General features: G+C 38.6%; 2 protein-coding genes and 1 long non-coding RNA gene across 5 annotated transcripts; 1 reads left to right on the top strand and 2 right to left on the bottom strand.

Annotated features, from left to right (window-relative positions):
- Window positions 1-11,832: 11,832 nt before the first annotated feature.
- LOC109210923 lies at window positions 11,833-15,765 on the top strand. The gene is made up of 4 exons (XR_002065627.1): window positions 11,833-12,647; window positions 14,394-14,572; window positions 15,042-15,169; window positions 15,273-15,765. It is a non-coding gene; the product is annotated as an uncharacterized LOC109210923 (long non-coding RNA).
- A 17,541-nt stretch (window positions 15,766-33,306) lies between these two features.
- Window positions 33,307-34,345, bottom strand: LOC109210922. Its single transcript, XM_019374406.1, has 2 exons — window positions 34,067-34,345; window positions 33,307-33,648 (listed from the first exon to the last, which is right to left on the bottom strand). The coding sequence occupies exons 1-2, from the start codon at window positions 34,343-34,345 to the stop codon at window positions 33,307-33,309; spliced, it is 621 nt and encodes a 206-aa protein (XP_019229951.1).
- Window positions 34,346-40,556: 6,211 nt separating this feature from the next.
- On the bottom strand, window positions 40,557-46,995 carry LOC109210928. Of its 3 annotated transcripts, none has more exons than XM_019374412.1 (5): window positions 46,781-46,995; window positions 45,405-45,490; window positions 45,161-45,313; window positions 44,977-45,020; window positions 40,557-43,570 (listed from the first exon to the last, which is right to left on the bottom strand). In XM_019374412.1, the coding sequence occupies exon 5, from the start codon at window positions 41,413-41,415 to the stop codon at window positions 40,669-40,671; it is 747 nt and encodes a 248-aa protein (XP_019229957.1). In that variant the 5' UTR covers window positions 41,416-43,570; window positions 44,977-45,020; window positions 45,161-45,313; window positions 45,405-45,490; window positions 46,781-46,995; the 3' UTR covers window positions 40,557-40,668. The 3 variants fall into 3 exon arrangements, with proteins under 3 accessions (XP_019229957.1, XP_019229958.1, XP_019229959.1); XM_019374413.1 differs by having other exon boundaries at window positions 44,977-45,071; XM_019374414.1 differs by lacking the exons at window positions 44,977-45,020; window positions 45,161-45,313; window positions 45,405-45,490; window positions 46,781-46,995 and adding an exon at window positions 43,704-43,766.
- Window positions 46,996-72,089: the final 25,094 nt, after the last annotated feature.

Consider the following 72,089-nt stretch of genomic DNA (forward strand, 5'->3'; position numbering starts at 1 on the left):
TCTCCAGTGATGATGAGGTCATCTACATATACAAGAACCACCACAAGTTGTCCTGAAGATTTTTTTAGTGAATAAGGAATAGTCCAGGTGACTTTGTTGAAAACCTGATGCAAGTAGTGCTGCTGTGAGTTTAATATTCCATTGCCTAGATGCTTGCTTAAGTCCATAGAGTGACTTATGCAGTTTGCATACTAGTGAGCTGTTGTTACATCCCACAAAACCTAGTGGGATACACATGAATACCTCTTCAGTTAAATCTCCTTGAAGAAAGGCATTGTACACATCCATTTGATGGATGGTCCTATGCTTAGCTGCAGCTAAGGCAATCACACTCCTGACTGTCACCATTTTCACCACTGGTGAAAAAGTTTCTTGGTAATCCAACCCCTCCTTCTGATTGTATCCTTTGGCTACAAGTCGTGCCTTAAACCTCTCAACCTCTCCTGTTGCCTTGTACTTGATTTTGTAAACCCATTTTCATCCTATATCTCTCTTCCCAGGAGGCAGTGGTACTATCTCCCAAGTTTTGTTATCCTCAAGTGCCTTTATTTCTGCCTGCATTGCCTCAATCCACCTCTTGTCCTTTGCAGCTTCATAGTAGCTATTAGGCTCCTATTCTGAAGAGAAATGAGACAAATAACTTTGATACTTGTGTGATAGTTGTTCATAGCCAATGACAACAGCTATTGGATATCTGCAACTGTTACTTTGTGTACCCTTGTCAGCTGTTACAAAATCCTTGAGCCAAATGGGAGGTTTAGAGGTCCTGCTTGACTTTCTAACAGTCTCAACAGGTGGTGTAATTAGTTCAGGAATTGTAGTTGGCACAGAAGTTGGGGAATTGGAAGTAGTTATTGAATGGGTTGGAGAAGTTTCTGAATGTTCATGATCTGAGTCAGGTACTAGTGAACTCTCTAGATTAGGAGTAATGTGTGAGTCTGTGACTGGAGTTGATGCAGAATGAGGATGATACTCATGATCTGGGGTACTATGATTATAGAGTGTTCTCATGTTTAAGTCATCTAGGAAGGATTGATCAGTTCCCTCCTTTGGATTCTGGAAGGGAAAAGCATCTTCAAAGAACGTTACATCTCTGCTAATGAAATATACAATGTGCTCAAGATCAAGGAGCTTATATCCTTTCTGGAGTGCTGCGTACCCCAATAGCACACACTTCACAGCTCTAGGCCCAAACTTGTCATTTTTAGGCAACAATGAAGCAAAACACAAGCACCCTATGATTCTCAAATGAGCTAAAGAGGGTTGTCTGTGATACAACAGTTCAAAGGGTGACTTGTTCCCAAGCACTGTGGATGGCACTCTATTGATGATATAAACAGCTGTCTCAATACAATCCCCCCAAAATCTAGCTGGTAGGTGACCCTGAAATCTGATAGCTCTTGCAATCTCCAAAATGTGTCTGTGTCTTCTTTCTACTACACCATTCTGCTGAGGTGTATAAGGGCATGAACTTTGGTGTAATATCCCATGGAGCTGAAACAATTCCCTACATTGAGTATTGAAAAACTCACTCCCATTGTCTGACCTGAACATCTTAATAGGTTTGCCAAATTGAGTTTTAACCATAGCAAGAAAATTCTTAAGGATGAAAATTACATCAGATTTCAATCTTAACATAAAAGTCCAAGTCCATCTAGTGTAATCATCCACCAATGTAAGAAAGAATCTCATTCCATTATATGTAGTAACCTTGTAAGGACCCCAAACATCCATATGAATTAGTTGAAAAGTGTCACGACCCCAAAACCCGTTCGTGATGGCGCCCAACAATATTGCTAGGCAAGCCTGACCACAATCGTTCCCAAATCAGCCGTAAACCTCAAACCGACAATCTAAGTCTTAGAATAATAATCCAATAACTTATCGAATAATAATACTGAGAAATACGAAGTCTAATAAAACACTCCCAAAAGATCTGGGGTCACGAGTCTAGAGCCTCTAAAACAAACTGAATAATAATAACTGAACGAAAATACTCAAGTCTGGAAATGTATATATGAATAAAAACTGAAATAGGAAGAGTAGTCAGGTCCTGCGAACGTCAAGCAGCTACCTCAACAACTCTGATAAGCTCTGGAAAATAAGGACTGCTCAGCTAAGCCTCCGGTGCACCTGAATCTGCACACAAGGTGCAGGGAGTAGGGGTGAGTACTACCGACTCAGTGAGTAATAAGCATATAAAATGTCTAAAGATAAGAAATCCACGAAATGCCACAAAGCAAAGCTAAAACTAACAGTCCAACACCTAACTACGAACTAACAGCAAAACAACTTCAAATATATCAGTCAAGTATAATGTAAATATGCAATACAATGCACATGATCGCTACGGCGCGTAGCCCGATCCATTTAACGTCGACGGCGCTCACTGGGGGTGTGTACAGACTCCGGAGGGGCTCCTTCAGCCCAAGCACAATATAATCATACGATTCGCTGCGGCGTGCAGCCCGATCCATACTCAGTCCACAATATGCATATGAGTCACGTAACAGATTCAATTATTTTCCCAATTTCCAATTTATTAAGGAGAATATACTTTAGATATTTAACTTCAGGAAAAGTGACTTAGCGTTTCATAACAGTGATTAAACACAGGACTGAGATCAATGATTATACAAAGCATGCTATCACAATGACAATCATCCTCTAAGGATGCTACAGATCGGCACAAGGCCCCAAACACGGCAATAAGCCCAGATATATTCAATACAGGGTGCGTATCAGTCGCCAATATAGAAATATTCTTGTTCGGGATGGACTAAGTCTCAATCTCCAGTCATAACTAATCCCGCACCTGCCATGAGGTACGAGTCACGCCCTACAATAGCGTCACAATGTGATAAGCCGGGGTTTCAAACCCTCAGGCCATCATATACACCAACTACTCACCTCTAACCGGCCGTAGAATGGTCCGCAATGCCTTTTCCTTTCGTATCAACCTCCTCGTGCGTCGAATCTAATCAAAATCACAACGAATACATAAATATGGGTTAAAGAAACATAACCCAATCAAAAATACTCGAAAAGTACTAAAATTCACGAAGTTGGTAAAACCCGAGCCCAGGCCCACTTCTCGAAAAATTCCGAAAATCACACCAACGGATTCCTCGTCTCTCCATGAGTCCGTGCATATAAAGTTTACCAAAATCGGAGCTCGTTTCACCCTCCAAATTCCATTTTTACATCACAGCTTTCCAAGCCCTAGCTTGATCCGTTTTTGATGAATTTTCTACAGTTTACATGTAATTTCTACCATAAATTCGAATATTTAGGCCAAGGAACTTACCTCCAAGTGATTGTCAGTCAAAACCCTCGAATTTCCTTGTTCAAAGCTCTTAAGAACGTCAACAATGGAGGAAAAATATGAAAGGGTCGAGGATGAAATGTTATTTTAAAACCCTTCTGCTGCCCAGCAATTTTCGCTTCTGCGGTGCCGCTTTCGCTTATGCAGGACCGCTTCTGCGGCCACATTTCCGCTTAAGCGGTTTTCACTTAGATGCCCGGATTCGCTTATGCGACGCGAAGTCCGCTTCTGCGGTTCCTCCAAAGACCGCTTCTGCGGCACCTTGTCCGCTTATGCGGACCCGCTGGTGCGAGCTACCTTCCGCTTCTGCGGAATTTCCCTAGCCGGCCAATGGCCGCTTCTACGACCAAGTACCCGCTTCTGCGGTCCATTTCCGCAGAAGCGGAAACTCCAGATGACAGCAAAATCAGACCTGCAATTACGCCTCAAAACTCTCGTTTAACCACCCGAATTCACCCTGAGGCCCTCGGGACCTCAACCAAATGCACAGATATGTTCTATTACTTCATTCAAACTTGCTCGTAACATAAACACACTATCATAAACACCAAAATCATCGAATTCCCACGGATTCAAGCCTAAGTTAAACTAAAACTTCCGAAACTTGCATTTGATCTAAAACCCGACCTAAACACCTCCGAATGATCTGAAACTTTGCAAGCATATCCAAAATCACCTAACGGAGCTACTGCAACTCTCGGAATTCCATTCCGACCCTCGGATCAAAATCTCACCTACCATCCGGAATTTGCCAAAATCCAACCTTAGCCAGTTCAAGCCTAATTCTACACCGGACCTCCAAATTCAATTCCGATTGCGCTCCTAAGTCACAAATCATCCCCCGAAACTAGTCGAATCATCGGAAATCCATTCCGAGCCTTCTAACACATAAGTCAACATTCGGTTGACTTTTCCAAACTAACCTTCTCATAAAGAGACTTATTGTCTCATTTTCAACCGAACTCTATCCGAATTACTTTAAATTCTCCAAACACATATAATGAAATATATAGAAGCATAAAACGGGGAAAACGGGCCGGTAACTCCCGTAATGACGGGTCGGGTCGTTACAAAAAGCTTCAATACTTCTAGTAGCACTTATTGGAAAAGGCATTCTAGTTTGTCTTGCCAAAGGGCAAATCTCACATCTATGAACATTATTGAAATCTAATCTATTTCTGAAACATTGTAGTTTTCTAATAACTGGTAGGGGCACATGCCCCATTCTCTTGTGCCATATATCTGGATCTCCTAGCTTCAGTACTGTAAAGGCTCTGTGACAATGCATCCTTTTATGTGACTCCACTGATATCATAGTGTATAGCCCATCTTCTTCCCTACCAATCTCCTTCACCCTCCCAGACCAGAGGTCCTGAAACACACAGAATGTAGGAGAGAAGGAAGCAAAACAGTTCAGATCTTTTGTCACCTTGGAGACAGACAAAAGATTGAACTTGAAGGCAGGAACACATAGACATTCTCACCTCCTGACAATTGACAGTCTCCTATGTGTGTGATTTTGGCAGAGTCTCCTGTTGGTAGCTGAACCTGTCCTGTATTTTCTGTTTGTGTTCCATTGTGCAGCAGATTTTTATTTTGTATCATATGGTTTGTAGCTCATATATCTATAATACACTTAGGAATACTAATGTTATTGTAAGGAAAAGTACCTGCCATGGATGCTATGTTACCATTGGATTCACCAATTGAGCTTTTATTCAACAACTGCAAAATCTGAGAATACTGCTCATTTGTGAACATGTGTGTTGGAACTCCATTGTGTGCCTCTTGTGAGACATTGCTCTCTATTTGTGCTGCTGCATTAGCTCTTCTCTTAGGTTTAAAATCAGATGGATAGCCCACTACTTTATAACAATTCTCCTTCAAATGGCCAGATTTGTTACAGACCTCACACTTCATCAACCTGTAACAGCTTGCTTTTGTGTGTCCCTTCTGGTGGCAAAATTCACACTCTATGCCATAATTTCTCCTTGACCTATTCCCTGATTGTGAAGTAAACATAGCAGTAGGCTCTACTTGTCCTGTATGAGTGTTGAACTGGTTGCTTGAAATTGTTCTTCTACTTTCATCTTGGACTATCATTGCGTATGCTTGGTTAATAGAAGGAACATTAGGCATCATCAGAATCTGGCTTCTGGCTTGCTCAAAACTATCATTCAATCCCATTAAGAATTGCAGCAATCTCTGAAACTCCAGTTGTTCAACATAGTCCTTAATAGGAGGTGGTGGTAGTATAGCATCATACTCTGCCCACAGACTTGTTAACTTCGTAAAGTAGACTGAAACAGATGAAATCCCCTGTGTGGAAGTGAAAATTTCTTTGTGCAAGTAGTAAAGCCTCGAGGCATTTACTTCATCAAAATGTTCCTTAAGTCGTGCCCAAACTGTTTGAGCATTTTCTGAGAACAAAACACCAGTAAGTAGATGTGAATTAACGTTGCTCATCAGCCACGAAGTAACAATGGCGTTGCATCGGTCCCATTGATGAGCTAATCCATATCCAAAATCACCTTTTGAGGTGGTACCATCAACTAAGTACAATTTGTTCTTTGCTAAGATAGCTACTTTCATAGCTCGACTCCATAACGTGTAGTTTTCCATTCCAGTTAGCAACAAACCAATTGACAACGAACCTGGTCCATCGGATGGATACAGATAGAGTGGGTGATTGTGATCGAGATTAGGTCCGATCGGTGTTGCATTGGTGCTATCGCCTGAATTGTCATCACCGGCCATGTCTGTTGTAGAAAATTACTTACAATTACTCAACTAAATCAAAAAATTAGGGTTTCGATCATGAAAAGCTCGTTTCTGATTTTGACAGACATTGAACGAAATGAAGAAAATGCGAGTTGATTCTCTCGATTTACAGCGAAATCCCTAGAATCAATCATCAATCGGCTCTGATACCATGAAGAATTTATGATTCGAAGATGAACATTGAGCTAAGAAATGAGAGAGAAGACAGGGGAAGAAGAAAGCTAGTCTTCATTATCAGAAAAATAACCGCATGTACAGTGTTAACTACTCGTTTATATACTAATACAACTTGTACTAACTAATTGCTAACTATAGTTAGTTGAGCTAGCTAAACTCTAGTTAAGTTACTTCACCACTCATTACATTTATACTCTCAACAATATTTCCACCTCACTACAATATCGTTCACACTCTCTATTTTCCTCACAGACTATTTTTTTATACCCTGTCTGTGATCCCTCACTCTTTTTTTTTCTTTATTTTTTGGTGTATTTGAAGAAGTGAGAAAGCACCTCCTTTTATTGGAGAAAATAAGCTTGGGCTCCAAGTGTGCTACAAGAGAATTTAATTCTCCTCCACATCTTTGCATACTTTGGCTCCAAGTAAAATCTTTCGCCAAGCTTCTCTACCAAAGTAAATTCATAGGCAAAATAGGCACAAGGCTATTGCCAACTATTCCCAACCAATGGGATGGACCCCACACAAACCTGAGCAGAAGTAGACGAAATAGTTGAAAGTTCAGACTTAAACCTTTCTTATAAAACCTGCATAACAGCATCAAGAAAATTAGATAGAAGTTTCAATATACTAAAACGTAAGTAATTTGTTTCCTGGAAGTTATGGAATCTGAGAAAGTGAGAAAGGAAAATCTTCATAGTCGGGTTCAGATCCACTCCAGTAAACTTTTGTCCCTTCATAGTCAGCCTTATTTGTTAGTAAGATATGTTAAACCAATTTCTGGCCTGCTCGAGTATTGACAACTTTGCATTCTTTATGAAGCAGATAGATTAGTTCACATTCACCCTGTGGTGTATATTTTGTGTTAATGTATGACAAAAGCAAATGAATATTGGAATATCTTTTTTTCTGTAAGATTGAAGGTTACAAGTTTGAGCTTTTTACTAATTCTACAGGTCACGCCAAACGAGTTTCGAAAATTGCCATTTGGCAAAGCTCACAAATTTGTATCATTCTGCAGCAGGGTTCAAAATTTCACAAATTTGTAACATTCGGGGGCAAATTTATAGCTTAGACTATAGGCACGTGAATCCATGATCTATCTGGCAAAATAAAGTATTTTATATATGCATTTATTAGAATCGATCAAATATTAACTACTGACACCCACGCTTCAAAAAAGTTGAATGATGCACTTGATTGAATACTGAGTTATTTACCCAAAGGAACATAAATTGATTTTCACTTTATACTTTTTTTTTCTCCTTTCTTTAGTAGAGCAACCATATTTTAGAAATACTAGATCTGCCTCTGTTCTTTATATTCTCTTCGTGATCATAAAGTTTTACTTTCCAGTTTAAACCCAAAAAAATACGGGCCACGATTACATTTGACGGCAAAATCCATTACTATTTGTTCATACCAACAGCGTGTGTTTGTAAACTCCATTACTTTCTCTGCTTTTTCATTGTTATGGTATTATGAACTATTTGGTATAATGCTTGGATACAGCAGCAATACTTGACATTGAATTCTGCTTGATATAGAGATGTTTTCATGGATAGAATGCATAACAAACGAGGAGAGATATCAATAGAGAACGAAGCTCAAGCCCTAGCAACTTCTCTGGTGGACCTGTGACAGCTCTCCATATAAAAAAGCATAATGTATTTCATTAAATCCACAACAAACAAAAATAACTTCTAATTCATGTATTTTATTCAACAACACATAAAGAAAAAATAAATCATTTGTGTCTTAAGTATATCCTTTTAATTCTAACATGTATCTCTTCAACTAGTGATCATGACTAACCTCGTCGTCGTGACTAGAAGACACTTCTGGTCTTCGTTCACCTCTAATGTGACATGCATGTTCTCTCCTGATTATGTGAATTAACGTTGCTCATCAGCCACGAAGTAATAATGGCGTTGCAACGATCCCATTGATGAGCTAATCCAGATCCAAAATCACCTTTTGAGGTGGTACCATCAACTAAGCACAATTTGTTCTTTGCTAAGATAGCTACTTTCATAGCTCGACTCCATAACGTGTAGTTTTCTATTCCAGTTAGCAACAAACCAATTGACAACGAACCTGGTCCATCGGATGGATGTAGATAGAGTGGGTGATTGTGATCGAGATTAGGTCCGATCGGTGTTGCATTGGTGCTATCGCCTGAATTATCTTCCCCGACCATGTCTGTTGTAGAAAATTACTTACAATTAGTCAACTAAATCAAAAAATTAGGGTTTCGATCATGGAAAGCTCCTTTCTGATTTTGACAGAAATTGAACGAAATGAAGAAAATGCGAGTTGATTCTCTCGATTTACAGCGAAATCCCTAGAATCAATCATCAATCGGCTCTGATACCATGAAGAATTTATGATTCGAAGATGAACATTGAGCTAAGAAATGAGAGAGAAGACAGGGGAAGAAGAAAGCTAGTCTTCATTATCAGAAAAATAACTGCATGTACAGTGTTAACTACTCGTTTATATACTAATACAACTTGTACTAACTAATTGCTAACTATAGTTAGTTGAGCTAGCTAAACTCTAGTTAAGTTACTTCACCACTCATTACATTTATACTCTCAACAATATTTCCACCTCACTACAATATCGTTCACACTCTCTATTTTCCTCACAGGCTATTTTTTTATACCCTGTCTGTGATCCCTCACTCTTTTTTTTTTCTCTTTTTTGGTGTGTTTGAAGAAGTGAGAAAGCACCTCCTTTTATTGGAGAAAATAAGCTTGGGCTCCAAGTGTGATACAGGAGAATTTAATTCTCCTCCACATCTTTGCATACTTTGGCTCCAAGTAAAATCTTCCGCCAAGCTTCTCTACGAAAGTAAATTCATAGGCAAAATAGGCACAAAGCTATTGCCAACCAATGAGATGGACCCCACACAAACCTGAGCAGAAGTAGACAAAAGAGCTGAAAGTTCAGACTTAAACCTTTCTTATAAAACCTGCATAACAGCATCAAGAAAATTAGATAGAAGTTTCAATATACTAAAACGTAAGTAATTTGTTTCCCGGAAGTTATGGAATCTGAGAAAGTGAGAAAGGAAAATCTTCATAGTCGGGTTCAGATCCACTCCAGTAAACTTTTGTCCCTTCATAGTCAGCCTTATTTGTTAGTAAGATATGTTAGACCAATTCTGGCCTGCTCGAGTATTGACAACTTTGCATTCTTTATGAAGCAGATAGATTAGTTCACATTCACCCTATGGTGTATATTTTGTGTTAATGTATGACAAAAGCAAATGAATATTGGAATATTTTTTTTTTTGTAAGATTGAAGGTTACAAGTTTGAGCTTTTTACTAATTCGACAGGTCAGGCCAAACGAGTTTCGGAAATCGCCATTTGGCAAAGCTCACAAATTTGTATCATTCTGCAGCAGGTTTAAAATTTCACAAATTTGTAACATTCGGGGGCTGATTTATAGCTTAGACTATGGGCACGTGAATCCATGATCTATCTGGCAAAATAAAGTATTTTATATATGCATTTTTTAGAATCGATCAAATATTAACCACTGACACCCACGCTTCAAAAAAGTTGAATGATGCACTTGATTGAATACTGAGTTATTTACCCAAAGGAACATAAATTGATTTTCACTTTATACTTTTTTTTTCTCCTTTCTTTAGTAGAGCAACCATATTTTAGAAATACTAGATCCGCCTCTGTTCTTTATAGTTGTCTTTGTGATCATAAAGTTTTACTTTCCAGTTTAAACCCAAAAAAATACGGGCCACGATTACATTTGACGGCAAAATCCATTACTATTTGTTCATACCAACAGCGTGTGTTTATAAACTCCATTACTTTCTCTGCTTTTTTATTGTTATGGTATTATGAACTATTTGGTATAATGCTTGGATACAGCAGCAATACCTGACATTGAATTCTGCTTGACATAGAGATGTTTTCATGGATAGAATGCATAACAAACGAGGAGAGATATCAATAGAGAACGAAGCTCAAGCCCTAGCAACTTCTCTGGTGGACCTATGACAGCTCTCCATATAAAAAAGCATAACGTATTTCATTAAATCCACAACAAACAAAAACAACTTCTAATTCATGTATTTTATTCAACAACACATAAAGAAAAAATAAACCATTTGTGTCTTAAGTATATCCTTTTAATTCTAACATGTATCTCTTCAACTAGTGATCATGACTAACCTCGTCGCCGTGACTAGAAGACACTTCTGGTCTTCGTTCACCTCTAATGTGACATGCATGTTCTCTCCTGATTATATGATCAACGAAATCTCTGCTAGTTTCAAATTTTGCTTTGGCCGTTAAGAAGAATATTGCTTCCCTCCATAATGCAAGTCTGATACATGCTAAATTTCTAAACAATTATAGTCTATGACCTGAAAACAGTAAAATAAAATGAGTATTAACATTATGACTAGGTAGTAAGATATTCCTTTTACTTAGTTACAACATTCCATATGATTAGCATAAAGACCATCCATTGGTGTAGCTACCAACGCAAGAATACAGCACTATGCCTCTTACAAAGATCAACAGGACAATTAGATCAATATGCTAGTCACTCCTGTCCCCTCCGCCACCCAACCAGGGGCGGACATACGTTACTCCAAGCGGTGTCATCCGACACCGCTTCGCCGGAAAATCTTAAAAAGTACACATATAAGCAGTAGACTCAGAAAACGGATATATAATTAAAATGACACCATTGGAAAAACAAGCGTACTTAGTCTAATGGCCAGCGCGTCCATTTTCACCCAAAAGGGTGGGGGATCGAAATCCACTCCTTACATTTCTGCATAATTTTAAAGCATCTTTAGTTTAAAAATTAGATTCTACAGGAATCGAACTATAACCTTAATTTACAACTTCTGAGTGATCGAATTTGCTTGTGTTACTCTGCTCAACTTGTTATTTTTCATGTCGTTATAGTGTTTTATTTTTTTAATGATGACACCGCTTACAAAAAATCCTGCGTACACCCCTGCACCCAACGAGACAAAATTTGGGTGAGAAGTGGGATTAAAAATTTCATTTTTTTCCTTTCTTGTTCTCACCCAACATAGAAATGCAAGAGGTCTCACTGCAGCAATCAAGTGGGACAATGCTAATCAAGGGAATAAGACAATCACAAAGAAGTAGCCCATCAACCGACAAAAAGATTAAACCATCCCAAAAATTAGAAGTCCGAGTTAAAGAAACAAGCGATGAATTAATTAAACAAAAATAGCACTACAAGTTGTACTATTTTGTCCTCCGTGAATTCATTTTCCTCAGAATTCTGTGGATGGTTTCAAATGTGACACTGGCCATCTGATTAGCATCATCATGTTCGCATATATCTAGACTTAAAAAAACTTTAACGAAAATAATCAGTTACCTTCCATCAAGTAAAGTAACCAAATCTATCACTATAAGTGAGGATAAGCAGGCAGGTCATGGTCAACATGTCTGCCTGTCCATCCAAGGATAAAAAAAAGCCCAATTTAAAAAAAGTCCAATTTTTAGCCCAACACGTGAAGTTCTCTTGCCAAACCACCTCCTCCTCATACCTCTGCTCTCTCACTCCTCTGCTCTGTCCATTGTTATTCTTCTAACTCCTCTTCTCTGTCTATTGTTATTTTGCTGTGTATTCTTTTTCTCATCTTACGCTTCTTGTATTGATATAATTTATTTCAGTCGTTGAGAATATATTAGGTATTTCTAAATTTTGTTCTCTAGGTGTTTGACAAAATTATTCAATGAATCAGGTTGTATTAGATTTCTTATGCACACTCCTACCTTTTTCTCTGATTTCATTCTTTGATTGCATTTTCAGTAAGCGCTTTCGTGTAAGAAAGGAATAAATCAGTATATGACTAATTCAAACACTTCAAAATTGATTTAAACATGAAACTGAAAGGTTCATAAACTACGAAAAAAGAATTATCTTTCATTCTGGATTTTTCAAGGAAACTTTGTTGGAATCTACAAGTTATGTCCATAGAATAGGAGAAAGAATATAATGTTTTGGATATTAGGGAATAGAGCCAGTTTTAGTAAACTTTATTGCATTAAGTGGTTTACTTAGTTTTATAAAGTTTTCTTTCATGTTTTGGACATTGAACGTGGTGATCATTTTGCAGCTGATAAATTTTAATTCTTGCTTCTGTCTACTCCGAGTTGATTTTGTCATGAACTAATGTGGTGGTTTACAGAGCTGCTGCAGTTTCAAGAGAGAAGGGAGGGGCATGTCTTCAACTGAAACTGTCGTACAATGGATTAGTTCTTGTGCTGCTGCTTTTACTCCGTTGGATAGATAGTTCTTGCACATGCTTGCTCCCTGGTTATCTAAATCTCTTTCAGGTCCTCATTTACAACGTTTGGCCCCTATTTCTCTTGTTCATTCTGAATTCTATTTCTTTACCCTTGCTCTTTCCTTCTTTTTGCAACTAATCCTAATTCCATTCCATTTATATGTGGATTATATATTAGAAGAGTCAATATGTGTGTACCCTATGTGTAAGTCAAATGGAACATGCCAAAAAAGAATCATCAAACTCCAATTTGCTTCTGGATTTGAAGAGTATTCAATATTATTTTTTTTCCGCACTTTATTAGTGACAATAAAAAGTAGTACATAGTCATAAAGGGAAAAAAAGGAATTGACTGTGATGAAGAGATTAAATTATTGTGCTAATAGCTCGAATGATGAATCATATTTGCACAGATGTTACATCAACTACTTGGTAGTTTCGTGATACTCTGCTGAAAGAGGTCTCAAAATTTTGAATGACTTTCATGAAAGCTACCTTTTAATATTTCTGTTTTTGTTGTTTGCTATTTTAAATCTGGTTATTTTGTAGGAATAGTTTTTCAAATGAATAGGATGTTTACTGTCTGATAAGTTAACCAAATTTTTCTACAATTATATATACCAAAAGTACAAGTAGTTGATCATTTTAAGTCCTTTCTAGCAGTTAACAAACTATGTAATCGTGCCATATATTCTTGAAAATGCAGAACAGCCAATATAGATGTAGAAAGCAGTGAATAAAAAATTAAAAGGAGTATAACTTGGGTATGAGAATGGACGTTGTGCACATAACTATTTGAGTACAATAATGTATATTTGTAAACATTACGTGTTGCATAAAAATATCACACAAGTGTAGGAAACTGAACACTTTGAATGTGTATTTAGTTGCGCATAGCTTTTCGTCTCTCATTCCGTAAGGCAACAGTGAATATTTGCAACAAAATTTAACACTTATTAGCTAACTGACTAATTTAATTTAGTTTGTGGTGCGTTGTTAATTTGGAGTGCATAGATGGCGCACGTTGGTTAGAGCAACTGAATTAACTTTTATTTTTCCCCTCTTTGGTTTTTTAAGTCATGAAATATGAAAGAAAACACAGGAGATTCATGTGCAGCCAGTAAAGTTCTTCAAGCACTGTGAAGTAGAGGTTATTAACTCTCCCTTAATAGCGTCAATAGGACTTTTATTAGGACACGACGCGTCTGTCCAACGATAAGTATGAGTTTTCAGTTTACAACTTTCATTTTACTGTTTCTTTATAAGTCATTTTGAGCTCTTATCTGTTCAAATGCATATCTATATGACCAATTTCATCTTAACATTACTAAAAATATCTTTTCACTTCTCTCTGAAGTCTTTGTCCTAACTATTAGGTTTACCCTCACCTTCTATGAATGGTTAGTGCATAATTACCTCTGATTGATGGCAAGTTATTCATTCTTTTATATACACCTCCTGTTAAATCTAAGGAAGGATGTGCTATGTAAAATTTACGTGCTTCGGATTAAAAGGAAGATAAAATTTTGCACACATAGTTGGATTGAAACAGGGACATTGAGGGATGAATTCCCTACTCTTTGTAGTTCAACCCTGAACAAAAATGTTTATATTTGGTGATTGTTTTGTCAATCCTGAATGACATCTATAGTTTAAGAAAAACTTTAATGACAGAGAACATGCACCTTTCATACTTTTGCAGCCACTTTGAACTTAGTTCTTCATCTTTATTACCATTGTCTCTTTTTTTTTCTTTTTTTGTTTAACATTTTCTCTTCTCCATTCATATGTGCAGATGGTGAATTCAACCCATGCATTATGGTCTTGCCACCTTAATCAGGGCATTTACTATGAAAACAGTCATGGTGATCAAATATACATTGTAGGACAACCTCAATCTTCCTCTGTACAACAACCTCAAAGGTGATTGCGGACAAATAAATCTTTAATAGAATTATTCAACAAAGTGAAAAGGTAATGGAGTTTATAAACCCTTCTCTCTGAAGTCTTTGTCCTAACTATTAGGTTTACCCTCACCTTCTATGAATGGTTAGTGCATAATTACCTCTGATTAATGGCAAGTTATTCATTCTTTTATATACACCTCCTGTTAAATCTAAGGAAGGATGTGCTATGTAAAATTTACGTGCTTCGGATTAAAAGGAAGATAAAATTTTGCACACATAGTTGGATTGAAACAGGGACATTGAGGGATATTCCCTACTCTTTGTAGTTCAACCCTGAACAAAAATGCTTATATTTGGTGATTGTTTTGTCAATCCTGAATGACATTTATAGTTTAAGAAAAACTTTAATGACAGAGAACATGCACCTTTCATACTTTTGCAGCCACTTTGAACTTAGTTCTTCATCTTTATTACCATTGTCTCTCTTTTTTTTCTTTTTTTGTTTAACATTTTCTCTTCTCCATTCATATGTGCAGATGGTGAATTCAACCCATGCATTATGGTCTTGCCACCTTAATCAGGACATTTACTATGAAAACAGTCATGGTGATCAAATATACATTGTAGGACAACCTCAATCTTGCTCTGTACAACAACCTCAAAGGTGATTGCGGACAAATAAATCTTTAATAGAATTGTTCAACAAAGTGAAAAGGTAATAGAGTTTATAGACCAGTAACTCTGATTATGATATATTTACTGTATAGGGTGTCCAAAGTTGCTACAATCTTCTCCAAAAGCTAGATAGTAACTGGGACAACAAGTGGTCTTAGAAGATAACACGAAGGACAAAAACAACACACCAAAATGCCCTGCTTTGTGTGAAATGCTGTCGAGGCAGCATGTCTCAGCCAAGATAATTGGCAGAGAAGAGGACTTTCTATTTGCAGCAGATGTTACCTGTGTGAAAAATGACGAAGGAATCTATCAGCCATTTAAATTTTTTTGGTGTTGACTTCATGATGCCACAGTATATCAAATGATTACTTTCAGATTGGCAAGCACAAAGAATTGATAGAGCATTCTTCTATTGTAAAATAAAAATGTATATTTTCAATCCTTCATTAAATTACCACATGTATCAACTGGTACATGACATTACATGTGCATTTACAATGTCAGCTTGGTTGAAAGCATTTATTGTAGTCCGCAAATGTTGTCTATCTACTATAATAAAAGAGGTGATCTGCCTATTGTAAGGTTTCTCGGAGGTGGCCCAAACCCAGGTTGTGACGCTTCCTGTTGAATACATAATATTGACTTGAAGTTCATATACACAGTACGAAAAAAATATTATCTCACTCTCGAGATTGGTATAAGGTACCAAACCACACGAAGGAACATGGCATTTTCCTTAGACAATTTAGGCTCCTAGAGAATTAATGAAGTAGGAGAACATTTACAGAATACTATTAGAAACAATTGCGCTATTGGGCCCGTGCTTAGCACGAGCAATTCCCACTAGTAGCAATATAAAGATACAAGAACCATAGACTGACTTCATTTAGACCAAGCAACAAATTCTAGGAAAAATTCTATTAAGGCAGAATTGAAAAATATAGCTTCAGCGCAAAACGAAATAGCCTTGCCACGCTCAGAAATACAAAGTCCCTGTCATCCGTTATAAAGTTGACAGAGAGACTAGATACAGCAATATAAAGATACAAGAACCATAGACTGACTTCATTTATGATACGCTTTAGAAGCAATTGGACAAAGCGTAAAGCAACATCAAGGATTAATTTCACTCACCTGCAACTGGCATACATCTTGACATAAAGGTCGTTATAAAAAAAAAACAGTGTTAAGGGCAGCAACCTGTCATATTAACACAGCAACCAATAAGTATACTGAATTGCTTTGAATCAATTTAATTGATTGTTAAAAGAAACTCTACTAGAAATCTTTTCGTAATATTTGTTACTCTAATCTAACTCAAACAAAGAAATTAAGTAGGCGTTTGGACATAAAAATTGTAATTTTTGAAGAAAAAAAAAAGTAGTATTTGTAGTTAAGTTGAAAATTGGTATTTGGAATTTGAAATTATGTTTGGACATGCATTTCACTTGGAAAAAAATTGCAGTTTTGTGAGTTGGGAAAAAAGGTTTTTTGAAAATTTTGAAAAAGTGGTCAAAACCACTTTTTGGTTTTTGAAAAACTCATTTTCAAAAAATTCCCAAAAACTTGCAAAATTTCACGGACAAATACATTTTTGAAAAAAAAAAAAGGAAAAATTTATAATGGACAAACGGGTCCTAAAACTTCTCAAATTGCAAATGTCTGAAAATGATGTATCATCTTTCAAAGAATTGAGAACTATTTCTAAACACCCCATCAATCGTTATTGTTCAAGTGACAATATGTCTATGTGATATTTATCAAACACCAAATAGGCTTTTAAATCTATCCTCTAGACGCAAACAGCGCAACTATTTAGTACAAACAAATGAATCAAAATAAAAGAAATCACAAGCAATATAGTAAAAACAACTGAATCAGAATGAAACCCACTCTCCTGTTATAAAAACATGAGTACAAAGTATAACATCGCAAAACTGAAAAAGAGAAGAACAAAACTTTATGGGGTTGAAAACTTTATTGTTCAAAATATAACAAGTTGCATCTTGTGATTACAAACACTCTTGCGACGTTGAAAACTTTATTTTCCGGATTGAGCTTGGGAAGTATCTTTCTGTCTTCAATTCCTTTGATCGTTCTATCTTTATTAATTAGTTTATTATTTCTATTTCTATTGTGTATTGCTCGAACATATCAAAGTTGGGAGAATACCAGACGATGCATTTCTATTGGTAAATAAGTCCAAATATGATATGTATAATTGGTTATTCTAATATTCTAATTATGAACCATACTTTTGTGTCTTACGTTGGTGACTGGTATTTTAGAAGATGATGACATTTTGATATATAGCAAGTCATTGACTATAATATCTTAAATTTAATGTAAGAATTTAATGTAAGAGTAAGGTTTATAGGTGCAATTTGAAGTTATTCCAACCAGGGAAATCTGGTATGGGCTGTTTATGACTTCTTTATATTAATGTTACTTTCTTTTTATATGGATATGTCAGATTCGAGGATGAATTTCCGAAAGGAGGAATCGATATGGTCCTGGATAGCCCGACTAGCACGAAGCTCATTATAGAAGAATAATTTCTTGTTCCTTCTAAAAATAAGACTTTCTATGTTTTGTTTCCTAAGTTGGTTTAGCATTTCTTTCAAGGAAGCGACATCTTTGTTTCCTTTCATGGTAGATTTCTACCATCCACATTATTTTTCTTGCAAAATAAGGGTTTTTCATTCCTTAATTTTACTATTCTCTCATTGTTTTATTTATTTCCTTTCTTCATTAGAGAACGAATTATTTTTTTCCTAGCTCTACGTAATAGCTATAACTACTTGGTAGACTTGTTTATATGTGAGATTTTACATATTATTATTACATATAACTTTGTGAGGCTGGAAACCTTATAGTTAGGATTGAACTTCGGAATACCAAGTTTGAAATTTTAACAGTAATCCTTTCTTCTTTAAATCTTTATATCTTTGATTCTTACTTGTCGTTCTTTGGGAACTTTTATATCAATTGTTACCATAGATATTCAACTAAGATCTAAAGTTCTTAGCCTTTAATTCCTTTGGAAATTTCTGTCATTTAATCTTTTATTAATTAGTTTATTATTTATTATTTCATTGCGTCTAGCCCGAAACATATCAATTGGTATTTCAGGATATTAATATAAAATAAATGATCAAAGGAATTAAAGACAACTAAGAATCTAAGACCTAATTGAACATCTATGGTAACAATTGATATATGAAATCAATCGCCCCCAAAGAACGACGCTTAAGAACCAAAATGTAAAGATTTAAAGAAGAAAGAATTACAGTAAGAAACAACGCTTGAAAGTAATCCCAAAGTTCAACCTGAAGAATAAAATTTTCACCTCAAAAAGGTGTTTGCAATCAGTATACAAAAACTCTCTCCTAAAAAACAAGTCTCAAGTATTTATAGCTATATATTACATAAAGTTAGAAAAAGACAATTTCTTATTCTAATAAAGAAAGGAATTAACTAAAACAAGAAAATAATAGAAATAAGTAATAGAAAGCCCCTATTCTACAAGGATAATAATATGGAAACCAGAAACCTACCAAGAAAAGGAAACAAGATCTCCCTTCTTCAAAAGAAATACTAAAATAACTTATGAAAGGAAACAAAACAAAGTTTTTTTTTTTTAATGAAGTAATTATCATTAACAAAAGGCATCCAGAAGATGCAGAATACAAGGCAACCAAAAAGTTAGCTCCAGAACTATGTCTATGCTAGAATTAAGGAGCTAACAAAATCCAAAAAATTATCTAACACTGTTTACAGGGGAATGAAAATGCCAGCTAAACAATCTAACTAAGCATCTGGCCTTAAGAGTGTAAGTTGGAGTTGAGATCCCATCAAAGCATCTACTATTCCTTTCGGTCCAGACACTCCAAAAGATTACGGCTGGGATCATCCTCCAGATCCTTTTGATCGTTTTATCAACTCTCCAAAAATGCCAACTAATAAATGCTTCCTTAATGTTTTGAGGCATGATCCAATGGAAAACCTAAAATAGAAAGGAAAAAGTTCCAGAGATCAGCTGTGAGAGGACAGTGTAGAAATAGGTGGCTGACATCCTCTGAACTTTGGTGGCACAAATAGCATCTGTTCACTAAAGTTATGCCTCTTTTGTTGAGGTTGTCCTGTGTTAAGCATGCTCCATTAAGTGCTATCCAAGAAAAGAATGAGACTTTCGGAGGTAGTCTAATCTTCCACACATGTTTCCATGGCCAATCCTCCAGGATGCCATTCTCAGAGCATAGATGATAGTAACCAGCTTTGATTGTATACCTCCCTTCTTTAGAGCTTCCCAACAAGATTTTGTCCAGGTAGATGTGGACTAAAGTTATAGTCTTCCAAGGCTGCAAGGAGAGTGAGTAGGTCATTGATTACCCAATCTTGAAGATTCCTTCTGAATGTGGGGTTCCAGCTGTTGTTTTCTATGTATTGGGCAATAGAAGCATCCTTGTTACATGCAAGCTGATATAACCCAGGGTAAGATTCCGGTAGGGTTGTGCTGCCAATCCATTTGTCTTCCCAGAATTTGATATGTTGACCATTGCACTCTGAAGGATGTGTTCTGGAAAAATTCGTTCTTGTGACTGCTTATGTGTTTCCAAACTCCAACCCCATGTGGTAATGTGCTTTCCTTGGTACACCAGTGGCCTTGAGTACCAACTTTAGCATCTATAATTGTCTTCCAAAACCTGCCTCTTGTTGCCCATACCTCCAAAGCCATTTCATTAACATGCTTTTGCTATGATTCTTCAAATTCTTGATACCCAAACCCCCTTGGAAATTTGGCTGAGTGACTTTGGACCACTTCACCAATGAGAACTTTTGAGTTGTGCTGTTTCCATCCCATAGAAATATTCTTCTCAATTTATCTGCTTCAGAACTGAGCTTGGGATGGGGTATAGTGAAATAAAGTAAGTTGGAATACTATCAAGAACACTGTTGATCAGTGTGAGTCTGCCGTCCAACGAAAGATATTGCATTTGCCATGTTGCCAACCTCTTTTCCATTTTCTCAATGATGCCACCCCAAATACCTACTGACTTAAATTTAGCTCCTAGGGCAGCCCTAGATAGGTGGTAGGTAGAGAGCCTATTTTGCAACATAGTAAGTCTGCCAGCTCCTCTAGATTAGGGACTTCATTGACAGGATAAATGATGCTCTTCAGCATGTTAATGTGCAAACAATAAAGAGACTCAAAAATCAGTAGAGTGGGGTTTAGATATGATACTTGAGAACTCTCAGCTCCACAGAATACTAGGGTGTCATCGGCATACAACAAATGGGAGACAGTGACTGCATTGTCACGGTTCCTTCCTACTTGGAATCCTTGTATTTGGCTTTCTCCAGCATTTGAGTGAGTCCTTCCATTGCTAGTATAAAGAGGAAAGGGGAGAGGGGGTCTCCCTGCCTTAGGCCTTTTTCGGGGGAGAAGAAACCTACAGGACTTCTGTTAACCAGCACCGAGTATTTGACTGTGGATATGTTGAAAAAAACCCATCTTATCCACCTGTCTCCAAATCCCATCTCCTTCAGAATGTTGATGAGAAATGACCAATTCAATTGGTCAAAAGCCTTTTCAATATCCAACTTGCGCAATATCCCAGCTTCTCCACTTTTGAGTTTCCAATCCAAAACTTCATTGGCTATCAGGGAAGCATCTGTTATTTGTCTATCTTTAAAGAAAGCACTTTGTTGACTCAAAACAAGTTTGCCAGTGATCTTATTTAGTCTTTCAGCCAGGATTTTAGCAGTTATCTTGTACACGCTGCCTATTAGACTAATAGGTTTGAAATCCCTTAACTCTATTGCTCCTTTCTTCTTAGGTATAAGTGCAATGAATGTGGCATTGCTAGATTTTACCATATGACAGTGCTGATGATAGTAATTAAGAGTATTCAAAATATCTGCCTTGATGAAATCCCAGCACTATTGAAAGAAAGCCATAGTATACCCGTCAGGCCCTGGTGCTTTATCAGGGGCACATGCTTTCAGAGTTGCCAGAACCTCTAATTTATCAAATGGTGCTTCTAACCCTTCACTCTCCTCAATGGTTAAAGAAGACAACCCTCCAAAGTTAGTTGTAGGCCTCCAAGGTTCCAACTCATGGTATAGTTTCTGATAATAATCCAAAATTTCTTCCTTGATGCGTATCTTGTCTTCAATTATGGCTTCACCCACTTTGAGTTTGTCAATATGATTGTTTCTTCTCTGAGAGTTTTCCATTCTTTGAAAATACTTGGTGTTCCCGTCTCCCTCCTTCAGCCATAAACACCTAGATTTTTGTCTCCATGATGTTTCCTCTGCAATTGCAACCTGTTGGAGTTCTAGTCGCAGGTTGAAAGCTTTCAACTTTTTCCTCTGCAGTCTGTGCCCTCTGTTCTGCTATTTGCTCCAGCATTCCTAGTTCTTCAAGAGCTCTGGCTCTTTTAGTTTCGATCTTGCCATAAATCTCCTTGTTCCATTTTGTAATGTCCTTGAGGCTCCTTAATTTCTGAGATAGTATGAAGTCAGGAGAGCCTCTAATTGTGTAGGACTGCCACCAACCTTTTACTAAGTCCAGGAAACCTTCTGTTTGAATCCACATATTCTCGAATTTGAAATAAGATGGTGAGTTTTCCCGGTCTCCACTCTCCAGCATTGGTTTATTGTCAGAAATAACTCTAGGCTTTACCATCTGCTTTACAGCTTTGAAGGTGTCACTCCATTCAGTAGAATCAGGAATCTGTCAATTCTTGAAGCCTGAAGGTGATCCTCCCCTTTTGACCAAGTGTATTCTGCTCCTTGTAATGGTATATCAATCAGGCTTAAGTCTAGAATTGCATCAGAGAAGCCCTTCATTGCTTTGGACCTCCTTGTGCAGTTAAGTCTTTCACTTTCAAACCTACATGCGTTGAAATCACCACCAATTACCCATTGATCAGACCAAAGCCCTCTGTTTGATGCTAGTTCATACCACATTTTTGTTCTTTCTGGGTTTGTGTGAGGTCCATAGACTCCTGTGAACACCCAGTTGAAGTCTTCTGTTAAGCTCTCGAATTTGCAAGATAATGTGAATGTTCCAGATTGGGAATCAACACAGTGCCAGAATCTCCCGTCCCACATAATTAGAATCCCCCCTTTGGTGTCACATGCAGGAAGATCAACCCATGACACCCATCTGCTTCCCCATATTTCCCTGATCAATGAAGAGCTCTGGTTTTCAATTTGTCTCCTACAAACAGAGAATGTCCAGCCCCCACTTGTGAATGAGAGATTTTAGCGTACTTCTCTTATTCCTATTGTTTAAACCCTGTACATTCCAACTCAAAAATTTTTATCTTCATCTAGAGTGAGTTTTTTGAGACCTGCCCCTAACCTTCTTGCCACTACCCTCCTGTAAACCCCATTTCCAATTTTTTGAGTTCAGCTTCCCCTTTGGACTTCCCTTTCCTAGACTCCACCTCAGTTTGTGCCTGTTGTTGCAATTGAGTTCTTCTTCTCTTCCATTCTTAAAATAATGCCCATAATTTCATGTTCAAAGGCGGCAACATTAACCCCAAAAGCTTTACAAGCTTTTAGCATTGCCATCTTTGTCCACCTTGATGCCTCATATAGTGTTGGTGTGTCCACCACTTGCATGCAAAGATCTTCTCTCTCATGCCAGGGCAAAGGGAGAAAATCATTGAGTGACTCAGAAGAGAATTCAGATTCCGGCTCACTAACCTTTGGTGAATTTGCAGATAATAATTGTGGTAGTAGAGGAGGAGGATTAAAATGAATCAAAGGCTCGGCTTCATCACCGGCATCGAATTGAGTGTGTGACGTTTCCCCTGTGGTGCCAGTTTCCATGAGTTTGGAGGCTTGAATTTCGAGAGAGAGGGGATCGTAGTCGGAAGATGCCTGTGAAGGAGACGGCTTAAAATGCATGGGTCATTTATCGGACAAGGAGTCATCTTAGCTATTGCTAGCGTTTGAGGAGAACAAGAATAATGGTAGTGAGTTTAATTGGTTAACCACTCCATCTACCATACTTGGGACTTTCTCGGAGGAAAAAAGAGATATGCACTAAACATGTTGATGTCAATTTTTCCAACCCTAAGGACCTATCGAGATTCAAAAATCATTGCAAAGGACTAGAAGATACTAATCGAGGATGATGCTTTATGACAGAACTTAGTTCTTGTCAGGAAGGTCACGGTGAAATCATTAAACATATAGATGTGACCATGTTATTGACTTGCTTTGAGATTTAGGTTGTTTCCTAAATTACCATGATTCACATCCAAACAAGACAAATTAGAAAGACTTGGAACCACTTTTACAACTAGAAGATGTTTGTATATAACAAATAACTATAACATAGATCACAAGAAATAATGGACGTAAAAGCAGCACCTGTTTTTGGATTGGATAGCTAATACTTGACATGTGGCTCATGTCCTATTCCAAGTATTACCTCCTACTTTGATCTAACACAAGTACAGAGTTAGTTGAGAAAGTTAAATAACAATTTAGGTTTTCCTTATTACTTGGTATCGAATTTCTCGAATTATAGGGGCATGCTGATTGATATAAGCAAAACTGAAACTAAATCCAAGGAAGGAAGAGATATAGCTTCACCTATTCTTTTTACTATAGTTTTTGATCCATTAATATTAGAAAAGGCCAAAAAAACATAGAAAAGAGTTGTGTTACCGGATATGTATAAGAGATACCATAGTCTAGAACTCATAGTTCAGATGATGAAGATTATGTTATACAAAGTGTTAATTAAAAGCAACCGCTTCATCGCTTAATCAAAGTGAGGGATTACTGCTTCATTGGTGAAGCCATGCGGTTTAGAGAAGTGAGCTTCACACAATGAGGAATAAAGTGATCCTAACGAGTAGCAACGATTATTTGAATCTTACTTTAAAAGATGAAAAAATAAAAGAGACAAGGGGAAAATGACACTATGCCCTAGTCCTAATTTGTGCGGAACCATGTGACTGATCATGGATTTGAATCTTTTTGACACATAAGCTTAATATGTATATGTATGAAGCACCAAAAGCATTCTTCTAGTTGGGTCCACACAAATCTTGTCAACCTCTAGAAGAGAGTGTCATTAGGGACAACGTGGGAAGGTAATTATTACAACAACAACAACAACAAAAAATTTAGTATAATCCCACAAGTAGGGTCTGGGGAGGGTATTGTGCACGCAGACCTTACCCCTAGCTTGTGACGGTAGAGAGGTTGTTTTTGTCTTTCCGATAGACCCTCGGCTCAAAGAACAGTCAGAAGGAAGCGACCAACCATAACAATAACAAGAAAGAAAAGAAAAAACAAAGACTCATGTATGCTAACAAATAGCTAGAGATAAGAAATACAAGAATATTACTAATACTATCGGTAAGAAGGACACAACATATAATAAAAGGTCTAGGAACAGGAAATAAGATTATTACTAATACTACCAGTAATACTAGGAGACACCCTCGACTACCTATCAACCTTCGAACCTAATTCTCGACATGTACACCTTCCTATCTAGGGTCATGTCCTCGGTAAGCTGAAGCAACGCCATATCCTGCCTAATCACCTCTCCACAATACTTCTTAGGCCTACCTCTACCCTTCCTCAGACCCGCCATGGTCAACCTCTCACACCTCCTAACTGGCGCGTCTATGTCTCTCCCCATCACGTCCCGAACCATCTCAGCCTCGATTCCCGCAGTTTGTCTTCCACAAGGGTCACTCCCACCTTGTCTCTAATAACTTATTCTTAATCTTATCTTTCCTAGTATTGCCCACAAATCCATCTCAACATCCTCATTTCTGTTACTTTTATCTTCTGGACATGGGATTTCTTGACTGGCCAGCACTCCGCACCATACAACATAGTAGGTCTAACTACTACTTTGTAGAACTTGCCTAAGGTAAATATTAGGAGTTTCAAAATATATAAACGTTTCAATCTTTATGGACAGATAAAAAAGAACTAGTGTCAAACAAATTGAGACAGCGGGAGTACTAAGTTACGCATATGTTTGTTATAGTTTTATTTTTGAGAAGTCTTAGCTTCACTTCAAAAATAAGCATACATTTCATTTCTCACTTTTTGCTTTTGGCCCACAAACCTTGTTCCTGTTTTACACTTTTCGCTTTCTAAACCATAGGTCACATAAGCAAATGTGTCAAAAGGTTGGACCGCAAAAAGCAATATGTAAGGATAACTGTTGTATTACTGTTTGATATTGAAGATGGTCAATATAAGCACATGTACAGTGTTTGTTCTTTGAATTAGGTAAAGATTGGCGGCAACCTCCACTAGTTTGAGCCACATTAAAGGTACAACAGGTACATTCATTCATGCATGAAGGTCTGCCATGAAGAGACTATCACATCTGCATATGTCCTTCCTAAGTGCAATCTCTAGATTTCTTTTTCTAGACCCATTCTGTTGATTGTTAGACTGTATCTGTGGAGCTATCCATGAGGATTGAAAGGAAATAAGTAAGAAAAGAAAGAAGCCCGGTTCGAAGAGTAATGGAAAGTTCAAGGGGATCAAAGCTAAGAGACCAGATGGAACTCAAGAAGTTGGAATTTCATGCCAACTATGAAAAAGACGCTATGAGAAGAAGGTTAGCTGAACAGAACAAATGAAGGCTAAAGTAGCGTGTCAGAATATTGGGAGAAAAAACAACAAGAACAAGAAAAGAAGATTAAAGATGCTTGTTGAGAAGTGGAATGCTAGCATCTACTGCTTCAGACTAAGTTGCGGAGTAGAACTGACAGACTTGGTAAGACAAGTACGGGAGCATATATGAGTGGACAGGTGGAGTTTGGGTTGGTTTGAAGTGCATCGCTTGTATAGCCAACACTTTGTAAGCTTACTTGTTTGAAGCAGTGAGTAGAGTATATTAACAGTCGGGAACAAAAAGGTGTGCCTCGGAAATAGTAGCTTGAAAGGTAGCTTCTTGCAATGAAATAAGAGAAAACTTCTTATTAACTTGACTAATAAACAAAGTGCAAATGGACCCCCTAATATAGGATTCTTGGGATATATACAATATGGTAGGTAATCGTCCTCTATGCCTAATAAAACAAGTAAACATTCTATAGTTAAGTACATAAAACCTTAACATATCCTATAGAATATATTGCAATATTTTCCTTACTCTAGTTCAATAACACATGTGGGTAACTATCCTCCTAATATTCAACTTGCCCCCAGAACTCAAAGTGAGAAAATCAACTTGAGTTTTGTTTTGGAAACACAGAAAGTTGTCGTAGAAATACCATTGGAATAGTACACAATCACTCTAAAAAAAGAAAGAAAAAAAAAGGATGTGATGGAACTCTTTCCTCTAGAAAATAGCTGGTAACTGCACACTGAAAGAAATTGCTTTTTATACTACAAATGAAAAGGGACTCACTCTCAGCCACCAAAAATGGTGTTTGTTGCAACTCTCCATAGCCTCATCAGTGTGGCTTGAATTGGCAAATAATAGCAAGAAATTCAAGGTTTAGAGGAGAGTGTTAGTCACTTATGGTGGAGGCTTTAATCACCATAGAGGAGCAACTCCACAATGGTTGATCAAGAGAGAAGGGTGTCAATCATCGGAGAGAAGAGCCGCACCAATTACCAAATATAGAAAAGACAACAACAACAACCCAGTATAATCCCACTTAGTGGGGTCTGGGGAGGGTAGTGTGTACGCAGACCTTACCCCTACCATGGGGTAGGGAGGCTGTTTCCAAATAGACCCTCGGCATCCTTCCCTCCAAGAACTTCCCACCTTGCTCTTGGGGAGACTCAAACTCACAACCTCTCAGTTCGAAGTGGAGGTTGCTTACAGAAAGAATAAAATTGGTAGGGCAGACAGCTTAGGCGAAAATTGGTTGAGATTGTACTAAAGCCATAGAGGCTCTCACACCATGTGAAGAAAACAAGAAAACTTCTTAGTCGAACTTGACTAAATAATTAATTAACAATGTCAAGATTCACATTGCAAGATTAGTCGAACTTGAGTACGGAAATATTATAGATAATTTTATAAGATACATAAGGATATTATGGAAGACGCACATATTACATGAAGATGGCAGGCATACTTCCATATCTTAAACAAAGAACGGTATAGGAGTATTGTGCTGGGTGATTTGGCTAGCGTTTGGATATAAGATTTCTTAAACATGAAAAAAGAGTTTTTGAAGTTGTGCTGAAAAATAATTTTTGGAAGCTAAGTTGTGTTTGGACATGCATTTTATTTGGAAAAAAAATCGAAGTTTTGTGAGTGGGAAAAAAAAATTGCCCTAAACTAGTTTTTGGGTACTTTTTGAAAAAAATTCAAATTTTTTTCAAAAACTTATCATATTCCATGAACAAACAATATTTTCAAAAACAATAGCCAAAATTTATGGCCAAACGGGAGCGCTTATAGCAGGTCGAGAGTCGACGAGATTTTGCGTATTGTTGGCGTATTAAAGTTAAGGAAGTTGAGGAGGCTACGCGTAAGATGAGGAGGGCAAGAACGACCGGGCCAGACGAGATTCCCGTGGAATTTTGAAAAAGAGCGGGCAGAGCAGGTTTGGAGTGGCTAACTAGGTTGTTTAATATTATTTTTAGTACGGCAAATGCCCGAAGAATGGAGGTGGAGTACGATGATTCCGTTATACAACAGGGGTGATATTCAAAATTGCAACAACTACAAGGGCATCAAGCTGCTAAGCCAAACTATGAAGGTTTGGGAGAGGCCGGTGGAGATGCGAGTAAGGAGGAGTGTGTCTATTCCTCAGAACCATTTCGGATTCATTGTCGGGACGTTCTACCACGGAAGCCATCCATCTTGTGAGGAAATTGATGGAGCAGTATAGGGATAGGAAAAGGGACTTGCATATGGTGTTCATTGATCTAGAAAAAACATATGACAAAATCTAAAGGGAGGCTTTATGGAAATGTTTGGAGGCTAAAGGTGTATCGGTAGCATACATTAGGACGATTAAGGACATGTATGATGAAGTCGGGTGAGGAGAGTGGGAGGAGACTCGGAACACTTCCTAGTCATGATGGGGTTACACCAGAGCCTTTAGCCCATTTCTATTTGCCTTGGTGATGGATATATCGACGCGTCACATTCAAGGGAAGGTACCATGGTGCATGTTATTTGCAGATGACATAGTACGGAATGACGAGACGCGAGGTAGGATTAATGCTAGACTGGATGTTTGGAGACATACCCTGGAGTCTTAAGGTTTCAGATTGAACAGGACTAAAACAGAATATTTGGAGTGCAAGTTCAGTGACGCAACTCAGGAGGAGGCGTGGTAATGAGACTGGACTCACAAGTCATCCCTAAGAAAGAAATTTTCAAGTGCCTTTGGTTAGTGATCCTAGGCAATCGGGAGATCGACGATGATGTCACACACCGTATTGGAGAAGGATGGATGAAATGGAGGCTAGCATCCGGTGTCTTGTGTGATAAGAATGTATCACCAACACTTAAAGATAAGTTCTACAAAGTATGGTTAGACCGATTATGTTGTAAGAGGCGACGTGCTGACCCGTCAAGAACTCTCATGTCCAGAAGATGAAAGTAGCGGATATGAGGATGTTGAGTTGAATGTAGGCATACTAGGAGAGATATAGTCAAGAATGAAGATATTCGAGACAAGGTAGGTGTGGCCGCAGTCGTGGACAAGATGGAGGAAGCGAGGCTGAGATGGTTCGGACACGTAAAGAGGAAATGTCCATATGCCCCAGTAAAGAGGTGTGAGAGATTAGCGAGGGTGGGTTTGAGGCGAGGTAGAGGTAGACCGAAGAAGTATTGGGGAGAAGTATTGGGCAAGACATGGCTCATCTTCAGCTTACCGAGGACATGACCCTTGATAGGAGGGTGTAAAGGGCGAGAATTAGGGTAGAAGGTTAGTAGGCAATCGAGCGTCTCTAGTAGTAGTAGTGTACTCTAGTTTTTCCGTACTCTTAGATTTCTATTACTATCTGACAGAATACTTGGAGAGTAAGTTCAGTGGCGAGACTCAAGGAGGGGAAGAGGAGGTGAGGCTGGACTCGCAGGTCATCCCTAGGAGAGGGAGTTTTAAGTACCTTGGATCTATTATTCAGGGGGATAGAGAGAATGATGAAGATGTCATACATCGTATTGGGGCAGGATGGATGAAATGGAGACTCGCTTCCGGTGTTTTGTGTGACAAGCATGTGCCACCAAAACTTAAGGGTAAGTTCTACAGAGTGGTAGTCAGACCAACGATGTTGTATGGGGCTGAGTGTTGGCCAGTCAAGATCGCTCATGTCCAGAAGATGAAGGTAGCAGAGATGAGGATGTTGAGATGGATGTGCGGGACACCATATTAGATAGGATCAGAAATGAGGTTATTCGCGACAAGGTGGGAGTGGCCCCTATTGAGGACAAGATGCGAGAAGCGCGACTTAGGTGGTTTGGTCATGTGAGGAGGAGGAGCACAGACGCCCCGGTGAGGAGGTGTGAGAGGTTGATATTGGAGGGCCTACGGAGAGGTAGAGGTAGGCCAAAGAAGAGGTGGGGAGAGGTGATTAGACAAAACATGGCGCAGCTTCAGCTGACCGAGGACATGAACCTTGATAGGAAGGTATGGAGGTCGAGGATTAAGATAGTAAAGTAGGTAATCTAGAGTATTCATAAATGTATTAGTATTGGCACGCAATCTCGCTTTCTTTTGGTAATAGGTTTTATGACTAACCGTAATTTCTTTCATTGTTGATCACCTTACTATTTGGTTGTTTTTATTCTACTTTTATATGGCTTTTTGGTATTGTCCCTTCTTGTCTATATTTTCATTAATGTAGTGCTTATATTTTTCTAAGCCGAGGGTCTATTGGAAACAGTCTCTCTATCCTCACAAGGTAGGGGTAAGGTCTGTGTACACACTACCCTCCCCAGACCCCACGGTGTGGGATATTACTAGGTATGTTGTTGTTGTTGATGTTGCTTACGTTTTGGTTTTTCTACTATCTTGTTGTTGTTACCGCTTCCCTGACTTTCACACTACTGCATTTCTTTCTATCTATATATTGTTGTGATCATGTATGTTTGTCTTGAGTCGAAGGTATATCAGAAATAGCCTCTCTACCTGCATAAGGTAGGGGTAAGGTTGTGCACTAACTACCCTTCTCATATCCCACTTGTGGGAGTACACTGGTTTGTTGTTGTTGTATATAAGGATATTATCATTTAATTATATAATATTTATAGGCCGTCTTAGGCATAGAGAATGATTACATATTAAATTGTACATTTGACTAGAATCTTATATAAGAAACCACTCTTATACCTTGTTAATCAATCAAACTAATAAGAGGTTTTCTTTTCTTTCTTAAAATTGCATCAATGCAGGCAGACGTCCTTGGTTAAGGTCTCACCCAACAACAGAATTATAAAGGGTGGAGGTGTTGGCAGGAGTCAAGAGAGTGGAAGAACCAGATATTATAGGGGAAAAATTTGAGCTTCTAATAACATCTATGTGTTGAAGAAAATTTATTGTTATAACCTGGATTTCTAACACAAATGACCTATTCAAATCATGGATTAAGGCTAGATTATGAGGAATGAGGATCTTCCACAGATAACATACAAGAATGACTGACCACAACGACCATTGAAGAAGAGGAAGTAGAAGCTATCATCAAAGGGTGTGGAGGAAACAAACGTCTAGTGCCCAGCGGCTTTTCGCTCAGGTTCCACAGTGGTTATACAAATGGCATTGGAAGCTAAAATTCTCCTATCAAAGAGGAGTGTTTAGAAAGAGTTTAATACTTCCTTCATAGCTCTAATTTCCATGAAGAAAGTTGTATTTGGGGTGAAAGGATTATAGCCTAACAACCTAGTGTGAGCGTGTGTAAGATTATCTCCAAACATGCTGGTAGAAAGGATGAAAGTTTCAAGGTTAAATTGTTCTATATTTTCAAATGACCATTGTTAAGGTAAGGAAAACTACTAATGCAGCTTTGATTGCTAATGGATACCTGAAGTTGAGACAATCAGTTGCTTAGGACTGTTCATAATTGTGTAAAAACTGAACCAAAATTTTCATTTATCCAGTTTTGGTAATATAATAACTTTAATTCGGTTTCGATATTATATGGTAGCGAACGCCGGACTGCTAAGACCGGCAATGTTATATGCTAGTAAATGTTTTATGTTGTACTGCTAAAGTTCAACATATCCACAAAATGAGTATTGTAGAGATGCGGATGCTAAGATGGATGTGTTGTCATACGACATTAGATAAAAGATTAAAAACGATTACATTCACCGAAAGATGCAAGTAGCAAGCATTGAGGATAAAATGAGAGAACAACGCTTGATATGGTTTGGTCAGGTCCAGCACCGACCTGCAGATGCATTGGTTTTTTTTATAAGGTAAATTGTATTAATCAAAAGGGAGAAAACTCCCGTATACAAGAAGTATACCAAAAAGTAGAGAATTCACATCAGAACATGATTCTCTACAAATGACGCCCAATCTTCTACACAAGTAGGGGCTATTATGAGTGCACCAAAAAGCGATCAAAGATAAAAGACTATTCTTAAGATGTGAAAAAGGAGACTCAATCCCCTCAAAAGCTCTCATATTTCTCTCCCCCCAAACTATCCACATGAGAGCTAACGGGGGCAAACTTCCACGCCTTTCGTTTTCTTCTTCTACGAAAACCGACCCAGCTATATAACATTTCTTTTACAGTGCTTGGCATCACCCATGGAACACCAAAAAGATTCAGGATTGCCCTCCACAAACCCGAGGACACAGGGCAATGCAACAAAAGATGATCAACTTCTTCCCCTGAGCTTTTACACATGTAGCACCAACTAACAAGTGTAATTCCTCTCTTTCGCAGATTTTCAGCAGTCAAGATCACTTCCCTCGCCGCTAGCCATGCAAAAAAACACACCTTCGTGGGCATCGTAGGAATCCGGATCGAGGAGTATGGAAAAGTGGCCTCCTCTCCCGCTAACAAACTCTGGTAAAGGACTTTACGGTGAACAAACCATCGCCATGCAACCCCAAATCTCCAAGAATCACAAGATGGCTGGGGCCTGTCTTGCCCTTATAACAGTGCCAACAAATCTTGGGGCTCCGCAATCTACTAATCTTGCATGTTCCTTCTAAATGAGAGGTCCCATACTACCCCCCTTCATGCTCCTTGCGAATCTGTTGAACCATCAATTCCTTCTGGTTTGAAACTCTGAAGACGTGGGGGAAAGAGACCCTCAGAGTATCCTCTCCACACCACCTATGATTCCAAAGGCTGATTCTCCTTCCATCTCCCACCCTGTAAGTGATGTTGCCATTGAAGGCTTCCCAATTCTTCATGATGCTCCTCCACATGCCACACCCGAAAGGTGCTGTGATCGCCTTGGTCCTCCAACCCCCTCCCGTGGAATTGTACTTTTCTACTATGACCTCCCTCCATAGAGCATGCTCTTCTACCCCGAATCTCCACAGCCACTTCCCCAACAAGGCTCTGTTGAATGCCCTAAGATCTTTTACTCCAAGTCCACCCCACTTCTTTGAGGAAGTGACTGTCTGCCAATTCACTAGATGAAACTTTCTAGTTCCATCCGCCGCATCCCAAAGAAAATTCCTTTGAAGCCGCTCCAGTTTTTCTTTGATGCTCACAGGAGCTTGCAACAGGGACAAGTAATAAGTGGGCATACTCGATAAGGTACTTTTAATAAGCACTATCTTACCGCCTTTAGACAAGTACCGTTTCTGCCAGCCTGCTGATCTTTTTTCGAACCCTTTCCATCACTAGATTCCAAACCGTAGTATCCTTATGCGAAGCGCCCAATGGGAGACCCAAATAATTGTGGGAAGAGAGCCCACCTTACATCTGATAACATAAGACAAAGCATCGATGTTAGCAACCGGGAAAATCTCACACTCGCCGAGGTTGATCTTGAGTCCTGATACTATCTGAAACCACTGTAGGACCTGCTTCAGGTAGGTCAACTGATCCATATCGGCATCACAGAAAACCAGGGTGTCATCTGCAAAAAGCAAATGAGAGACTCTTCGGGTACTGAGCACCCCGATCGGAGCTGAGAATCCTCTCAAGAAGCCTCCGCCAGCCGCACGATCCATCATTTTACTCAGAGCATCCATCACTAGAATGAATAGCGTGGGGGATAGGGGTCACCTTGCTGAGACCCTGGAGCTTGAAGAAACCACACGGGCTACCATTAACCAGGACAGAGAATCTGACTGAGGAAATGCATAACTTGATCCATCCCCTCCATCTTACCCCAAACCCCATCCGCATCATAATGAAATCTAGGAACTCCCTATTGACATGGACGAAAGCCTTCTCAAGATCCAACTTGCATAGTAAACCGGGTTCTCTATTTTTCCTTCTGGAGTCTACAAGTTCATTTGCCACCAAGGCAGCATCCGGGATCTGCCTACCTTCCACAAACGCATTCTGGGAAGGCTAAACAGACACGTCAAGAACTTTCTTGAGTCTATTGGATAGCACTTTAGAAATAATCTTGTAAATGCTCCCCACGAGACTAATAGGCATGTAGTCTCTGATACAAGATGCGCCTTCTTTCTTAGGCACAATGATAATAAAAGAAGCATTGATACTTCTCTCGAAAACACCATTCACGTGGAAGTATTCCATGGCCTTCGCCACTGAACCCCCCCCCCCCCCCCCTTAATGGTGTCCCAACAGAGCTGGAAGAAGGCCAAGGAGAAACCATCAGGCCCGGGGACCTTATCACCAGCACAACTCGACACAGCCTCGTGCACCTCCTCCTCCTCGAAAGCCCTCTCTAGCCACATGTGGGCCTCCAACTAACTTCCTCTTTGTATAAGTTCTCATAAAACCCCATTATCGCCCATTTTACCTCCTCCTCTCCCTCAATCCTCACCCCATCCACAACTAAGGACTCTATGAAGTTTCTCCTTCGATTTGCAACCGCAACCCTATGGAAAAACTTGGTATGCGAATCCCCCTCCTTTAACCAGAGCGCCCTCGATTTTTGCCGCCAACTAGTCTCCTGAGCTACTGCTAACTCGACTATTTCCCTCTTAACCTCCCCCAGTCTCGCTTTCTCAAATTCATCTAACTCCCTCGCCCCTTCCCCTCTCTCTAATTCCCCCCATTCATGCATAAGCTCCCTCATTTTAACCTCTACCCTCCCAAAAACCTCCTTATTTCACCTAATAATATCTCCCTTGAGCAATTTAAGTTTCTTCGAAAGACGGAAAGAAGGTGTCCCTGATACCCCGTAGCTTGTCCACCATTCTTTCACTTTGTCACCAAATCCTGGCACTTTCAACCACATGTTCTCGAATCGGAAAAGAGCATGCACCCCCTTCCCTCTGCATACATCTAGCAAGCTAGGCAAATGATCCGAAGTCAGCCTAGGTAAAGGAATTTGCAACACATTCGGCACCAGCTCATCCCAGGAGGGCGATATGAGAAATCTATCAAGTCTAGACCTTGAGTTGGAATCCTCCGCCCTGGCCCAAGTAAACCTTTCCCCGGACAGAGAAAGGTCAATGAGAAAGTGATCATTGATGAAGTTAGAAAACTCCTCCATGGCCCTCAGAATCAGGCTACACCCTAATCTCTCCTCCGGGAATCTAATAGTGTTAAAGTCTCCCCCTAGAACCCATGGAATGTCCCATTCCCCCATAACATTGGCCAATTCCTCCCAGAAAGACACCTTGGACCACTCTCCTACCGGTCCGTACACTCCCCAAAATCCCCGCTCCACCCTACTCACTCTATCTTTGACAAGAGCTGCTAAAGAAAAAAACTCCCTTCTTAATCTCCTTCACCTCCAAGCTTCTATCATCCCACATAAGAAGAATGCCCCCGGCATTTCCCGCTGCTGGGACCCAGTCATATTTTACCCAACTACCTCCCCAGACACTCCTCACAATCGCATCCGACAAAACTTCCATTTTGGTCTCCTGAAAACAAACTAGGTTGGCACACTACTCTCTAACTCCCACTTTGATGATAGCCCTTTTGTTTGGATCATTCATCGCCCTCACATTCCATGAAAGAATCTTAACTTCCATAAGTAACAATATCCTCCTTTTCCCCACCCCCCTCGCTGAGCTCCCTTACTCCCTGTCACACACCCGGCCCCTTCTTTGGTACTGTCGCGCCCCCTTTTTCCTCGCGGAGTCCGGGTTTCGACATTCTGGGACAGCTCCTTTTCCTTTTAGGAATTGGGTATGGAATTTGAAGAGTCGCCACCTAACGGATTAAGGTGCGTTAGGGCACCTAGAACAATTAACTCACGAAACCAGTTTGCGGTACCAGAGATTGGGCAAGGGCTCGAAATAACCTTGAGGGAAAGGCGTTAGGCACCTCTCGAGGTCCACAAATGTGGGTCCCGGCCAAACTCATTTTTGTGAATTAGTCATTAAAGAAACAAAGCACATAAATACGTAAAGTTTATTCAAACGGGAATAAAGTGGGTCCTAGGTTTGTTAGCCTATAGGATCACTTTTGTACAATACCCGGTAAACTTCCCACGAATAGAGGTGTTACACGTGGCATTGGCGCACAGGTCATCATATCATTTACTACCCAATTACCCTCCCCTTGGTGATAGCCTAAAGCGTTCTAGCAACATTAAGATGTATCATATGCGTGCACTACCTGTCTCTTTACTTATATAGTCCCAGAGGTATTTAGGACTTCTAGTTAGGGTGGATCTAGACTCTCCTAGAGTAATTAAAAGGAGAAAACTCTAGGCGACAAACAAAACAAGTAGGACTGGACCAAGGATAGAACAGTTAAAAGGCTCACATTTTACCTCCACAAATAGAGCAAGCAAGTGCACGTTTCAAACAGCAGTGTTTCAAATACTTTTAAAGGAGTTCTAATAACAGGACATCTAGGTGAGCACAAATCAGAACATATGCAACATTGTGTTAATTGAAGCAATAAAGGCCTAATCAGTTTGCCTACTGATTTTTAGGGGGGTTGCTGAATCTGGATAATTAACAAAAGCACAGTTTGACAGTCCGCAGGATTTTAATCGCCCTACAGGCTTGCCTAGGTGTGTATCAATATGTCCTATGAACATGGTATCTAATTAATCGGAAGTACAATAAATCAGTAAAACCATTTTAAACAGGCAGTTTGGTTCATTAGATCCTATAGGCATGCTATTTAGATGTGAGGACTGATTTAAGACCATGCTAGCTAAACGCAGTGGTTAGTTTTAAAACCTCATTGGCATTCAAAGACTGATTTTAGACTTACAAGCAAAATGGCTTGGAACCTTTCACTCGAAAACTCAAAGGGGGGAAAGAATTCCTGTGTCTTACCCTTTCAAGGAAGGGGAAAAAATGTCGATGACTATTCATAGCTATTACCTTGACAACAAAGAAGAGTTCGGCCATATTATTAAAAGCTTGTGGTAAGAATGGGTTTCGTTCTAGTGCTCGAAAATAATATTCCAAAGTTAGAGCATAAAGAAGCTATCATATCTCATTTAAGTTGGGCCAGCCTCTTTCTGTCCAGAATGCAAGATTGATTTTACCCTATAAGCATGGTTTCTAAAGGTTGAATACGCTGAACATATTTAACATGGCTCCTAAATGCAGAAATTAATTTTTAACTTATAGGCATGATATCTAAAGGTGCAAGATTGATTTTTAAACTATAGGCATGATATCTAAAAGTGCAAGATTGATTTTTAACCTATAGGCATGGTATCTAGAATGCATGCAAACAGACAAACAGCGCAATGATGTAATTTCTGATTGTAGAAGTGGATTTGATAGTCATGATATCTAGGATGCACACAAGTGATGAACATCGCAATGTCCTATAGGCATGGTTTCTAGAATGTAAACACGGATTTTAAAACCGTGTTTTATGATATCTAACCATTCCCAAGAAAATACATACAATAATCCTTCCCAGTTTACTAATTTCCCCAATATCTGTTTACAAAGTAATTAATATTACAAGCCAAATGTAAATAAATTACAGGAATGATAATAGTATACAATAGGGAGCCTTGATAGGCCCAAAGCAAAACCTGGGGAACCAGGCCTTCAAACAGTCTCAAATGCCACATCTCATAGTGCCAGGGAGGGTATCTTAATGTGTCAAAGTTCCCACGGGCCTCAAGGACCTAGGGCAGTGTTCACACCAAGGCCCCCTTTAAAGATCAACAGCTTGTGCAGTGTGGAATAACCAGCCCCAGTGTGTCAAAGTTCAGAGGGGTCTCATGGACTCCAAACAATGCTCACACTGGAGGGGCAGGACCCTAGATGTTTTAAGAATTTGAAGTGGATAGTGATTTACAAGAGTAGTTTTGAGAAAAAGCAATTTTAGACTTTCAGGGAACCCAGAAGCAAACAGAGTCATTCAATTCCTGGAACTTAGGCAAAGGTTCCGGCAAACAAACAGCATTCAGAAATGGGATTACTTAAGTTAACTATTACTAAGTGACCAAACACAAGGCAAAGCATGCTGAGGATCAAACAGCCGCATACAAAAGGGAAGCAGGGATTGGGAGTAGTGAACATTTAGAACAGAACAGGCTAGTGGGAGGTAACAGACATAGATCCAATTTAGACATGAATAAACATGCAAATTTGCTGAAAGCAGGAACCCATAATTCTAATTAACAAAAGAAGTAAACATGCTATTATAGTAAACACATGTATGGGGGAGCAGTAGGCATGCTAGTGTAATAAACACATAGATTGAACATTAATAGACATGCTAGGAAACACATAGTTAGACATGCTGTTGAACATACAGATTGAGCAGAAGTAACCACATAGACTAGATAGAAGCAATCATGTTAGTAAATACATAGATTAAACAGAATTAGGTATGCTAGTAAACACATAGATTGAACAGAAGTAGACATCCTAGTAAACACATAGTTTAATTGAATAGCAGTAGTGGGGGCATACCAATTGAAAATTTGCAGTAGGAGAGTGAAGTAAATAGGATCCAAGATCTAGTCTTGGCTTCCAGCCAACTAGATAGTGCAACAGACAAGTAGCAGTAGATTGCAATAGAGAGAGAGCAAGAATTTTTAAGTGTGAGTGTTATGTGAGCTATTGTTCGTGTCTGCAAGGCAGAATGAGAGTGTGTATATATAGGAGTCGAATAATGTAGGAAATAAGGCAAGGGAAATTAACATTGCAGAATAAGGTAAGGAAGTAATCAAATAATCAATCAAGCTTGATAAGGGACAGAAAATTAGGGAATTATTCCCATAAATGACTCGGATTGAGTTTCAAATAAGGCAAGAAGCGGGTTTAACAGCCAATTAGGGTTAGAGCCCATAAATCAAGCAATCAATCACACGAATAAGGCAATCATAGGTAATTAGAGACCAATCAAGTGTCAATCAACCCATAAATAGGCAAGAGATGCTAATTAGGAACCTCTGGATTAAGGTAAGTGAGCAGAAATCAGTAAATTATTCCAGCAAACAATGAAATCCTAGATAATTTAGTTAATCGGTCAATTATTCAAACAATAACGGACGAAAATGTTGAAGTTACACAATGAACAGCCAAGCAATCGAACCAGAAACATAACCATGCGAGAAAGATTAAACAAAACATAAGAATCTCAGAAAACTTTATTGCAAAAACAGAAGTGGAAACCCTAAAAAGTTTTAAAAAAACTTAGGGTTGATTAATAGTAGGAAGATCAGGAGAATCTTAAAGAAACAGTCATGGAAACCCGAAACTACTTCAAACACAGAGGTTCGACCAACAAATAATGAGAAAACCAAACCCTAATATAACAAAGTGCTTAAAAATCGGTTAATCAGTAAAGAAATAAGGGAACTTTAAGGAAAAATCAGTGACGAACTCAAAATCGCTCCAGATCTACAAGGATCTGGACAAATTCAAGTCCAAAACATTAGGGTTTTGAAGAAAAAGGAAAGGGTAAACAGAATCCGATCTTGAATCAGAGATTTGAGCCGCAAAACATCTATAGAAAGCACTCGCAGACCATAGACAGACTCTTAGAGAGTTTTGAACAAGATCTGGACTAGATCTCTTCGAAATCTTTCCATGAAATCACAAAATCGAGCAACTAGTGGAAGTAGGAGGCCTGCAGGGGTCTCAAACACCCATGGAAATCCATGGATACACAATGAACAGCCAAGCAATCGAACCAGAAACATAACCATGCGAGAAAGATTAAACAAAACATAAGAATCTCAGAAAACTTTATTGCAAAAACAGAAGTGGAAACCCTAAAAAGTTTTAAGAAAACTTAGGGTTGATTAATAGTAGGAAGATCAGGAGAATCTTAAAGAAACAGTCATGGAAACCCGAAACTACTTCAAACACAGAGGTTCGACCAACAAATAATGAGAAAACCAAACCCTAATATAACAAAGTGCTTAAAAATCGGTTAATCAGTAAAGAAATAAGGGAACTTTAAGGAAAAATCAGTGACTAACTCAAAATCGCTCCAGATCTACAAGGATCTGGACAAATTCAAGTCCAAACATTAGGGTTTTGAAGAAAAAGGAAAGGGTAAACAGAATCTGATCTTGAATCAGAGATTTGAGCCGCAAAACATCGATAGAAAGCACTCGCAGACCATAGACAGACTCTTAGAGAGTTTTGAACAAGATCTGGACTAGATCTCTTCGAAATCTTTCCATGAAATCACAAAATCGAGCAACCGGTGGAAGTAGGAGGCCTGCAGGGGTCTCAAACACCCATGGAAATCCATGGATCGAGTGAGAATCGGAGGGATTAGGGCTGGTTTTGGGTGGGGGCGGCTAGGGTTAGGGTTGGGCCTCAGAGAGAGACGGAGAGGAGAGGAGTTTTAGGGGGGCTGTTTTGTGTAAAATGAATTAGGGTTAGGGGTATTTGGGAATTAAAAAAGGAAAGGAATGATACGGACCCAAAGATCAACGGTCGCGATTGATCCTGGGGTTGGGGCGGGTTGGATTTAAGTGGCCTAGGTCTGATTGGTTTGGGCTGGTTTTAATTGAATTGGGACCGAATTTGGGTTGTTTAATTAGGCTAGGTCCGAAAAATAAAAGGAGTCATTTGTTAAATACCCATTTAATTGATAAAATAATTTTAAAATATAATTAACAGATTACAAAAAATGATTTTCATATCTAGAAATGTTTTAAAATAATTATTTAGTATTTAAAAAAATATAAAAAGCTATTTTCTGGTAGAATAATGCAATAATGCATGCATGGGCTATAATTGCAAAGTGATTGCAATTATAACCCCAAAAATGCAAATGTGGCTGTTTGTGCAATAATTAAAACTTAGTACAAATGCAAATGATAAAATTAAGCCACAAAATTATTATAAAACTATTTGTGATGCAATTAGTAATTGTTTATATAAATGAGAGTACTGGGGATAAATTAATTAAAACCCTTAAAATGCAGAAATTATGGAGAAATATTAATTGATGCTAATACATAGTTTTGGAGTTGTATATGCATTTTGAAAACTATTATAGGAAAAAATTGGGTATCAACCGGTACACCACTACATCCCCTAAATTATTTTGCTTAACACCTTGACCCAACTCCCTCCTTGCACCATCATAAGAAGATTGTTGCTCAATCTCCCTCAATAGTTCTAACACCCTATCTTCCTTCCCTTCAAAAAAAACACCTAAAATCTTCCTGAAGTTTAATAGTTTATCCTCCATCCAGAAGGACATATCCCCTCCTCCAGTCCGTGACGGAATTGGACAAGCGTCTTCTATATGTACCTTTTCCTTGCTCCTACCGGAGGAATACAAGACCATAGCATTGCTAGCAATAGGAACTTTAGGTGCCGGAAGGATCTCACCATTTCCTTGAGAGGCATCAACCTCTGAGATTAGCACTCTGCTGCTATAGGAATGTCCAGAAACGCCAGCAGTGTAGCGGGAAGGAAGAGAGCATGGAACCCTTGGCGGCATATTAACAGGAATTGCTGGTCCGGCAATAACATCAATTGGGGCATGCGCAACAATCTCCCCAAAAGGAGCTTGAAGTGTAACCTCAGCGCAGCTAAGCACAGGAGAAGATGAGGGGGCGATGGAGCCGGGTCCATTAGAGGCGGGAGGCCGTGAAATAACACCACCAGCTTTAGTCTGTGCTGCCCCTGAAGCAACGACCATCGAAGAGGGGAGCAGGACACTAGAGTTCGGAGAAGAAATATCACTGTGTGAAGCACCATTGGCAGAAGAAGAAGGAGCGATTGTTCCCATATGCTTAGGAGCCTTATCAGACGCAGCTCGAAATTATTTGGGCCCCTTAGGATCAATTTTAATAGAATTGGGAAAAGTTGTTGGGCCCATGTGTGGAGGCCCAGGCCTATACTTGCTGAAAACTTGTCCGGCCCTATGATGATTAAAAGAGGACCGGTCCATTCTACCTTTCCAGTCCGCATCACTAACCCAGGGGCATTCACGTCTTTTCCTCTTGATAAAATTTTGTCTTCTTCTCCCGAATTCAAATCCCCCTGTCTCTTCTTGATCTAACTTCTTATTCTGCGTAGCCCACTGATCCGGTGAGCCCTCCCCTCTCTTCAGAGACTGATTTCCCCTCCCCTCTCTTCTATTTGACCTACCCTTTTTCTTCCGCCACTATCACAGGCATAAAGATAGGGCGAAATTCAAGGCTCAACCAAACCCAATAACTCAAGTAGCCATCTTACACCACAGTGGAGACAAGGATTCTGCCACCTTTCCTAACCACAATCCTCACTCGCGAGAGATCGTGTAGGCTGCAAGTGACATCAATAAAGCCCCCACTGATTTCCCCAATCTTCTTGAATAGGTCAAGACACCAAAGATACACTGGGAGACCCACCATGTTGACCACCAATGTTTCGCCGATGAAACAAGGGTCGAGACACCCATCGTGCTCCACCCATCTGTCTAGCTTTAAGAAGTTCTCATCGAACCACCTGCTTCCTCTGACAAGAATTTCTGAAGCTTGAGACTTGTCGACAAATCGAAAGAGATATTGCGTGTCCCTCAGTTGCGATATTTTCAGCCCGTCCTTGACGTTCCATGCCTCTGCTGCCCAGTTTCTAACAGCCTCTGGAGAAGCAACCCATTTGGAGAAAGACCCAATCAGACAAGATTCCAAGAAACCCTTGCGCCTGAGAGTGTGCTCCTCGGACAACGAAAAGTGCGGCTCCTGCCCTACGTTGAGTTTTCGATGGCATCTTCCCCCAAGTTCTAGGGCTGGCCAAGAGATAGCTTTGATGAAAGACATATTTTCCAGTTTTCTAGATTCTATAGAGAAAGGTGTGATTCTTTTCTCTTTGCTTTAAAGTATTTGTATGATTTATGTGTATTGGTAAATAAAGTTCATAGGGCTGCCTTAATTCGTGACTAATTTAAATTTCTTAACGAATTGGCAATGCCATGTTCTCTCTTTGAAATATTTTTGGGCATTGATAAAGCATTTTAGCTTTACATGTGTAATTATCCTCTTCTTCTTTTTTTTGTTTATTATGGAACTATTATTACTATTACTACTACTACTACTACTACTATTATGAAATATGAATCTACTTCTATATCTAAGTAAATTATTTTCGAGGCCCAATTTCAGGAGGCCTAGTTAAGTCGAAACAAAAATGAAATAGCCGAACCATAACGAGAAAACCCAAACCTAACCATATTTATTTTAGTTCAGTTTCACCAAAAACTGAGAACCGGAACGAAATTTGACAAAACGCAAACTGAAAGATGAACACTCCTGCCAGCACCCCTCCTCTCTCTAACAACCAGCGCTCTCGTTTCTCTGCTTAAGGCGCAATGTCTCTCTTCTTCCTGCGTCCCACTGCTCTTTTTTCCAGTTGAACTTTCCATGTATAGAAAAGAAAAGAATAGAAAGAGATGGAATAGAAGAGCATCTGTTATGTCAATGACACCAAAGGGATATTAAATGAATGGAATTGGGATATGGTCCAATGGATGGAATATAATGAATCATCTTTGTCACTGCATGCATCTCTCTGACCATTATCCCAATAGCAGTTTTCCTACAAGATTTCAGTGGCAGTTTTCTATGTTCATAATAAGCAAACTCAAGTTTGTTTCACCACTTTGAGTTTGAACTAGCATGTTGAATGTTAAGGTATTATATGCCTAGATTCACATATGTCGTGATTCACTGTACATGAATAAGAAAAATACTATAGAATACCATATAGATACCTTAAGACATTACTTACTTAACTATTGAATACTTACTTACCTTATTAGACAAGCTCAGAAATACCACATCCAACAGAATGTGCAAATAGCACACATAGAGGATAAAAAGAGAGAAAGACGCTTGAAGTCTTTCAATCATCTCCTATGTAGACCTCCAAATGCATTGATCCGCAAGTGTGAAAGCATGAACCTGTTAAAAGGAATGATATAGATCTAAAATCACATGAAAAAACTTTGAAAACCCTACATTTTCTTGGAATCTATGCAAAAGTAGGGCAAATAAGACATAATAGAAGCAAAAGATCTATATAGGTGACACCTACTTGATATAATAGAAGCAAGATCTACATAGCTACTTGTCAAGTACTATGAGGAGTCTTCTTAATCTGGTTAGAGATATCTGTGTCAATACAAAATATAGAGAATATCTAGTGATAGAAAACCCTTCATTCAATATTGGAATAAACCGGGCCAAATAGAGCGAAATGTACAGTGATATTCATATGCTGACCCCAATTAGTTTGGGTGGCAGGCATAAATCTAGTTTTTACCTACCATATTGTAGGTAACCTAAGATTCTTTTCTTACATAAAGAGTCCCTCTTTTACATTCTTAACCAATCAAGCCAATAAGAAGTTTACTCTTTTGTTTTCAAAAACACAAACATAAAAAACAAAGTCTACTAGTATATATGAAATCTGACAGAAATATTTCTCATAATTGTCTTTATTCATCACTACACAAGAATGCTAACTAGTGGAGGAAAGAGAATTAAACAAAAAGTGTAGTATCATGCCATTTAACTCATAGATGAAACAACACGTCAAAGAAGGCAAAACAAGTTAAAATATCTTGGTCGATGCCATCAACATGTCTTAATCCCAAATGACCTCAAACCTACTTTTGGGGAGTGCATGATCGCAGCAAAGGAATGACCATAATGAAGGATGAAACAATTTTACTCTTTATTTTAAGGAATATCTCTATCATTTGCCCTAGTACTTAACATATTAATACCATTCCAAAAAAAGAATGTTTAGCATGTGTTGCCTACATCCATAACTTCACCAACGTGAGCTTCTGTATAGGTGTCTTCTCAGGTCCGGATAAAGGAGAAAGATTCTACATCTCAGCTTCAGCATAAAATTATCAAATTATGATGAATTCTTAAGTAATGTGTGAGATTTAGGGAGCATCTAGTTCTAGAAAAGATAAATTATTGAGTATTGGAATGAAACTACCCCAAATAAAGCAGAATGAATACAGAGGAGTGTACAGCTGATCCCAACTAGTTTAGGATTAGAGCATAAAGTCTTGGTATATATCGTCTATACCCATATAAAGCAACAGAATGGAAGCCTTTATCTCCATTATCAAAAAGCAAGTTCAGAACGGGGCTTGTTTAGAAGAAGTGAGGATGACAGAGAGGCTGATCCTCTAGCTAACAGTGCATTCTGAGTACCGTTCTGAACATGCTCACCAAGAACAGCATAAATAAACGGGAAAAATGAAAGAAAAATATGGGAACTTCACTTGTAGAACCAAAAAAAGGAATCAAAGTGAATTGTCATGAGAATAAATGTCATTGTTACCTACCCAAAGAGGACTGAATCAAACGCATAAGCTCTCCATCAAACAAGCTGCAGCATAAAAGGCATGGATGAAGTTCAAGCAACTCACAACCTAATGCACTAAACAATAAACCCACACATCTGAATGAGATTATCAGCTGAAAATTAATCATAACTAAGCGCTAATGAGGCATGGTAAGAGCACCTACACCATTGCATGCTCTCTTATTGAAAGCCATTGGATTTCTCTTCAGGGCATGCTGCAACTTTGACCTACACCATTGCATGCTCTCTTATTGAAAGCCATTGGATTTCTCTTCAGGGCATGCTGCAACTTTGACTTGAATTTGATCTAAGCCAAGCTTAAATACACATGCAAAAAAATAAACAAACACAATTCATCCTGCATAACTATGACTCTAAAATTGGTCGAAAGGAAGATAGGTGGCATACCCAAACCAAGCTTTCTGTAGCTGAACTCTTTTAGAGGATCTCTTTTTTACTGTCAATAACACATGATGCATATTTTGCCTTGAAGTCTGCATTTTAATGCAAACAGTGAGAGAATATTGTTGGAAGTTACTAATACAGTTGCTATACGGCAATCTGAAGCTTCCTCAGTTATGACTTATGAGGCCATAGTGCTACTCAGAAGCTGCTTGGTCCATCCTTCTAATTACTCTCTCTCCTCTCGCTATTTTTTTCTATCTTTCTGGCTACTTCAATCTTGCTCATATTCATCCTCTTCTCTTGCCAACATTACAAATTCCAGTGACTTCTTCTGAGCAGTTTGATTTTCCTTATCGTTTCTTTTCAGTTTTAGAAGAGAAACACGCAGGAAAGCTACTGAATCATGTAATAACTGCTGGAAATAAAGATGAATAAGGAAAAGAAAAACTAAGAAACATCCTTAAACAGAATGTTATTAGCTAGCAATGTTTACCACTGCGGGATCAAGGATAGACGGGGGGCAAAAGACACCATAAAGGAAAGCACGACAACTAATGATCAAAGAAAAAACACGTGAAGAGAAGCTTATTTTCTTTTGCCTCTGTAATGGATAGAAAAGTTACCAATTTCAGTGCAGTCCACATGTTACATAAGGTCGAGGTAGAGGGGCATTATGCGATTCAGTTGAAAAATACATAACAAGTGAAGTGCAACCACCCTTCTCTTCTTGTTTATCTCATGTGCATAGATGGCTTCCGCAAAATAAATTAGTTATCTGTATAAGTTATAAGAAGATTCTCTCCATATTATGCCCAGTAGTCAATCATCCTCTTTCCAGGAAAGAAGAGAAAGTTCTTCCAATTAAATTTTTTGATCTCCCTATTCAGTAATATTCTTAATGATAAACAACAATGACGCAAAACTACTTTATTCCAATGCTACTTTACATTTAAAAAGTAACTTCCCTTTCCTTAATTTGGACTTGTTCGACTGGAAGTTGGCCATCTTAAGCAGACACTGAACCGATATCCCCTTCTAGAAAGACTTTGATGCTATATATTTGCCCATTTTAGCACCTAAAGTACACTTTCCACATACAGAAATTTGCATATGTAGCTATAAAATCAAGTGGAGTAACATTGCAAGACATAAATGCACACACACAATGAAGCAACAATCGCAATATCATTGCAGTTAAATTATTTTACAAGAAGTAACATAACATAGTAACTAGCTAGTTATAATAAATGGAGGGCGGGAACTGGGGAAAAGCTTAATCGGAAATTACATACTATTAATAGCAAAATCAACTGATGTAAAAAAGAGAAAACAATCAGAGCAATTATTAATGTTTATACAAACTGAGAGGAGAGAATTACCTTCCGTGGCATGATCGAAGAAATTGAACAGAGTGAAAGAGGGGAAGAGAGGGAAAGAAATTATATCGTCCGAGAAAGGAATGCTCTTCCCATTTATTTTCAGTCAAGTTTTTGCTTTACCCCCGCATTAGTTTTTGCGGTGCCCTTAGCTGTCTCTCCTTTTCCCTCCTTAAGAAAAGGCGTGCATCCAATTTTTCGGTTTGTTTTGCATTGTTCCGTTTTGATTTTTCGTTTTAAGGTTTTGAAAAGATCGATGTCCTCTAATCCAAACTAAAATAAATTTAGTTAGATTAAGTTTGTTTCTTTCCGGTTTAGTCCAGTTTGATTTTTCGATTATTTAATTGTATCGTATAAGATAATATGAATTCAAATTAATCTAATCTTCTATCTGTATAGAATAACAAAAGCAAAATTATGATAGGCTGCCAAGTGGAATAACCACAATTCAACACATGTCAAATTTTAGGACAAATATTCGAGATTGTTGGAGTTTAAAATTGATTTAAACTACAAATCAGAAAATTAACTTGCAACCTGCAAATCTCAAAATAATTTTATACTTCCTCCAACGTTTTGACAGTTATTCTATTTATTTATTTATTACACAGCTTTATTAAAAAAAAAATCCTCCCACTTTTTTTTGGCTGTTTTAAAATAAAAAAACTACACACTCAAATTTGCAATTATTTTTATAAATAAAAATTTAAAAAAAACGTCGGAGGATGAACCACGACCGATCGTGCTTCCGAACGTCGGCTTCCAACCGAAAATCCCTGTTTTATCTACACCTCCATAACTGATTGGTTTATGCTCTTTATATCTTCAAATCCCTATTTTTTCTATTCAGTATACCAGTCTGATTACAACTGCTTTGCAAATATGGCTAGGCAATTTCATGAAATCAGAGAAATCTCAATGCAATGGAATCCCAAAGTTAGAGTCGTTTGAATGTGGGTAATTCTGGATCGATTTAAGCCTGAATTACCTTGTTCAATGGAATTGGTTTTAAAGGATTCGAAGGTAACATATTCAACTTTCACTTAGTTTTAAAGTTCCGTTTCTATGCAGTATTACTGTTTCTGTTTCTGAAAGTATGATTAACAATTCATGTCATGACAACAGTATATATCGAATAACACACTTCAAAAAGTCGAATCAATTTCAGTAAAATTTTCAATTATGAAATATCTTAGAATTGTAAAAGGCAATTTTGAACTGAAAGAGAGAGGAATATTTCATACCATATTTATGTGGTCTGCCATATTATGACTACCCTATGAAGATGACTTGCAGTGACGCAGATTAATAGTTTTCTAAAGAACTTTCAGGTGCTCGAATATGTGTTCTAAAATCATGTCCTGTTGATCGGCCTAACGTACCTAAGCATAATCCTGTTAATCTTATTTTGTTGCCAAAAATATTTCGTAAACATACGTACATAACCTAAATTATTGTTAATCATTCTGTTAATATTTTGTAATGCAAGACGTTAGTTATTTCAACTAATCGTCGTTGAATGAATGTGCTGCTGAATCTTGATTTCTGAACAATTAATCCATACAGTTTGAACCAGCTTACACACATGACATCAAAAGAGTTATTTAGTCATCCTCACTACTGATTTTGCCTTCTTTTATGCCTAACCTTTGCTTGTGGAAGAGCACATTTTTCTTCGTGTGATACCTAAATTTTCTGCAACTCTATTATTCATTCAGTCTTTCTTTAATTGCCAGAGACTTTTGTTATGAATAAACGAGAGGAAGACCATGAAAAGGGATAACATGCATCTTAGAAGTTATAAGTCCGGTTACATTTAGGACAGTTTATGAGGATTAAGATGAAATTTTCCTAAAGTCAGTTTTCAGACTTCTTTAGCCTATTTATATATTTTTTTACATCTCATTTCTTTGAATGTAGAGGAGTTTCTGAAAGTAATTGCAGGTTGAAGGGTGAGAACTGAAGCTAATCTCTATTTATTTAGTCTTTAATAGGTTATCCTCCGAGGAATGCATTTTAAAACATGTCTTATATCAAATAGAGTATGATTGTGGTTGAATTACCAATTCTCGAGTTTCATATATTTCTGGTCATTTAGAATTGTGATATTGTCTTTGCTCGTGATATTTTTGGCTTCCGGTGTAGTTTTACTTTTTAACAGAAGAAGTAAATTCACTATATAGCAACAAGAAGTTACTATAAATGTACAAGTTCTATAGCTGCCAACATTATTCTCAATAAAACAGGAAATGACAAATGGGAGAAGTGCTCTGCTTCTGAAAGAGTATAACTAAACTGTGACATATTGCTGCCTTTGTCTGCTGATACAATTCAACAACATTGAGCAAAAATTTAAATTTGTGCGTTAGCTACAATCCACTTTCTCCAATCACCCAATTCATCTTTCAAGTCTGTTGCTCCACTTTGACAATAACTCTTGCAACGTTTCCTCTTTTAATTTCTGATAGAAGTGTGCGTTTGGCATCATGATATGGACAATTTATGTCTCTATAGTGCTTCACAGTTGTACTATTTTCAAATGCAGCCTCACTCATATACTCAACAACTGATCATACATTTTGAATTTAACGACGTCCTAAGATATGTGTCAATCAGTTTGATTGGAGTTAGCGCCCAATTTGACATTTCGAAATCTAAACTCTGCTTTTTTATTGGCGGCCGGGAAGAGAACCATCTTGAGGTTGGTCCATTAACTGTTTCTATTAAATTCTACTGTTTGGGAGATAACATTGGATCAACTTTTACTGTTTCTATTGATGAATGACAAAAACACATCATTTCTGTGATTGCACACGTGAAATAGGATTATTTTCCTAGGTGCAGAAACCTCCACTATAAGCATCAATATTATTTACAAATGCTACGGTAGTATATGACAACTAAGGTCTGCTATAATCTTTTTCTTTCTTTTAAGCTAAGATGCTCCGGCTCATTTATCGTCTCCTTTTTTCTAAAATGAGCAGATTAGTTCAATTATTGAAAATGTTTTTACAAGTAAAACTCTATGGTGAAAAGTGAAAATACAAAGGTAGTTAATCACTTCTACCCTTTTGCTCTTTTAACATAAAGTTTCCTGCTTTAGTTTTAATTATTTCGAAAATATATTGAAAAAATTGTTTGTGGGAGATTTAATAAATTAAAAATAATACTTCATTAAAGACGATATAAAATATAAAGTAGAAATATAAAGGAAAAAGAGGCGTGTCAGATATGCCCAGTTACCGTTAACTGCTCTCTCCTTAAGCTTTTCTTGAAGAGTGAAGACTCTTCAACTTCTCACACCAAATTCAGTTTCTCACCCCAAATTTCGGCCTAATTCCTATCACAACGACTGTCAATTTTTTTAATGTGTATCCAGCACTTTCATGCTTCTAGGTTTGTCTACAGTAGTTTTTCTTCTAAAATAGTGTTGTACTCGAGCCTGTCGTGTTTGCTTTAGAAATTCTCGATATTGAATTAGACGATATCACAAGAAAATAGAGTTTGTTTTGCTTCAGAATCAGCAGACTGATGGGTTGCCAAGTAGCCGTACAAAATTTTACTTTACTTTTCTAAAAGACTCTACAACTTCTCGCAACAAATTTTGTTTTTACGGCACTTTGACATGGAAGAACAGAAAAAACTCGAAAAAATCGAATATGGATATAGAAGCAAAAACAGCCTAAAATTTCCTCGGACAGTATGAACTTTTAACACTATATACGTCATGAGCAATTTCACAGTTCTTTCAACAATTGGACGTAACTTCGGTCTCTTACTAAATCGTTTTGTTCTACTCTTTGTTTACTTTCTAGCTGCATTAAATGGTCTAATTTAAGTTTAATTCTAAAAAATATGTGCTATATATGTATATATATGTGTGTGTGTTCTCATCCTCATACCATAGTAGTATCTTATGCGTTCTGTATTCTATTGTGTATGGTCTTTCTTTCAAAGATGCATTATCTGCTATATCATGATATAAATTTAAAATATATCAAGTCATATACATGCTGAAATCAGCTGACTCATGACAGCATATTTGCCTATACTTGCCCCAAAGGGGAGATCAACTCCATGAAATTAAGTAATTTGTGAAGACCAGCTTTTTTTTATTCTCGTGGTATGAAAGAAATCATCGATAACAGTCGCGATAAGGTTCATATTATATCTTAATGCATATTTTAGCCATTAGGAACAAGTTATATGAGCAGGTCCACTGCTTTATTTTGCTCATATTTATTATAACATATATCCAGTAATTGAGTTGTTCATATTCTTTTAATAGAACTTATGTGCTTTCCATGTAATTTGATAATTTTATAGGTTTTGTGCTGTAATTCATGTAGTATATATGATTTTAGTTCTGTTTTTTTGTTCTCATTGTGATTTACATTGGCAGATGCTAAGCAGCCTACTGGAGAAGGTTTAGTGATGCATCTGTACAGGGTGACATGAAATTGTGGCCTATGAACGTTTTTCTTGAACCTGGTGATAAGCCGATGATTGTTGCAAACTACAAGAGTGAATAAAAGCAGTTTGTTGCTGTAGAAATAATCTCTTTTGTGGTGCTGACAAAGATGAAGAAAATTGCTGAGACCTACCTTGGATCAACTGTCAAGAATGCCGTGGTGAATGTGACTGCATACTTCAATGATTCGCATCATCAAACTACTAAGGATGCTGGTATTATTTCTAGGCTGAATGTTATGCGTATTATTACTTAGCTTATAGGTGTTGCCATTGTCTATGGTCTGGACAAGAAAGGTTCTAGGTCCTTTAATTTTCTCACTACCTGTTTTTATAAAGGATTAAGTCTATTTCCATATGACTTGAATTTATTAATATCCAGTGCATTTATATGTTCATAATATAATACTCCCTCCGTTTCAATTTATGTGAATTCATTTGACTGAGCACGGAGTTTAAGAAAAGAGAGAAGGCTTTTGAACTTGTGGTGTTAAAGGAGGCACATATATTTTGTGTGGCTACAAAATCATTCCANTGTTTCCAAATAGCGAAAGGGATCATTCTTTTTGGCATGGACTAAAAATGAAATAGGTTCACATAAATTGAAACGGAGGGAGTAGCATTTATATGTTCCTTTCCGTCTATCATATTTTCTTTTCAAATGTTATATTTTACATTTTTCGCGCAACACGCGGGTACGAATACTAATAGTTATATATATGAATGACGAAAAAAGAATAATTATGACGCTGAATGAAAGTTGTAATATCAAATCTCTTTAATATGTTTTCTAAATTCAATTTACATGGTTAAAATAATCGATACTATTGATAAGAAGTAAAGCATATTTGATTGAGATAGACAAACACTACTAGTCTCTTATAGCTAAGAAGCTAGTAATAAGTTTGTACGCCTAATATCATAATTAAAGTAGTAGGCATTATTTAATACTATTTGATTCCTTTACTAAGCATATACTAATAATCAAATTTTTTTTATGAAAATAATATGTATATATACTATATATTATGTAATTTAATTTTTCAGTTTTTGTTTTTAAATTTCTAAAATACAAGTTAACGAAATGAAGAAACGGTATAAGCAAGCCTAACTGTGACACCTAGTGGTGAGTGTTCGGGTAATTCAGATTGGATATGATAATTTTGGTTTAATTTTTTTGTTTTCGGGTTGAAGAAACTACAATCCAACTCCTATCAAAATAAGCTCGGATTGGATTTTTTAAGTTTGATTTCGAATTTTGGGTTCGAGCCTATAAGTTGAGCTTCTTCTTCGTCTTACAGTAAATGGACATTCAAATAAAGTATTCATGTAAGATTTTCATATTAGTTTCTGATACCCACCACAATCATCCAAACAAAGTATTCATGCAAATAATAAAATTATTACCAAGAAAATACAATTGAAGTATTCATAATGCCCAAAAATTAACAATTCAAACATACTAAAACCACTTTCACAAAGAAAGTGTTATGACATATCATTTAGTAAATGTATTGGGTGCATGGACAATGTCCCGTAAGTAGGGTATTGGACTTATAATGTAATGATCTGGTCAGTTATTTTGTGTATTTTAGCGTCGTTCCCTATTTGATATTCCCTATATGTGTATTTGATGTTTGGTGACTTGCGGGGATGGTCAGTTGGTTTTGGAAAGGTTTGAGAGTGATTGGAACACTAAGTTTTATTTTTAAAAGCTTAAGTTGTAAGAATTGATTAAGGTTTGACTCTTTTGTGAACGACCTCGGATTGGTGATTTGATGGTTCCAATAGGTTCATATGGTGATTTTGGACTTAGGCATATGTTCAAATTTGGTTTTGGAGTTTTCTATGATGTCTAGGCTCTATGTATCGAAAGTTGGAAATTTGAAGGTTTGGAGAGTTCCTAAGTCTGATCGGAGGTTGATTTTAATGATGCCAGATTCAGATTATTGTTTCGAGACTTGGAATAGATTTATTTTGTCATTCGAGACTTATGTGCATAGTTAGGTTAAAATTCGAAATGTTTAGGCATGGTTAGGACATGTTTGTGGAAGTTAGAAGGTTTGAAACTTAAGAGATTGATCGACGATTTTTGATTTGATGTTAATTATGGTGTTTTGATCCTTTGGATAGGTTTGAGTGAGGTATTAGGACTTGTTGGTATGATTATACAGGGTTTCCTAGAGGGCTAAGGTGTGTTTTTTATGGGTTCCGGATAATTTTGGAGTTGAGAGGCAGTTTTGGTACTAGTGTGTCGCACTTGCGAGGCATTATGCGCATGTGCGAGTCGGCATAAGCAGACTGGTGATCGCAGATGCGGGTAGGTGCTGGGAGCTAGAGGATTGCTTCTGCGAAGGCTTGTGCACAGAAGCGGAAGATGGTCGTACCTGCGGGATCGTAGAAGCGGAGATGGGCTCCATAGGTGCGAGAGGGAGGATATTTAATGAAAGCTCACATATGCGAGGTCTTGGCCACAGGAGCAGTGTCGCAGATGCAATACTTTTGTCCGCGGATGCGGAAGACTCTGTCCAAACTAATATTTTGAGGGTTTGGTTCATTTATCCATCATTTAGAGCTTTGGTGCTCGGCTAGAGGCGAGTTTTGTGAGAAATTTATCATACTTTAGAGGGTAAGTGATTTCTTCTTGATTTTGGTCTTAGATCTTGATTCCCCATTGTTTTGTGCACTTAGAACATAGATTTGAAGTAGCAAATTTGGGGGTTTGTGGTAGATTTTGGAAAGTGAATAATTGGGATTTGAACCCAGTTTGAAGTTGGATTTGGATAAAACTTATATATTTAGACTCATATTCGAATGATTAATCTGTATTTGTGATTTTGGTCGGGTTCAGGAAAATAAACCCGAGTTGACTTCTTCGTTGGTTTTGTGTAATTGATTAAAGATCGAGCCTTTATGCTTGGTTATTATTCTTTTAACATTATTTGAAATCGTGGTCTGTTATTTGACTAGATTCGAGCCGTTCGGAGGTCGATTCACGAGGAACACATTTTTGGAGTATTGACTTGGCTCGTTTGAGGTAAGTATCTTACATAGCATTGGTTTGAGGGACTAGTTGCTTGAATTATTGTTGGCTACGTGCTAAGGGCAGCGTACATGCAAGGGGTCGAGCCCATGTGCGTGCACTGGTTTTATTTATGTTCGGGATAGTTCTTAAGCTATATTATGCCTTAATTTGGATATTTTGATTCTTACTATCATGCTTATTATGTTTGTATGACTATATAACCTCGTGAATCATGCTAGAGATAATGTGTAGGTTTGCTTTTCCTGTTTGAACATGATACTCATTGTTGTGTGGCGTAATCGCTTAATTTGAGTTGTAATCGTACACTTCACACATGCATACACTTTAGCATGCTATTTTTTCTGCCTAGAAGTATGTGATTTGATCTCAATTGACTGTATATATGTATTATTGTATCTACTTTCTGTGTTATGGACTGATTTGATAGGAAGTAAGTTGTCCCTGCAGGTTGAGTTGACTATGACACATGATTGTCCATGCAATTGTTATGATTATGGCACGTGAGTTGTCCATGAAGCGTGTGGATAAGGATCCATCCCCTTAGGGTCGTCCTCTCATGTTTCTCCTTGATGACGTACACGTAGTTGTGGAAATCTGATCCGTGTTGGGTTTTGTGTATCTTCTTTATATGTAAATTCCTTGGATGTATACATAATTTTACTACATATTTCCTCTATATGTTTTCTCCGGAAACATATACATATATGTTTACACATATCTTCTCTATATGCTGCTCTAGTTGATGAAATGATACACAATACATATTTTCTCTATATGTCTCTCCATGTGTTGACTAATATGCCTACCACTGCATATCTTATCTATATTGTACTTTTATACCATTGTGATGCTAGTGCATATCTTCTCTATGCACTGTTATCCTTATCTTTATACATACATAGATTCAGGTATTGTTACTGCATATTCGTATGTATCCAAGAATTGTAAAACTTTATCACGTGGGTGTCATTGGTGATTCTTGCTACTACCTCTCCGAGGTTAGTTATGATACTTACTGAGTACATGGGGTTAGTTGTACTCATACTGGACTTTACACTTAGTTGTACAGATTCAGGAGTTGGACCCAGCTGAGCATCTTGAGCTAAGTTGTTGCTTTGCTGTTGAGATGAGGTAGAGTTGCTCCCTATTCGCAGTTCTAGGTGTCTCTTACCATAATCTTTACTGTTGTTGTTGTTGAGACAATATTTTATGTTATCAGATCTGTACTCATGTTGTAGAGCTCGTGATTTAATATTACCAATTTTAGGAGATTTATGTATTGTCGCAATCTTTATTTATGGATATTTGCCACTTAGACTTGTATATTTGGTAATTTGTTATCGTGTCTTATTATTGGTTTATGATTCACTTGCCTATCAAGCGAGTTAGGCGTTATCACGGTGGTGGTTTTAGTTTGTAACAAGTTGGTATCAAATCCCTAGGTTCATAGGTTTTACGGGGCATGTGTAAGTTTATAGTCTTGCGGATCGGTACAGAGACGTCTGTACTTATCTTTTAGATGAACTAGACTGTTAGGAAAACTTCTCTTTCTTTCATTTTCTAACATGCAGATTTATTTATGCTGAAGTTTAAATCTTTTCTCTTCTATTCTCTCACATATAGTGTGACACATTCTTCCGGTTCAGTAGGACATGCGCCAGTACCCCAGGCCAAGGCCGTGAGAGGTTGGGGTTGAGGCATGGTATGGCGGGGCGTGCGCCACTGTTAGAGGCCCTGCTAGAGCACCACTATGGAGCCACCAATCACTCTTGTTGAGGAGCATGTTACAAATTATGGTGAGTCGGTAGGACCAGCTTAGGCTCCGGAGGGACCTATTATTATACTTGGTCTTCAAAAGACTTTGGCTCAGATTCTGAGTGTGTGTTTAAGTTTGGCTCAGGTGGGTATGATTCCAGTTGCACCAGCTACCTCACAGGCTGGGGGGGAGCCCAAACTCCCGCCATACGCTCACTAAAGCAGCTAACTCAGGGTTATCAGATGCCGGGGGTTCTACCGATAAAACTAGTTATTGCAGCTCAGACCGAGATTAGACCATCCTTGACTACTAAGTAGCATAATAGGCTACAGGTATTTCATAGACTTCATCCTTCTTATTTCAGTAGAGGTCCTACTGAGGATTCACGTCGTTCTTTTATCAGTATCAACAGATACTATGCACTTTGGGTCTACTGGACTCACATGGAGTTGGTTTTACTACTTTCCAACTGATAAGGCCAGCCTACAGATGATGGCAGACCTATGAGTAGAGTAGGGGAGTTGGCGCATCACTACTCACATGGCCTCAGTTCTCAGTTCTCGTCTTAGAGAAGTTTATCCCACAGAGTCGCAGAGATGAGTTGCATAGTAAGGTTGAGCATTTATTCCAGAAGGGCATGTCTGTGATGTAATATGAGATGAGGTTCATGGATCTAGTACGGAACGTTGTGTTCTTGATCCCTACTGAGAGGGAGAGAGTTATGAGGTTTACTAAAGGCCTCAACTTTGGTATCCAATATGGGATAGCCCGGAAGGACGAGAGTGATACTACTTTCCATCAGGTTGCGGATATTTCCATGCACTTAGAGCGTATTCGCAGGCAGGAGAAATAGGAGCGGGATTCCAAGAAGGCACATAGTTTAGGTGGTTTTAGTGGTGCCTCATCTGGAGGTTAGGGACATCACGGTAGAGGCCGTCCTTTCAGCCCTGCCCAGTCTGCTCAGTAGATTCATCATGGTTCTTCAGTCATCCATAGTTCATACAGTACTCACCTAGGCCAATCATCTTTCAATGCATTGCTAGCACATAATTCACATCGTGCTTTATCGATTCAAGGTCCTTTGAATGTGTATTCAAGTCCCCAAGAGCAGTCACAGGGCCAGCAGGTTCTCTAGAGGAGGGGTTGCCTTATATATGGAGTTTTAAGTCATCTCAAGAGGGATTGTCCCAAACTTCTAAATAGTACACTACGTTAGGGCACCCAGCCCGTGGTTCCAGTACCAGCAGCTACACCACACCGTACAACCATCCAGGGGTGAAGCTCAGTCTATTCGCGGTCATCCTAGAGGGGGGTCAATTAAGTGGAGGACAAGTCCATTTTTATGCATTTCCAGCCAGGCCAAAGGTAGTTGCTTCGGATGTCGTGATCACATGTGACAAACTTGTTGCTATGCATTTCGAGCCAAGCCAGAGGCAGTTGCTTCGAATGTCGTGATCATATGTGTTTTTTCAGTGTGCCACAGTGACTTATTGGTATTATTTGACCCTGGTTCCACTTATTGTTATATGTCATCATACTTTGCTCACTATTTGGATATTCCCCGTGGTTCCCTTGATATTTTTGTCCATGTGTCTACACATGTTGGTGAATCTATTGTTGTAGATCATGTGTATCATTCTTGTGTAGTTACCATTAGGGGGTATGGGACTAGGGTTAATTTTTATTGCTTGATATAGTTGATTTTGAGGAGATTTTGGGTATGGATTGGCTACCTTTGTATCATGTTATTCTTGATTGTCACGCTAAAACCGTGACATTGACTATGTCGGAGTTTTCGAGGTTAGAATATAGAGGTTCACTTGTTCACACTCCTAGTAGAGTGATTTCATTTCTGAAGGTTCAACGGATGGTCGAGAAGGGATGTTTGGTGTATCTGACCTTCGTGAGAGATGTTAGTGTTGATGCTCCTACTGTCGAGTCAATTCCCATAGTAAGGGAGTTCCTAGATATTTTTCCTGCAGACCTATCAGGCATGCCACCCGATAAAGATATTGAATTCGGTATTGATTTAGTGTAGGGCACTCAGCCCATATCTATTCCACCGTATCGTATGGCTTCAGAATAGTTGAAGAAATTGAAAGAACAATTACAAAAATTGCTAGATAAGGGTTTCATCAGGAGAAGTATTTCACCTTAGGGTGAACCAGTATTATTTATGAGGAAGAAAGATAGTTCTATGAGAATGTGTATTGACTATAGGCAGTTGAACAAGGTTACCATTAAGAACAAGTATCCATTATTGTGCATTAATGATTTATTTGATCAGCTTCAGGGTGCGAGAGTATTCTCAAAGATTGAATTGGGAGCGGGCTATCACCAGATGAAGATCAGGGCTTTGGACATTCCTAAGACGGTTTTCAGGACCCGTTATGGGCATTATGAGTTCTTGGTAATGTCTTTTGGTTTGACAAATGCCCTAGCAGCTTTTATGCACTTGATGAATAGTGTGTTTCAGCCTGGATTCCTTTGTTATTGTGTTTGTTGATGATATATTGGTGTACTCTCATAGTAGGGAGGAGCATGAGCAGTATTTGAGGATTGTGCTTTAGATTCTGAGGGAGAAGAAATTATATGCTATGTTCTCCAAATGTGAGCTTTGGTTGGATTCTGTGGAATTCTTGGGCCACGTGGTATCTAGTGATGGGATCAAGGTGTATCCGAAGAAGATTGAGTCAATTTAGAGTTGGCCCACGCCTTCTATCGCTATTGAGATCAGGAGTTTCCTGGGTTTGGTCGGGTACTATCATTGCTTTGTGGAAGGGTTCTTGTCTAGTACAATTCTATCGACCAAGTTGACTCAGAAGGGCGCTCTGTTCAGATGGTCTGACGGGTGTGAGTAGAGCGTTCAGAAGCTTAAAACTGCTTTGACTACGGCTCCAGTTTTGGTATTGCCTTTAGGATGGGGGTTGCATATTGTTTATTGTGATGCTTCACATGTTGGTCTTGGTGTGTATTGATACAGGATGGCGGGGTAATTGCTTATGCGTCGCGCCAGTTGAAGCCTCATGAGAAGAACTATATGGTACATTATTTGGAGTTTGAAACTATTGTGCACGCGTTCAAGATTTGGAGGGATTTTTTATATGGCATGTCTTGTGAGTTTTATACGGATCATCGAGTCTTTAGTGCCTGCTTAAACACAAGGATTATGATATTACCATTTTATACCATCGGGGAAGGCTAATATAGTATCAGACACCTTGAGTAGAAATGCAAAAAGTAAGTGAAGTTTGACATTCATTCCATCTATAGAGAGTTTCGGCTTTGGATGTTCAAGTGTTGGCCAGTAGATTAGTGAGACTGGATATTTCTGAGCCGAGCAGAGTCCTTGCTCGTGTTGTTTCATAGTCATCCCTGTTTGAGAGCATTAAGCCTCGTCAGAATGATGATTTGCATTTGCTTTTCCTTAAGGACATGGTGCAACGAAATATTGCTAAGGAGATGACTAGTAGTGATGATGGTGCATTGTGACTTTGTGGCCGAGTTTGTGTTCCTAATGTTGATGATTTGAGAGAGTTGATTCTCGATGAGGCTCATAGTTCGCGGTATTCTATTTATCTAGCGCTACGAAGATGTATCATGACTTAAAGCAACATTATTAGCGGAGAAGGATGAAGAAGGACATTGTTGGGCATGTTTCGCGGTGTTTAAATTTTCATCAGGTCAAGTACGAGCAATATAGACCAAGAGGTTTGCTTTAAAAGATTGACATACCAGACTGGAAGTTAGAGCGCATTACTGTGGACTTTGTGGTTGACTTGCCATGGACTTTGAGGAAGCTGATGTCATTTGGGTCATTGTTGATCGATTGACTAAGTAGGTGCATTTCATCATAGTTATGACTTCCTATACTTTAGAGAGGTTGGCTACATTAGAGAGATTGTTCACTTACATGATGTACTTGTTTCTATCATCTCGGGATCGTGGCCCTCAGTTTACTTCGCATTTCTAGAGGGTTGTTCAACATTAGTCGGGCATGCAGGTTGAGTTGAGTATTGTATTTCATTCTCAGATGGACGGTCAGTCTGAGCGGACCATTTAGATCTTGGAAGATATTCTGTGTTATTAATTTCGGAGGCCAGGGGGATCAATTTCTACCATTATCAGAGTTTGTGTACAACAACAACTACCAATCTTGTATCGAGATAGCTCCGTATGAGGCCTTATATAGGAAGAGATATCGTTCTCCGGTGGATTGATTTGATCCTGATAAGACTAGGTTGTTGGGAACATACTTGGTTCGTGATTCTTTCACTATAAAAAAACTAGAATTAGCTACGAACGTCGTGGCTAATATATCGCTAAAACGCTCGTAGCTAGCAAAACTTTTTGATAATCCATTGCTAATCTGTCACTAAATGAGATTAGCGGTGGATTTTTCTGTTTATCTACATAATCTGTCCATCGCTAAAAGCTGATTTTTAGTAGTTTTTGTATAAGGTGAAGTTGATTCAGGATATACTTCGTACAACTTCGTCCAGACAGAAGATTCATGATGATAGAAAGGTTCGTGATGTGGCATTGATGGTGGGTGAGAACGTTTTACTTAGAGTTTTGCCTATGAAAGGCATGATGAGGTTTGGGAAGAAGTGCAAGTTGAGCTCTCGGAATATTACTCCATTCGAGGTGATAGAGAGGGTGCAGTTGGATAAGAATTTGGCTTATGACGAGGTGTCAGTGGCTATTTTGGATAGACAAGTTTAAAAGCTAAGGTCGAAAGATATTGCATCAGTGAAGGTTAAGTGGAGGGGTCAACTGATCGAGGAGGCGACTTGGGAGATCGAGCACGATATACTGAGCAGATATCCCCACCTTTTTGGCATTTCAGGTATGACTCTAAACTCGTTCGTGGAGGAACGTTTGTTTAAGAGGGGAGAATATAAGGACCCAGACGTACGTTTTATGTATTTTATACTCGTTCCTCTATTTGATGTTCCCATATGTATATTTGATGTTTTATGACTTGCGGGGATGGTTGGGTTAGTTTTGGGAAGGTTTGAAAGTGACTGAAACACTTAGTTTTATTTTTGGAAGCATAAGTTGTAAGAGTTAACCAAGATTGTATTCTTGTGTAAACAACCTAGAATTGGTGATTTGATAGTTCTAATAAGTTCGTATGATGATTTTGGACTTAGGCGTCTGTTCTAATTTGGATTTGGATGTTCCTAGGATGTTTGGGCTCTATTTGCAGGAAGTTGGCAATTTGAAGGTTTGCAGAGTTCCTAAGTTTGTCCGAAGGTTGAATTTGATGATATCGGGTTTGGATTGTTTTCTTGGGACTTGGAATAAGTTCGTTTTATTATTTGGGACTTGTGTGCAAAGTTTGGTTAAATTTCGAAATGTTTAGGCTTGGTTCAGTCATTTTTGTGGAAGTTACAAGGTTTGAAACTTAAGAGATTTTTCTTGATCAACGATTCTTGGTTTTGATATAATTACGGTGTTTGAGCCTTTGGATGTGTTAGGGTTAGGTATTAGGATTTTTTGTATGATTGGATGGGGTCCAGGGGGCTCGGGTGTATTTCGGATGGGTTTCGAATCATTTTGGAATTGAGAGGCAGTTTTGATACTGGTGTATCGCACCAGCGAGGCATTATGCGCAGATGCGAGTCCGCATAAGCAAAATGGTGATCGCAGATGCAGGAAGGTGCTGGGAGCTGGAGGACCGCTTCTGCAAAAGCTTATGCGCATAAGCGAGTGTCGTAGAAGCGGAAGGTGGTTGCACTTAGGCTATCGCAAAAGATGAGATGGGCTCCGCGGGTACAAGAGGGCGATTGTATAATGAAAGCTTGTATATGGGAGGTCTTGGCCGCAGGAGCGGTATCGCAAATGCGACACTTTTGTTCGTGGGTGCGGAAATCGATGGATAGACTTATATTTCGAGGGTATCTTATTTTTTTCATTATTTGGAGTTTTGGAGCTCGGTTAAAGACGATTTTTGGAAAGAATTTCACCATACTTTGGAGGGTAAGTAATTTCTACTTGATTTTGATGTTAGATCTTGATTTTCCATTGTTTTGTGCCACTTAGAAGATGGATTTGAAGGAGAATTGGGGGTTTTGTGCTAAATTTTGGGATGTGAATAATTGAGATTTGAACCCCGATTTGAAGTCGGATTTAGATGAAACTTGTATATTTGGACTCGTATCCGAATGGATAGTCGGGTTTTGTCAGTTTGGTCGGATTCCGAAAAGTGGGACCGGATCGACTTTTGATTGACTTTGTGTAATTGATTAAAGATCGAACCTTTATGCTCCGTTATTACTTTGTTTTGCCTTATTTGACAACATGGTATATTATTTGACTGGATTCGAGCCGTTCGGAGGTCGATTCGCGAGTCAAGTCGTTTTTGGAATATTGACTTGGCTCGTTTGAGGTAAGTATCTTGCCTAGTCCTGGTTTGAGGGATTAGTTGCTTGAATTGTTGATGTTGGATATGTGCTAGGGAGGCGTACATGCGAGGAGTCAATCCCATGTGCGTACATCGGGTTTATCCATGTTCGGGATAGTTCTTAGGTTATATTATTCCTTGTTTTGAATCTTGTGATTCTTGCTATCATGCTTATTATGTTTTTATGACTACGTAACCTCGTGAATTATTCTAGAGATTATGTGTAGCTTTGCTTTTCCTGTTTGAACATAATACTTGTTGTTGTGTGGCTTAATCGCCTATTTGAGTTGTAATTGTACACATGCATACACCTTAGCATGCTATTTTATCAGCCTCAAAAGTATGTGAATTAATACCCATTTACTGTATATATGTATTCTTGTATATGCTTTATGTGTTATGGACTAGTTTGACAGCACGTGAATTGTCCATGCGGGTTGAGTTGACTATAACAGGTAAGTTGTCCATGCAATTATTATGATTATGGCACATGAATTGTCCGTTCAACGTGTGGATAAGGATCCACCCCGTAGGATCGTCCTCTCATGTTTCTCTTGGATGACGTACAACCGGTTGTGGAAAACTGATCCATGTTGGGTTTTGTTTACTTTTCTATATGCAAATTCCTTGGATGTAAAGATGATTATACTACATATCTCATCTATGTGTTATCTCCAAAAATGTTACATGCCTTTATATGCATATCTTCTTTATATGCTGCGCTGGTTGATAAAATGATACACATTACATATTTTCTCTATATGTCTCTACATGTATGAGTAATATGCTTACTATTGCATATCTTCTCTATTTAGTACTAGTGCATATCTTCTCTATGTGCACCATTGTCACGACCCAGAATCCCAACCTTGGGGTCGTGATGGCGCCTAACATCCACTCGCTAGGAATGTCGACATGAAGTAATTAATTAACCAATTTTAACAGTTAAAATTACAATAATGTTATTCAATGAGAAATAAAAGCCAAGTTTAACACAGTGCTAATATAAACAACATGATAATATCTACTCCCAGAAATCCAGAGTCACGAGTGCACGAGCAACTAGAAGTCTACAAACAAAGTCTGAAATGAATACAACTCTTCGAAAGAGATAAACAATAAAATTGGAAAATGAAAGGGGACCTCAAGGTCTACGGACACTAGAAGATCTACCTTGAGTCACTGTGTGAAATGATCCGAGCTGACGCACCTCGAGCACCGCTAGAACCAATACCAGTATCTGCACAAGAAGTGTAGAAGTGTAGTATGAGTAAAACCGACCTAATGTACTCCGTAAGTATCGAGCTTAACCTCGACGAGGTAGCGACGAGGCTATGACAAGACACCTTCGTAAAATAAACTTGTACAGGTGTATATAAAGCCGCAATATGACAAAATACTAATTGGGAAGGACATGCGAAAATGGGAAAATATAGTAAATACGGAAAGTATGAAATCACGAAATAACCACGTAAATTACCAAAACAAAAATCAGTTAAATCTATGATATGAAAATGGTACGGCATCACCCTTTGTGCTTTTACTCTTTTCCTCCCCGTGTAATAATTATAATATGAATGAAATAGCACGGCGTCACCCTTCGTACTTTTACTCTCTTCCTCACCATATGATAATAATAATATGAATAAACTATGGCACGGTATCACCCTTCGTGCTTTTACTCTCATCCTCACCATGTAATAATAATAATATGAATTCGAATAATAAACAATGCGGAGAATATTTAACTTCAAATATGATGCCCTGATATGAACCTTCAAATCCAAAATATTCAACAACCTTGAAATAAGCAATAAATACGAAACGGATAATCAAAGAAGTAATAATCTAACCTAAGCATAAATATCATAATTAACGGAACTATATAACACAAGAAATAATTCACCCGCTTGCTTTAACCCAATGACAACGCATAGGTACTCGTTACCTCACATATACATTGTTCCCACACATAAAACACGTAGAAAATAGACCAGCAAGTCCTAGTCCCTCAAGTCAAGGTTAACCACGACGCTTACCTCGCTTTAGAAACTACTCATCGACAAAAAAAGGTCCAATTTTGATCATTTTTTAAAAGATTAACATGTATCAACCCCAAGCCTGCTTGGTCAAAATCCGAGGTTCAAACCAAAACCTGATTACCCATTAACCCCGAGCCTGGTTATATGATTTGTTTCGAAATCCGACCTCAATTTTGAGGTCTAACTCAATTTTACAAAATTCCCAATTTGTACCCAAATACCTAATTACTACCATGGAAATCCTAGATTTGATGTTGAAAACACATGAAAAGTAGTAGGTAAATTGAAAAAAAATAGAATAAAGTTGCTTACCAATGATTTGGGAAAGGAAATTCTCTTGAAAAATTTCCTCTAAAGCGTTTAGGATTGAGAAATGGTGTAAAATGAGCTAAGTCCCGTTTTTTCCCTCTTTTACCCAACTGCATATGTCGCAGTTGCGATGTCTTTTTCGCAATTGCGAACATCGCAAATGCGAGACAAGGGTCACAAATGCACTATGTCACAAAAGCCCAAAAGTCACAACTGCAACAAAAAGGTTCGCAATTGCGAATAGACCCACCTTCGCAAATGCGGTCTTTTCTTTTGCAAATGCGAAGATAACTCAAGAACACATTGAGTCACAAATGCGAAGATAACTCAAGCACACATTGAGTCGCAAATGCGACTCTGATATCGCAACTGTGACCTTTGACAGTTTGCAGTTTCGAACATTTCCCTCTCAATTGCGAGATTTACCCAACCCATCCCATGCTCACAAATACGAACAATTGTTTGCAAAAGCGAGGCTCACAATTGCGATCCATACCGCAAATGCGAGATTTGCATCGGAACACCAGAACTGGCTTTGCTCCAGCAGTTCAACTCATCCAAAACTCTTGCAAAACGCGTTCGAAACTCATCCGAGCCCCTTGGGCTCTAAATCAAACATGCACACTAGTGTAATAACATAATATGAAATCGCTCGCATGGTTGAAATAATAAAATAACACCTAGAAATACGAGTCGGATATCAAAACGCATGAAATTTTCAAAAGATCTCAAGCACTTTCAAATTCACTACCGAGCATTCGAATCCTATCAAATCAACTCTGTTTTACACCAAATTTTACAGACAAGTCTTAAATATTAAAATGAACCTATACCAAGTTTTGGAACCAAAATTCACATCCGCTAGTAATAAATTCAACCTACGGTCAAACTTCAGAATTATTTAAACCTTCAAATTACTAGTTTTCAACAAATCACGTTAAATCAAGTTAGGGACTTCTGAATTCAACTTCGGGCATACGTCCAAGTCCAAAATCATGATACGCACCCACTAGGATCGTCAAAATCCCGATCCGAGTCCATTTACACAAAAAAAATTGACCGTGATTAACTCAAATCATTTTTAAAGCTAAAATTCGTATTTTCTTCAATTTTTCACATAAAAGCTTTTCGTAAAAGGACACGGGTTGTGCACGTAAATCGAGAAATAATAAACAGAGCTAATTGAGATCTTGGAACACTGAAAAAGTGCTAGAACACAGAGTGAACTATCGAGTCATCACATTCTCCACCTCTAAAACAAACGTTCGTCCTCGAACGTACATAGAAAGGTACATGGACTGGTGAAAAGGTATGGGTATCTACTCTGCATATCGGACTCTGGCCCCCACATAGTTGCTTTGATCGACTGACCTCTCTATTGCACTCTAATAGAAGGATAACTCTTAGACCTCAACTTCTGGACCTGTCGTGCTAGAATGGCCACCAGCTCCTCCTCGTAAGTCAAATCCTTGTCCAATTGAGCTAAGCTGAAATCTAATACATGGGACGGATCACCGTGATACTTCCGGAGCATCGAGGCATGGAACACTAGGTGAACTGCTGATAAGATAGGTGGCAATGCAAGCTTGTAGGCCACCTCACCAACTCTCTCAAGGATCTCAAAGGGTCTGATATACCTAGGGCTCAACTTGCCCTTCTTCCCGAACCTCATCACACCCTTCATGGGTAAAACCCGGAGCAAAACCCTCTCGCAAACCATGAACTCAACATCATGAACTCTTCGATCGGCATAAGCTTCCTCCTAGACTGAGTTGTACGAAGTCGATCCTGAATCAACTTGACCTTTTCCAAGGCATCCTGAACCAAATCGGTACCCAACAATCGAACCTCTCCCAGCTTAAACCAACCAACCGGAGAACTCGATTTGAATACTCGATTAGTAGTTGTTGTTGTAGGAAAACTCCACAAGTGATAAAAATTGATCCCAAGAACCCCCAAAATCCATAACACAGGCGCGATGCAGATCCTCCAATATTTAAATGGTGTGCTCAGATTGTCCATCCATTTGAGGGTGAAATGTTGTACTCAACTCAACCTGTGTGCCTAATTCACGTTGTACGGCCCTCCAGAAGTGTAATGCGAACTGCGTAACACGATTAGAAATAATGGACACCGGCACACTGTGAAGACGAACAATCTTGCAGATACAGTTCGCAGCCAACTGCTCTGAAGAATAAGTAGCTGCCACTGGAATAAAATGTGCTAACTCGGTCAACCTGTCTACAATGACCCGTACTGCGTAAATTTCTTTGAAGTCCGTGGGATCCCAACAACGAAATCCATGGTAATATGCTCCCACTTCCACTCGAGAATCTCAAGTCTCTAAAGCAAATTGCTAGGTCTCTAATGCTCGTACTTCACCTGCTGGCAATTCAAACACCGAGCCACATAAGCAACTATATCTTTCTTCATTCTTCTCCACCAATAATGTTGCATCAAATCCTGATACATCTTGGCGGCACCCATATGAATGGAATACCACAAATTGTTGGCCTCCTCAAGAATTAACTCACGAAGCCCATCTACATTGGGAACACAAATCTAACCCTGCATCCGCAACACCCCATCATCTCCAATAGAAACCTTCTTGGTATCATCGTGCTGCATCGTGTTCTTATGAACAAGCAAATAGGGATCGCCATACTGGCGCTCTTTGATGCATTCATACAAAGAAGACCAAGATATCGTGCTAGCAAGAACCTGAATAGGCTCCGAAACATCTAACCTCACGAACTGATTGGCCAAGGCCTGAACATCCGATGCTAGAGTTCTCTCACCAACTAGAATATATTCAAGGTTACCCGTACTCACAACCTTTCCACTCAAGTCATTGGCCACTACATTGGCCTTCCCGAGATGATACAAAATGGTAATGTCATAGTCTTTCAATAGTTCCAACCACCTCTACTGCCTCAAGTTGAGATACTCTTGCTTAAACAAGTACTGTAGACTCCGATGATCTATGAATACCTCACAAGGTAATGCCTCCAAATTTTCAATACATGAACAATTGCTACCATCTCTAAGTCATGAACATGGTAATTCTTCTCATGAACCTTCAACTACCATGACGCGTATGCAATCACCCTGCTATCCTGCATCAATACTGCACCAATCCCAATACGCGATGTATCACAATACACCATGTAGGATCCTAAACCCGTAGGCAACACCAACACTAGGGCTGTAGTCAAAGGCAGTCTTGAGCTTTTGAAAGCTCAACTCACACTCATCGGACCACCTGAATGGGGCACCCTTCTGGGTCATTCTAATCAATGGGGCTGCAATGGATGAAAACCCCTCGTCGAACTAGCGATAATAACCCGCAAATCTAGGAAGCTTCGAATCTCTGTAGCTGAAGTAGGTCTAGCCAGTTCTGAATTGCCTCGATCTTATTAGAATCCACTTTAATGCCCTCGGCCGATACGACATGTCCCAAAAAGGCAACCGAATCCAACCCAAAACTCACACTTTGAAAACTTGGCATATAACTGACTATCTCTCAGAGTCTGAAGTACAACCCGTAGATGTTGCTCGTGCTGCTCTCGACTGCGGGAATAGATAAGAATATCATCAATGAAAACTACCAAAAAAGAATCTAAATAGGGCTTAAATACTTGATTCATCAAGTCCATAAATGTTGCGGGGGTATTGTCAAACAAAATGACATCACTAGGAACTCATAATGCCCATACCGAGTCCGAAAAGTTGTTCTAGGGACATCTGATGCCCTACTCTTCAACTGATGGTAGCCAGATCTCAAATCAATCTTCAAAAACACTTTGGCACCGTGAGCTAATCAAATAAGTCATCAATCATCGACAACACATACTTGTTTTTGATAGTGACTGTTTTCAACTGCCGATAATCTATACACATCCTCATCGAACCATCCTTCTTTTTCACTAACAACACTCGTGCACCCTAGGGAGGGGCACTAGGTCTAATGAATCCCATATCAAGAAAATCTCGCAACTAATCATTTAGTTCCTTCAATTCAGGCGGGGCCATACGGTATGGTGGAATAGAAATGGGTTGGGTTCCCGGAGCCAAGTTAATATAGAAGTCGATATCTCTGTCGGGTGACATCCCCGGTAGATCTGCAGGAAACACCTCAGGAAACTCACAATTGTACTGAATCCATGGAAGGAACCTTCGCACAAGAATCACGGATATAGCCCAAATAAGCTAGACATCCCTTCTCGATCGTACGCCAAGCTTTCATATAAGAAATAACCCTGCTGGTAGAATTGTCAGAAGTCCCTCTCCACTCCAATCGAGGCAACCCCAGCATGGTTGAGGCCACCATCTTGGCGTCATAGTCCAATATAGCGTGATAAGGTGGAAACCAATCCATGCCCAAAATAACATCAAAGTGCACCATATGAAGAAGTAGGAGATCTATACTAGTCTCAAGAGACTCCAAACAAAATTCACACACGAGGGATAATAGAATCTCCCACATGCGTGGACACTTACATAGGAGCACTCAAACAATCACGAGGCACAACCAGATATGAAGCAAAATAAGATGACACGTAAGAATAAGTAGAGCCCGGATCAAATAGAACTGAAGCATATATATGGAAAACTGGAACAATACCTGTGATGATGGCGTCAGATGACTCTGCCTCAGGTCTAGCAGGGAATGCATAAAAGCGAGTATGGGACCCACCACTCCAACCTCTACCTCTCGAACGGACTCTAGCTGGCTAGCCTCCACCTCTAATGGCCTGACCCCACCTCTAGCAGCCTGACCCCCGCCTCTAGCTAGCTCAGCTGGCAGTGAAGCAACCGACTATGGCACGAGAACTCTGCTGTGGCATGTCGCCATGTGACCTAGCGCAAAATCTAGAAAGGTGTCTCAGATCTCCACAAGTGTAACAAGACCTCGATTGTTGTGACTAGTGACCTTGGAACTAGCCCTGTCGACCTGGATAACCACCCTGATAACTCTGGATCGGAGGTGCACTAATAGGAGCTGACGGTGCATGATCACGCCCAACTCTAGTCCTAAAAAGGATAAGCGGTTTAAAAGTCCGGAGTTGAATCCCACAGAGAACTAAGGCTTAGCTGTATCTGTTTAATATCACTAAGAAGATAAGATTGAACAATTTTCTAAATTATAAAGATTGAGATTTATATTTCTAACTAATTAACTAGAAAATACTAGAAAACGGTAAAATTATCAACTAACGAGACAAAGGGTTAGAGACTAAATTAAGGAGGTCTAGAGTTATGATTTCCCCAATTGTCGGAATCCTTCTAGCTATGTTCCCTGCAATTTCGCCAATGTATTCTCTACTGATCGTGAGCACTTTAGGTGCCGTAATTCTCTCTCGAGCAACTACAACAATTTACTAGATATATTCTCAAACTACGCTAGTTGGCTTTATCTAACCGCTCATTATGACCACGTCAAGGCTTTGTTATTTCTAAACCTACCTTTAAACCCGCTGTATTGATTTCTCACATACGTTAGGAGTGACGTTGTTCAACAACCACCTAAATATGTATCCTTTCTCAAGCAACACATAATAAATAGGCACAGTCAATCGATGGCCATTCAGTCAACAACAATAAACACGTAGTTGAACAAGTAGAGAAATCCAACGGCTCAATTATATAAAAACATAACAAGAATTTATCCTACAAAAGGTTCTATCAAAACCCTAGATAACAAATTAGCTATTCATAACAGTATGTAAAACTACAATACTAAAAGTCATAACCAACAATGAAAAATAGGAAGAGGAAGGAAAAACTCGTAGAAGAATTCTCCGTCTTGCTCCTATTCTGTCTCTGCCTCCTTAGGTTGAATTTGTGTCAAAAATTAGTCTCCTCCGCCTCCTTAGGTCTAAATTATGTCAAAAGTGTGTCCCAACCCCAAAAATACTGTTTTTCCATGTATATATACCAAGTAGGGTCGGGCCCAAATAATTATACCTTCTCCAACGCGAAAAAGGACAATTTTCACGTCTGGACTGTCGTGGCCGCGATCAACCGCGGTACGGACGTGGTACATTGCAAGGCTACTGTTTCAGTCCGTGTTAGGTCCACGGTTGCGATTTCGACCGCATTTTTCACCCTGTTTCGTTTGGAATTTGGAAAACGTAAAACATGAAGGTTGTATCCCTTTGAGTTAGCTTTCCAACCATATATTATGGAGCCCAAATGAAGTTCTGAGCAAAAAGTTATGTGCATTTTACTAGACAGTGCGCAAATGCCTACTCGATTCTTCGTTTTGTTGCTCTGTTATCCGTTGATCCCCGAATACGATCCCGGCTTAATTCCTTGGGCTTTTACTTAGACTTTAACGCTCTAAATCACTTGAATTCATTCCATAACATCTATATAGCTCGTTATCACTCCTACAAGGCCTTTAACACACCGTCAGTGCAAAACACTAGTGATTAAAGCGCAAACTCAACTAAAGTGCAGTAAATTAGAGTGTGGATTGACTAAAATACGTAATTATAGCCTATCATCAACACCCCACACTTAAATCATTGCTCGTCCTCGAGCAATCAAACTACATTTTTTTATAGACATGACCTTTTTAAACAATTCTCCTAACTCATCACACCAAGAGTATTTAAAATACACTAAGCACAAAAGCGTAACATCTTCACCTCAAGATTTGACTCACAAGTACCACGCATTATTCACAACTCACACACTTACTTTAACATAGAGGTCACTAACATTACCTTTCCTTCATGAATCAAGTGCCCTCACACAACAAAAGAGAGTAGTTCCACACAATAAAATTTAAGAACACTTAGGAACTCAAGATAGAAAGAATTTACTGACTCTCAGAAATAACATTCATATGCCACAAAGATGCACCATAGGCTTGCCCGTAGTGTAGTACTCCACTAATCGAGCTCATTCAGTCTAGGATCAATTAGGACTTTATTTGGTTGTAATGTAGGTTGCGGGACGGGTAGGATACATTTAGATATAAGAGTGACTACACCTCCCCAAGCACTTTAATACATAACTTTATCATTCAAACCCCATACTTATGTCATACCAAAACTCCACCTTCACAACAATGTATTGTCACGCCCCAAAATTCGAGGAGCGCGACCGGCGCTCAACCGAGTAAACCCGACCGAGCAAGCCTGGCAGGTTTTATACATACTACCCAGCCCAACTCATAATTAAGTAAGAGATGGACTCCATTATAAATACTTAGTAAGTATTTTATTAACAATTCCATTTCATTTCCATTAGCAGCTTAGATTATAAATGTC

This window comes from Nicotiana attenuata, unplaced genomic scaffold, assembly GCF_001879085.1.
Source record: "Nicotiana attenuata strain UT unplaced genomic scaffold, NIATTr2, whole genome shotgun sequence".
Classification (NCBI taxonomy): Eukaryota; Viridiplantae; Streptophyta; class Magnoliopsida; order Solanales; family Solanaceae; genus Nicotiana; species Nicotiana attenuata.

Bases quoted from the DNA above. Each gene is read 5' to 3' on its own strand.
- LOC109210922 (XM_019374406.1), bottom strand. From the start codon at position 34,345: ATGAGGGAGCTTATGCATGAATGGGGGGAATTAGAGAGAGGGGAAGGG. The intron at 33,649-34,066 runs GTAAAATGGGCG...GTGTCTGTTTAG, and splicing joins GGATTGAGGGAGAGGAGGAG to CCTTCCCAGAATGCGTTTGT.
- LOC109210928 (XM_019374412.1), bottom strand. From the start codon at position 41,415: ATGGGAACAATCGCTCCTTCTTCTTCTGCCAATGGTGCTTCACACAGT.